A 72,089-nucleotide genomic window follows, 5' to 3' on the forward strand; every position below is an offset into this window, starting at 1 on the left:
TGGAAAAAGAATCTAATGTTGCATAGTTGAAGCTAAAGTGGAAGCGCTCATAGAAAAAAATAAAGAGCAGGTTTAAACAAAAAAGCAAAAGCGCAAAAGGAAGGATCAGACCTGAAATTGCATCGATAGTTTAGGAGGTGATAGAGGAAGGCGATAAAAGCTAGGAAAGAAGAACAAACCTTGCAAACATGGAAAAAAAGGTTAAAACTGGAAAAGCCAAGTAAGAATCAAAGGAAAAAACTTAGGCATCCATGCAAGCCACCAAACGGGACTGAATCAAGAACTTCTCGATCAACGACAACTAATAAGGCTTATTTAAAAAGCCATAGGGGAAAAAAGAACAAAAGGTCTAAAGCACATGAACTTGTCAAGAACAAGCTATTGAATGGGTTAAATCAGAGCAGAGAAATAGAACGAAAAATTGACCCTGTTTGTTCGCTGGAAAGTAGTTTATCCATGAAAAGTTAATTTCAAGAAAGTAAATTATTTTTTGATATTTGGTAGTGTAATAAAAAATAAGTTGGAAAACATTTTCCAGTATTTAGCTATGTCAAAGAAAATGAGCTGGAAAATAATTTATTAATCTTTTATTTTTTTCAAGTTTATTAAAATAATAAGGAATAAATCTTACAAATTAAAAATTTGAATAAGAATGAAATTGAAAAAAAAAATTCATAAACTATCTCAAATAAAATAAATAATAATAAAAATAATATAAATCAAATCTAAAAAATAAAAAAATTGAAAGATGAAGAAATTAAAATAATAATAATTAACATTTCATAAATTATTTCAAATAAAATAAGTAGCAATCAAAAGAATGATGATCAAATTTGATAGATAAAAAATTTCAATTAAAAAATTAATGATAAGGAAAAAGCAAATAACAATTATAAAAATAAGGATCAAAATTAATATAAAAAATAAATTCTAAGGGATGAAATTGAAAAACAAATATTCAAAACAATATATATATATATAGCAATCAAAAGTTTGATAACCAAATTTGATATAATCAGCAAATAATATGATATTTTTAATTTTTTCACAATTTCTGGAAAGTGTTTTCCGCCCAAAATAAAAAGAAAACACTTTCCTGAAAACCAAGCTAAATTTTTCTTTAACTGGAAAGTGTTTTTCGTTGTCCGGAAAGTATTTTCTATTGACTAACTTTTCTAATGACAAACAAATACAGAAAAATTTAGAAAGTAGTTTCTCAAAAATTATTTTTTAAAAAACAAACAAAACCTTATTGGTTGGATTTGAAAAAAAACAAACAACCAACCAGACTTGATCGGGAAAAAGAACAGAAATTGTAAGGATCGTGAAAAGTGAAAAACTTGAATTCAACACTTAGTGGGGTTAAGAATGCATAACACACATACGAAGAACAATGGCGAGCCCAACCCAGTTTGAAGTTTTCACGATTTCATCAACTTACTTGTAGGAAAATCCCTTATTCTAACAGGGGACTCATTTTATAGGGAAAACCAAGACTATAAATAAAGCCCAAGACACAGCCGGGAAAGACCAACCCAATTTGAAGTTATATATATATATATATATATATGTCTAACATAGGAATTAACAAAACCACTGGCATGCTACTAGTTATCACACATCACACACGTCCAATCCCTTTCCACTCAGCTATTCTAAGACACTTGACATTCACTGAACAACTTTAAATGTTGTCCTTGTCAAGTGGACAATATACATAACCTTAACACCCAATTTCAATAGCTATCCACGGCTATTACCCCAATATCTAATAAAAAAGGGCAGAAAGATTGATATTTTACTTTTGTCAATGTGCAAATTGATAAGATCTATGAATAATATATATAGGCACGAACCCTTAGGTAAACAATTCTAATCTTATTCATCTTCTTGTACCGTCTTTTTTCTAACGCACTCTCCAACTCAACACAATTTTCTAAGCTTTTTTAATCTTGTTGACCATCATCCCCACACTAACTTAGCTATAGAGGATCCAGGGGACTTACCTTGCAGGATCAACAGCATTCTAAGCTCAATTTGTACCAAATATCAATCCAAATAAGCTGTGAGAGGAAGCCTACATCCCTGCAGGGGTTATTCGGCCTCATCAGCTATAGGCTCTACTGAAAGGTTACTTGAGTGATGGATTAATTAAGATTTACTTTCGGTGCTTACCAATATGTTGCTTAATTCAATCCAATTTTAATCAATTCCACGCAAATGGTTGGAATCATTAAATTTAATTAAGCTATAGAAAAAATAATAGCATGCCATTAAAGAAAACTTGCAAGGAAGAAGATCAATACACAAATTAAACCATCAACATTACATCTGTCATGTCGACGACGGCTTCATTAGCGATCTATAAACTTTAGCTAGATCAAAAGCTGCAAGATGTTGCTTATTCAAATTTCCAACAACTTTTGGCCCTTTGTTGAGCATGAACAATACCAGCACCAGATTAAGGAGCAGAAGTTGATTTTGAATGTGACGTGTACTCGTGTTCTTGACGTGTCGACCCTGCAACTGGGATATGTTGCATGCACTTGGGACCTTAAAAGATAGAAGCATGCAATAGTTGACACGTAGATTATCAATGTGTCATGCATTTGTGTGTTTGTCTGTGCAGAGAAAGGGGAAGAGAGAGGATGTTTTAAGCAAGCCAACCTATCTGTGATAGTTGAGGTCGCTTTTCAAATGGCTATTGCTGTGAAAAAGATGCCCTCATGGATGACACTAATGCTTTTATTTCACGATTAAATTAGTTAAGAATTCAGCAGGGGGAGAAAATAATTAAAAAGTTGGGAACATATAAAATCATTCAAGTTTGAACTTATTTTGTATTCGTAGATTATTAGAAATGAAATGTCATTCAAGTTTAGTGTAAGCACACTAAAGTGTGATCTATATGCTTATTAATTTCGTTTTTCACTGGACCTAAAATTAGGTATCTTCCTATATCTCCCTCCCTGTGTCTTCAAGTATATAATTGTGGGGTGTCACACTATGGATACTAGTCGATTTAGCTTCCAGCTTCTGTGATAGGTGGCCTCAAAACTTCCTTACCGAAAATAAATAAATAAATAATGCCATAATTGCTATTTGCAAATTGCATAGATTGAATCCAGTTCAAAGGGAGTATATAAAAAAGTTGAGATTTTTTTTATCCAATCAAAAGAAAAGCTAAAATTATTAGTTGGTTTGGCTTTGCAAAATATATATATATATATATATATTTTGCAAAGCCAAACCAACTAATAATTTTTCATTAGTAAATATCACTGCAATTTACTAGTAGTATTTTTTTCATCCCACTTGATTACAAGTTAATGCTACTTGACTTTACCATGAAAGCAAATTAAACTATATTCAAGTTAATGTTATACTAGTTAGGGTGGTGTTTGGCATACCGACGGATACTAGCAACAATTATATTTCATTTGTAATCACATCTATAACACTGACATGTTGTATTTTTTTTTATCTTTTCTTGATTTTTAACTGTAATTTTCTCAGTATTTACTGATGAAAATGTTTTGTTTGTGAATACCATCGGAAACAACGATATTATTTTTCATCGGTAAATATCACTGCAATTTACAGATGGTATCATCTTGATTACAAGTTAATGTTACTTGACTTAACCATGAAAGCAAATTAAAATATATTCAAGTTAATGAATGTCAAACTAGTTAATGTTGAGTGCAGTGTTTGGTATTGGAGTTGGATTACACTTTTAAAAAAATATTGAGTTTTTCTTTTTAGTTTTAATTTTTTTTTGTGTTTTGAATAATTTTAATGTGCTAATGTTAAAAAATAAATTGTAAAAAATAAATAAATATATATATATATATATTATTTTAATATATTTTTTAAGTAAAAAAAACTTTAAAAAACAACCTTCATTCTAGTCCCGAACACCCTCCTAGTCATGCTAAATGACTAGTTGAGATCGGTATCGACAAGTTCAAAAATATCATCATCTAGGAATAAGGTTTCAAAACTACAGTGACATGATAACTATATGGATGACAAGCGATCATATATATTTATCCAGTTAAAATTAATATGTGTGTGAGCTATGAAAGCTCAATTAATTTGTCCAGAAATAAGGGCGCTCTCAATGAAATTAACGGAGACATATATCGTACAATATCTACGATAAATTGTATCTGGATTGATGTCTTGGCTTATCACAATCTTCCCTGAGATTTATGAATCCTAGTTTTTAACACCCACTTCTTAACTGATCCTAGAACTAGTTAAGTGTAACAATCTCCTTCTAAGCAATATCCTTTGGTAAAGTGCTGTTTTTCAGACACAGAATTGCCAGGACTCTAAGATGATTCGATGTGCTTAATAAAAGAAACAAAATTCTTGAGTGCATTATAATGCATCTATGTTGTTTCCAACTTTGTTATCTCGAAGACGACATTGCCAGGACTCTAAGAGGATCTCTGTGCTTAATAAAACAGCCACTTGTGCAGAAGGATAGGAGCGCGAGGATATCACTACAATTTATTAAGTATAGCCACAATGCGATGACGTTTACTGGCCACAGCTGGACTAATTTTTTAAGGCCATGTCATGTTATCTCTTGTATATACGTGCTCTTTGTGCTCTTCTAAGAAAAGCATTGGCCCATAAAGAATTGCATATCTTTGGCCACTAACGTGTCAAACGTACCCTAGCTAGTTTTAATTTACCTACCAAGAACCACAGAAAGTTTCTTGTGCTTGAATCTACCTTTGTACAGATTTACTTTTTGAGGACCTAGCTAGCTAGGTACGGAGTAGAGGCTGGCATGTATATAAATGCTTTATTAGTGTTAGCTAAACTCAAGTCTAACCAACAACCGAGCTATAGGTTACATGGAAAATAAGCCTATCAAAGCTTAGAACTTTCTGTTAGTGTTATTGAAGCTTCTCTAGCTATATACATCCCTTTTGCTAGAAGACGCTGATATAGCAAAAATTGATTCAAAAGAACAACCCACTTGGCTACATCTATCAGATTTGTCCTACCAATCTTATCTTAATTTGCCATTTTTGTGAAGTTTTCAAAATGGTGATGGGAAATAGAGCTCCAAACAAACTGGAATGGAGGATACATGTACGTAATGGGACATCAGAGATACTACAGCCTGAGACTGGTTTAGTCCACAGAATCTGGTCATGGTTGAAGGGTCTGCTAGGAGAATTCATGTTGAAAATTTGGAATTTTTTGGAGAAGGCTAGGAACATAGCGGTTGCTGAGCCTAAAAAGGTTATCCATTGTCTCAAAGTAGCGGTGACACTAACTATCGTGTCACTCTTCTACTATATGAGGCCTTTGTATGAAGGCGTTGGAGGGAATGCTATGTGGGCAATTATGACAGTTGTGGTAGTTTTTGAATACACTGTGGGTTAGTACTCCAAATTAAATCGCAGCGATTTGTGAGCTTTAATTTATTTTCTGTTTTTAAGTATAATATCTCCTTTATTAAGAACTACTCTAGGCTCGAAACAATAATTGCAACCTGTCTGTCTTGCAGGGGCAACACTATATAAATGTATTAACAGAGCAATAGGCACTTTCCTTGCTGGTTCACTTGGCGTTGGCGTTCATTGGGCTGCAAGTCACTCTGGAGATAAACTCGAGCCCATAATTCTTGGAATCTCAGTTTTCCTTCTTGGTGAGTTAGAATCTGTTCCCAAAACAGATTTCCTCCCCTTGCGATTCTTCCTTTTGTTTTCTGTCTTGTTCCATTTATGACTTGCGTCCACTCACACCCCCTTGTCTAAGTTACAGCTTCAGCAGCAACCTTTTCGCGGTTTATACCATCCGTTAAAGCCCGATTTGATTATGGTGTTTTGATTTTCATCCTGACCTTTAGCTTAGTGTCCGTTTCTGGTTATCGCGTGGATAAATTGATTGATGTTGCACATCAGAGGTTGTCCACAATTGGTATTGGGGCCTCCCTTTGCGTTCTCATATGCATGTTATTCTATCCAATCTGGGCTGGCAAAGAGCTTCACAATTTGATTCATCGTAACCTGGAAAAGCTTGCTGATGCATTAGATGGTATGTGCACACAGCCAACCATGAAAATTGAATTCATCTATTTCAACAGAATGACAATATAACTGCTAACATGAATTGCAGGATGTATTGCTGAGTACTTTACAGACAGCAGTGCTGGAGATTCTTGGAAGAAAATTGGAGGCTATAAATGTGTTCTTAATTCAAAGGCAGCTGAAGATTCTATGGTAGGTTACTAACCAACCCAAGTCATTTGAGCAATAGATTTTAAGTGAACTTGCAATGGTTGATAAACTTCCCTTTAAAAATGTGTAGGCTGGCTTTGCAAGATGGGAGCCTGCACATGGTCGATTTAACTTCCGGCATCCATGGAAGCAGTACCTAAAGGTCGGGGCGTCGCTACGAAGCTGCGCATATTGCATTGAAACTCTCGATGGTTGCCTAAACTCAGAAATTAAGGTAAAAGCCTGAAAATGGAACTCACCTCTATCCTAGTTTTCAGGTATTCTTGCCTCCGTACTCTCAAGTACTTTCTCCAGACTTTTAATACTGGAAACATTAACGTTTGGCAACAGGCACCTGAGCTTCTAAGGAGGCATCTCAGTGATGCCTGCATCACATTGAGCTCCTCTGCTTCGTTTGTCTTGAAAGAATTGGCTGCTACAGTTAAGACCATGAGAAAATCATCAGAAATAGACTTCTCAATTGGAGAGATGCAATTTGCAGTACTAAAACTTGAAAACGCCATGAAATCTCTTCCTAACCACCTTATTGCCACACCATCCTCAACATCGGATGGAGATGCCAAAGCAGAGCCTATCAGAAAAACCGCTACACCATCATCTGTCATGGAGATTCTTCCACTAGCAACACTGGTATCTATGCTAACAGAAACGGCAGCAAGAATCAAAGAAATTGCTGATGAAGTCAATGAGCTTGCAAAGCTAGCAGATTTCAAGCCTCCTAACACCAAAAAGGCTAGCCAAAGCCAATCCAGCAACCAAGTTGACGAGCCATCAAACAATGAAGAACGCACCAAAGGTCTGGGATAATCCTGATTACACTATCCATTAACTCCTGTTGTTTCTGGTAGAAAACTAATGAAGCACACAGTACTCTACAGCAAAGCAGATCGTAATTGCCAAAACTTTTTACGCTATGCTTAAAGAAACCTTATTTTCAGTTGCCATGCGTAAAAAGCAACTTCTGTCCTTACTCTCCCAGGATGTACTCGTGCTGGTCATTTAAGCACTTATCTCCTAATGGCATGTTAATTTAAAACTTAGGGCAATTGCCCGGCACCAGCCAACTTAATTTATGGATTCCACCTGGGAAATCTTTTGTTATGCGTATTGCATCATCAAATCTTTCATGGCTATTCATATATAGCATGTTGAAAATTATCACAAAAAAAAAAATGATAATGTTATGGAATTCTAGAACCCTGTATTGCAGTACACGTCGGGTGAATCATTTTGTAGGTCGGTGGTCCATTCAACTTGATTCTTCAGTTCGAAAGAAACGAATGACGAATCCACTAACTACGCAAAACATAGAATGCATAGGATCCCAGGAGTTTAAAATTTTTTTTCTTACAAAAAAAGAAAGAAGAAGTCGAGTTAGATAGAATCCAAAACAATAGAGACAAAAATGCCAGAGAGAAAATTTACTGTGTGGTATTCCATTCCAAATAGAAATTGAGAAAAATTTAAAAGTTTTGTTTTTGTTTAATTTTTTTAAAAAAAAAATTATTTTAATGGGTTAGATAACCAAAATATTTTTTAAAAAAAATATATTATTTTAATATATTTTTAAATAAAAAAATACTTTAAAAAACAATCACTACCCCACACTCATACACTTCTTCCTAGCAAATGGCTACAGACAAATGGCTACAGACAAGTAATGCCTCCCAGTACATTTCACCATCAAACGATGTTATTACCAAGACGTTTTCTGCACAAGATACTGGCATGTTGAACATAAGTTTGTAAGATCATAATTAAGCCAGGTCCATGCTTTAGATATTGTGAATAACCAAGTTTGTCACGCAATTTATTGGACAATGATCTTGCCACTTCAAGTAAAGGCAGCAGGAACCGCATCTGATACACCTGATGTCCAAAAGCGGAGAAACACGCTACCATGGCTTAGACAAACCACTAAAGTTGAAAGATCAAATTTCAAGAGTGGATAACTATAACAGACCAATACAGGCCTTCAGAGGGTGAACTTGATTTATTACACAGCCAACGGCAACCGATTTACCAAGAATGATGAAAACAACAAACTCCCATGTACATGCACTAACATGAGTGAATTGTTATAATGGAGATTACCAATGACATACATATGCACGCATCTTGACGTACAAAGAGATGAAATTCACATCACCTGGCAATCATTGCACCAGAAGCATCATCATCTTCAGGTGCTTCCTCCAAAGGACCAGCCCAGCTCAGTTTCAGAGCCAACTCTTCCACAGCCACCTTGATTACATCACTACGGACACCTATATCAGTAGCATATCTGCTCATGCAGAACATTCCAGCTGTTACCGTAGCAACACCAACAGGGCTAGGTATTAACAACTTTAAAGGAGATGAAAGAATTGCAGCCAATGGAGCACCAATAACAGTAGAAGCTTGACCACTTCTTCCAACCCCCAGCCTGTCCATTACCAGAAGACCTGTCTTGCAGTACATTGCAAAATCCTCGCAGTTGTTCTGAAACACGTCGTAATTGCCAAATCCATTTTGAAGAAGATACATTGCTCTGTGGATTACAGTTTCTGGGGGGTCAGATGCTGCAGTGGTGCACGTGCCTCCACGTACTTTTGCAAGAAAAACAGTAGGAGGCACCCCATACTCAAAGCAGTAAAGAGATCCTTTTTTGAGGAAGCAGTCCAGGCATGAGAGGACTACACCACTATCAAGTTGTCGGAATCCACAGTCAGGAAAGGTTTCACAGGATGATGGAATGGTTGACATTGAATTATAGAAGTCAGAAGATGTATCAGAGCTTGAATTTGCATTCTGCCTAGGAGTAAAATGGACCACCTTGCTTCCACCAACAAAGATGCCTGCACAATCAAATAAAAAATATAGCTTCTGCTATATGTCTACCCACGGAATGAAATGCTACAATCAAACAAGATTACCATTGGCCATTTAAAAACTGTCCAACTGCAGTTGTAACTCATTAACAGAACAAATGCAATATAAAAAGTTATTGATAAGGATAACAATTGTAATAGATCAAAAGGTGAGCTTGAGCATGCTTGTTAGGCGGTAAATGCTATTTAAAGTAATTATTTATTTAGTATCATTCAGCATAAGAAAATGCAATTCCACGTCAATAACTGCTTGAATTTACTCCAAACCCTCACATGGAGTTTTATACATGAGAGAAGCCCAAGTTAGAGATAAGTACATAACAACATTAAGAGCTAAAACCCAAGAGAAAGCACAAAACAACTTTATGAGCTAAACTCAAGTTAGAGAAAAACACAAAACAACTTTAAGGAAATACAAGTTACAGCCAAGTTTATAACTATTAGAGTTGATACATGAGATTAGTTGGTGAAAATTATATTGTGTGAATGGAGACTCTACAGAACAATTTGTTATGAACAGTTAGAAACAATTGCAAATATATTGATTCAAGACCAAAATTAATGAATAATACCAGACGCAGGTGACACGGATTAACACCCTTTTCTCATTATGAGCTAAAGACGAGCTAGGCACATAGCCCATAGCTCTAAACTGCCCATGAAAAGCAGCTTCCAAGAACACTAATATAGGGATGTAATTGACAAGAATCAAATGGTGTTGTCATATGACACTAATGTAGCTGAACAGCCACTGACCACTGAACTTGTTCACGTCACTAGCCATGTAGCCCTAGACATCTTGAAAGGCTAATTTACTATTACCAAAGAAGCAAGGAGTCCAGATGTGCACAAGTAGCTCCCCACAATTTTCCACAAGGAGCTGTTGTAACAAAGGCACGTAGGCATTAAGCAAAAATCTAAATGCACAATTTAATCCTGATGGTAGGCATTCAACTTCCAATTCCCTAAGGCAACACAGAGCAGTCACAACCAAGGAGATACAGACCAAGATTCTGCACTGGATAAGGGCTGAGGACCACTAACAAAGAGCACATTTGATCATTTTCCTATAATCAAAGGTACGGTCCATTTTATGCAAAACTACTGCTCAACACCAATCTTCATGATGATGGTGTTATTTCCATCAATCAACGCCCTAAAGTTATACCAAGATACTGTCATCACTCTTTAAGTATCTTCCTAATCTCGCCGCTACAAAGCATAACAAAAAAATGTGAAAGAAGGAAAGGTAATTAAATAACCACCAAGAAATCAAAATCCTAGCAAAACGATGACATAAGAGCTAAATGAGCACCAAATGTTAAGACAGTGACGTCGCTAGTTTTACTCTTCACAGAGGATAAACATGATGAAGCATAACCTTGCAATAAAAGAAACTTCAACTTGCGCCCATCTCTAAATTCTCAAAGAAGGATTTGATTTCTTATAAAAGTCCAAATGCAAATTATATGAGCACTTTTAGACATCATTCGTAAGCCCAATCCAACCTACTTAACATCCACAACCCAGAAGCAAGAAAAAAAAACAAAAAAAATAAAAATTTCGAATGAGAATTACATAAGAAAGACCCACATTGCAAAATTCAGAAAGAAGCAAGAAGAAAAAAGAGATGAGATACCATGGTGAGAGTAAGTGCAAACAGCTCTGTAAGTATAGATATGATCTCCTGGTTTGATTTCACTTCTCTCCACTCTATGACTAAGGAAACCCATCTCTCCCTCCCTCACCTTACTCTCGGTTACCCCACTGGTAAATTTTACTCAAAATCAAAAGAAACAGCACGGTACCTGGTACTCGCGTGTTTTACTGTGATTTCTCCGGTTTTTCAAAGTATTTTTTTAAAATGTATTAAAAAATATTTATTTTATTTTTAATACCAATTTGAAGACATAAAAAAAATTAAAAATTAAAAAAATTAAGAATTTAAGAAACGTGATGCAGCCGCACAAATAAATACCGCCTAAAGCTACAATACAAATAATCAAGCAAATTTTGTAAAGGTCCTATCACATGATTCATGACGTGATATTAATGATTATGATTGATGATACATTCTTGCTACTTAGACTTTTACCCTTTTTTTTCTTCATGGCATTATATGTTCTGGAGTCTTGACTTTGTACGTGAAGAGTAATAATGGAATAATACGAAGCAGACGATTTTGAGGGAGAATTTACGAAAAAATATAAAAATATATATCCATCAAAAATATAATTTTTTTTAGTTTTATTTTTTTATTTCTTTAAAGTTGATTTAGAAAATAACTAATAAGATATCACTAGTTATTCCCTCTACATTATAAAATTATTTAAATTTAAGGTTGATGTGATGAACTATTAATAAAAAAAACTAAAAGAAAATGTTGTATTGTATCTTTTTTCACGAAACAGTAAATTTGAGTTGAGTTATGTTTTTTTATCATTTTTTTAATTATTATTTTTTTTAATTTTATTTTTTAACATTGAATTTTTTAGAAATTTGGTTTTATAAATTGTTTTAATTAGCTTTTTAGGAGTTATCATGATTTCATAACCCGAGATATGAATTAATTGGTTGATCCGAATCAACCCAATATGTTACTGTATTAGTATTTATAAAATAAATCTTATTTTGAATATTTATTTTGAATCAAATTATATTTTTACTAGTCATATAAGTTGTCTTTAAACCCACTAGATTGACATAGTCACATTAGATTAATGCTCACATGGTTTAAAACTTTTTTTTATTGGAAAAATATTAGCAACGCTTAGATATTTTTTATGTTAAACAAAAAAAATTAATCCAACTTACCGCGTAGCACAAGCCAGTGATATAATTTTTTAAGAAAAGTTAAATGATATGGGAAAATTATTATATCTTTCCTCACAAAACATTATTGATTGTTATAATGTTTTCCCATATTTGTTTTTACACTTAGTTTTTTTTGTTATGATTTTTTTCAAAATTATTTTTGTCGATTTTATTTTTTAATATTGAGATGGTTGAGAATTTAATTTTGTAATTTTTTTTTATTTTATCTTTCTATGAAGTTAACATGGTTTACGGGTTTGTTGATGTAACCCAGATTGTCATAGTTTATGGATGTTGTGTATTTTTTTTAATTGAACTTGATTTTTTTATAGTCTATTTTTTTCTCATATTGTTAAAAAAAATAGTTTTTGAGAAAAACCATATTATTAAACTTTATGAAGTAACAAAAATTAAAGGATATGGGGGGAACCATTGTTCACCCAACACCTATTGCACTATGGAATACAATAGTAATTCATAGTGTTTTGCTATCCTTTTCTTTCTTTTTTTTTTTTGAATTTTTGTTATGATTTTTTTTCAAATCTATTTTTGTCAATTTCATCTTTTAAAATTGAGATGGTTAAGAATTTAGCTTTGTAGTTTGCTTTTTTTTTTTAATTTTGCCTTTAAATAAGATTAGCATGGTTTACGAGTTTTCCAAGGTAACCCAAGTTGCCCCGGTTTATGAGTTTGGTGGGTTTTTTTAATTGAACTTGACTCTTTTTACAGTCTATTTTTTTCTCATATTGTTAAAATATATAGTTTTAGAGAAAAGTCATGCTATTAAACGTTACTTATAAAGTAACAAAAATTAAAGGGTATGAGCAAACTATTGTTCACCTACACATATTGCACTGTGAATGACAATAGTAATCCACAATGTTTTGCTTTCTTTCTTTTTTCTTTATGTTTTTTAAATTTTTGTTATGATTTTTTAAAAAAAAATTTTGTTGATTTCATATTTTAATATTGTGATGGTTGAGAATTTAGCTTCATAATTTATTTATTTTTATTTTACTTTTCTATAAGGTTAGCATGGTTTGCGAGTTTGCTAGAGTAGCCCAAGTTACTCTGGTTTACAAGTTTGGTGGGGTATCTTTTTTTAATTAAACTTGACTCTTTTTATCATATATTTTTGTCTCATATAGTTTTTCAAAAAAGTTTTTTAAAAAAGTTATGTTATTAAACTTTATAAAATTCATTGACCTATTCACAGGTTTGACCGGTTAACTTGGTTCGCGGGTTTGACAAGTTTAACTTTTTTAAAAAAAAAATTCATCCTTAGATATTAGGTTAATTGAGAATTCAGTTTCATAATTAGTTTTGTTTCGTCTTTTATGAGGTTATCGTGATCTAAAAAAATATTTCAATATTGAGTTGGTGTTTGATTTTGCAATAATCTAATTTTGTTATCATATAGTTAAATAAAAAATAGATTTGAAAAAAAAAATTATAATCCTTGTGGAGTTCATAACCCAATTCACAAGTTTGGTGTATTAGCTCGGCTTACCCGTTTCATAGGTTTGACAACTTTACCCACCGATAGGTTATGCTTTTTTTGTTTATAGTCTTTCAATTGTTTTTAATTTATTCCTTTTAAATTTTATCATTTAATATTGGATTGGTTGGGAAATGAACTGCATTATTGATTTTTGTTTGCTTTCTAGGCATAATTGTCTCAAATAAATGTCTATTTTTAGGTTAGTGTTTAATTTTATAAGTATATATTTTTATCATATAACTAAATAAAAAATTATTATTAAAAAAATTATTAAACTCAATAGAGTCCATGACCTTGGTCGTTGAGGGGCGAGGTCGATCATTATCTCAATATTTTTTAAAAAAATTATCATCTTGAAGATTTTTTAAAAGCTAAGTTATGTTTTTATCGATCATCAAGGTTGTATTTGAACCTATAAAATTGATCGATTTAAGTTGAGATAGCTCTCACACGGTTTAATTAAAAACTTAAGTTAGACAAAGAATTGAGTTAAAAAATTTTAAAATTAACCCAATTAGACAAGTTTAATTATATTATTAAAAAAAAATTATACTCTTAATATTTTTTATATTTTAAAAAAATTAATTCAACTAGCGGTAAAGCACGGACGAATATACTAGTTTTATGTTATTCCTTGTATCATGCGGTAATAATAGATAGGTACGTTTAATTGGAAGGCAAAAGCGATACCGTTTTCTCTAAAGCCAAAATTAGGAGATTCTTTGTTGGGTTGACAAGTGGAGTTATCCTTTTTCGTATTTTTGCCAGTTTTACACATTCAATTGAAACAAGTGTAATCTAACTTGAAATGACCAAAACACCTACCACAACAATTATGAAGCTACGTTTTTTTTTTTTGGATTATCGTGGGATGTCCGGGCTAGCTTGCACGCACCACGACTATTCTTAACGGCCCACTGAGCATCCTGCAAGCCCAGTGAGCAAGTAAGGCACCACGGGGGTGACAGGCATGCACATAAAGGATCGAACTCGGGACGGGGACAGAACAAGTCACACGGTTGACCACTGAGCCAGACCCTTATATTGTATATTGGTTAATTTTAGTTTCAATCTAACCGACTTCATATAGAAAAAATTCAATTCAGTTAGAGACTTATGCCTTGTTCCTCCTTATGGTCCAATTGTTATTTTAAAAAAAAATTAATTTTTTTGTATTTTTAAATAATTTTGATATGCTATATTAAAAATAAATTTTAAAATATTAAAATATATTATTTTAATATATTTTGAAATATAAAATATTTTAAAAAAACTTCTACCATACACGTTAAATTTTTATGTGTCAAGTTCAGTTTCAATACATGGAGTAATGCCCGCGCACACAGTTTTCTGTAGAAGAAGCAATCTCAATATAGGAAAGAAAGACTTGATAGTTAATTCCCAAAACAAAAAAAAAAAAAAAACAGAGAGGGCTTGTGTTTTTGTGAATAAAGAACTTAAAGGAAGATGCTGAGAATAATGTAAACAGCTTTATCGCTGAATCTTATCAAGCTTTTATAATGAATACCCAACATTTTGTTCTATGTAGCATTAATTAGATGGGTATCAAACAGCTTACAAGCTTTAAGATATAAAGATAATTGAAATATGCGTAAGCTGATTCGGACATCCATACTAAACTAAAAAAAAGAAAAGATAGCAAGGCTATGTGGTAAGAATGAAATAAAAACTATAATCTTATCAAGCTTTTATAATGAATACCCAACATTTTGTTCTATATAGCATTACTTAGATAGTATCAAACAACTTACAAGCCCTAAGATATAAAGATAGTTGAGATGCACGCAAGTTGATTCGGAGATCCATGTTAAACTAAAAAAAAAAAAAGATAGCAAGGCTATGCGGTAAGAATGAAATAAAAACTATATTTCTAATTATCTGCGTTTTATCTAATTTTCTAAATGGATGTTCAATTTATGGACCTTTATATTAAAATTTGAACCCTCTAGTTTATACTTCAATTCATTTCCAGATTCGGCTTTTTTGGCAAATAACAGAGCAAATCCCCCGCCACCAGCACCGACAAGCCTCCAGTTTGATCCTGCCAGCCACCTCAGCCCCCATGAGTTGCTCCAAAACCAATGCAAGTCTAGCAACATTTTCACTACTTTCATCTCCATCTGTAATCTGAAGAAGTCCTTTCACAACAACAGCTGCTAGGATGCTAGAAGTTCCCAATCCGCTACCATGGGGTTCATTAGCCCACGTCTGAATTTGCAGCCCCATGGATACAAGAATGTTTTTATGAACCATACCTGTCACCAGAAACGCAGATTTGAAGATCCGGAATGGATCATTGTCATCAAATGGGGGAGTGATAGAGGTAAGATTCTCAACATATAACTGGTTTCCAGCATCATCATTGATCAGAACTCCAGTCTTTTCTGTTGTTTCTATAATGGTTCCAATTGGAGGACAACTTTCCAAACTTATTGTCATATTCAAAACACCTACCAGCACGCTCTGAGCTCCATGGAGGGGTTATCACTCCATCGTCCAACAAAATCTACACGAACTGGTAACTCAACCTTAACCATTCTAGGGTAGAAAGGTTGATCCACATAGCCATCAAAATGATTGTTCTGGTGTGCTGGAGTAGGTGTGCTGCTAGTGGATTCCAAGATACGTTTGGTGAAAAAAAAAAAAATAGGAGTTGTATAACCATGAGCATTAGGAAAATGAAAGAGGAACCTATATGAACTCTAATGAAAAATTCATAAGAGAAAACACGAGTATCTATATATATAAAAATACATCAGAGTTTAAAAGAAAGTAGAAATGTATGAACCCATGCTAGAAGTTTAGACTTTTTCTCTGGTTCAATTAGACATCACTACTTTGCTTTGTTCAAGACATTAATATTTTTAACTCTACCTTTGAATCCATACCTCATGGCTGAAGAAGTCTCATCAGCAACTGCGGCCCAAACTTTATGTTCTAAATGGCATGCAGATGTTTCGTCTCCACTTGCTCGAAGAAGTTCAACTTGCACCTGGTACGCCCTGCTTCTGGGAAGAATTTTAGAATTCTGCTCCTCCAGTGCGGGACAAATGATGAACTTGATAAGGAGGTATACATGCAATAACTCCTGGGGTTTGTTGTTAATAGATAAAAAAAAAAAAAAAAGTTTATAAATTTATCAAATCAGTATATAATTTGAAACAAATATCTAAATAATGACATGAAAAATCAAATGAGCTCAAAATCAACAAAGTTTATAAATGTGTTTATATGAAAAACACATATAAATGTTATGACATTATATGTTTCTATATGGATGATATGTTAATTTCGGAAAGCAATGATTACATGATCAAATCTACTAAAAAAATATTAATTGACAAGTTTGACATAAAAGACTTGAATATTGCAGATATCATACTAAAAATACAAATTTCTAAGACATATGATCAATTGGTATTGTTTCAATCTTGTTATGTTTAGAAAATTTTAATTTTCTAAAGATGATAACAGCACTGTCAAAAAACCAATTGATATAAGTGTACATTTATACAAGGATAGAGGTAAAGTAATAAATCAATTGGAATATTTTTGAATAATTTAAAGTCTAATGTACATTATGAGCTATAGAAGGCTTGATATTGCTTATTCGATTAGAAAAGTGAGTAGATTTACAAGTAATTTAAGCATGGATCATTGGAAGAAACTAAAAGGAGTACTCATATTTGAGGTACACCGTGAACTATGAGTTGTACTATACTAGTTACCAATGGTATTAGAAAGGTATAATGATGCTAATTAGATATCCGACACTAAGAATTTGAAATCCACAAGTGGATATCTCTTCACACTTGGTGGAGCAGTTGGATCATAGAAATCCTCCAAACAAACATGTATCGCTAATTCCCTAAACAAACATGTACCGCTAGATCTATGATGAAATCAAAGTTTATTGTTTTTGATAAAGCTAAAAAATAAGCTGAACGAATTCAAAATTTCTTAAAGGATATTCCATGTTAGCAAAAACCAGTTAGACATATATGTTATAGACATAATACTATTAAACACTTGCTCTTAATTGAAATAATTTCCATTGATTATGGATCAGTTGACTAAATGTTTTTCGATAGAGCTTGTGTATAATTCATTGAAGGAAATAAGCTTAAAACCTTTAAAAGATAAAAGAATGTAATGATAGTAATTATACCTAGGTGATTGGAGATTATAAGATCTAGGTTCAAATAAAAAAAATGAAATCATATAACTTTCTCGGTAGCACTAGAAAATTATTATTTCCTACTTATTTCTACGGTAAAATAATTGCTAATTATAGCGTGACATAAAGTGAGCTAAGTTCTTAATGATTTTTATATCTTAGTACATCTAGTGTAGTATATCAGAATACTCTTAATAAAAAATAACCTATATGAGTGAGAAATATGGTCACTTCTTTAAGAATTTTGATAAAGACCGAATTCTTTAAAGCACTCATAAATTCAAGAGTTGTTAAGGGTCAAAATGAACATAATAGTGAGAACCAAAGGAAATATCTAGATAAAGAACTATGTGAATACTATTGTCATGATTTACATAAAAGACTGAATAGTTCAAGACATTACATTCACTATTTAGCTAAGTAAATCTGATAATATTTATACAAGGAAGATTCAAAGCCAAAAGCTAACTATTCTCATTTAGCAATCTACCAAATCAGTGTCTCTCAACAAATCTTCGAGTCATTTTCAATTGATAAGGAAATCTTCATTCATGTGAGGGATTGTCGGAAATTTATTTAATTAACTTGATTTAAATAAATTATCGGTGAATGAGAAATTAATCTCAAAGAACTCTTGGTTTTTTTAGATTTAATCATTGACTTATGGTGACCAATCAAAGGTTGATAATTGTAAGAATTAATTTTTCAGCCTTTTAGATTCTAAAATTCACTATAAAAAAAGGGTGAATGAAAAGCTTTTAATTTAAATTTTTTTATTTTTTCTCACAGTCTTTCTGACTTTTTTTTAATGTTTTCATTTTCTTTTATACTTTAGTTTTTTCTCCCAAATCTAGAACTTAGGTTCATACTTTGTTGGGAAATATTTGAATTATTTTATTTTTGTTCAAAGACCTTATTTAGAAGTAATTTAAATTAAGATGGTGTTTTTGCGATCTTGGGAGATATATTGCAAAAATTCTAGTTGCACAAGCGAACAACAATAAAGCTTTAATGATAAATGACTTATCCTTGACAACAATAAAAGTTTTATTCCTTTAAAGTATTTCAACACTAAATTAAGTATCTTTTTTGTTTTAATTTTACCATTATTATTTATATTATTAATATGCATGTTAGGACTTTGATTTTGTATATATTGAAAGTCTTAATATATGTTTAGTATGCATGATATTACTCTTTTTATTATATTTATGTCAAAAAAATGTATGTCTTGAATTTTATTTTACATGTTTATAGATTTAAAATTATATGTACTCTAGACTTATCTATAACAATCTTTTATATTTTGTATGTTATTGTTACGATGAGATTATTAACTAAACATTCTTGTTCATTGGCATAATATAATACAACATATTTTGACAATAGTAATATCACTGACAACCCTGATAATGAGATTTCTCAATTCGATTACAATTCCTCCTCAACTTTAGCTGACATTGATGATTACGATTCTCAGTCATCAGTTGTTTCATGGATACTTGTTCAAGACACTTCGTCGAAAAACAATAGAACGTACGGAAGCTTCAAAGGAAATGTGTTTTTGAGAAAGAGCTTGGGAATGCATATCTCATTTGCAAGATGGATAGACAAGACAGAGCTGTCATTCCCCAAGCTAAGTGGAGCATCCAATGTCGAGCAACTATATATATTCATCTCTATCAATATTACCTGACAAAGATGGATATGTTGATCCAAAGCTAGAACTTAATGCAATACTAGGATGAAAGAGGATGCATTGGAGGCTGCTAGAAAGAGATGGTCGGAAAATAATAAGTTGGTTGTTCATTGATTAATAGAACCTGTCACAAAAACGATTGTTTGTGTGTTTTTCTTCTATCTTGTTGATAATAACTTTCACCATTACTTTGCTCAAGGGTTTTAATATATATATTTAACTGAATTCTATTTTAGTTACGACTCTTTTTAGTGGAAGCTGTGATCCTTGGGACTTCATTTTGTGCTCTGCGAGCTAATTTCTTTGTGGACTTTGTTTGTAAGCGCAAGGTAGTGTATATAATTGTCCTAACTTGCTGTTGCTGGTATTTTTTACATGGTACCTGACCTCTTCTATTTTCGTCACGACTTACCATTATTACTGCTAGAGTAAAATATTGATTTTATTTCAAGCATTGTTGCGCGTGTAAAAGGAGATATAGTGTCCCCAGTCAAGGTCCGTAAGAGAAATTGGAAGCAAGGCATCAAGGGTTTGCAGTCGAGTCCATGCAACTTTTCAATTCTTATTCTTTGTTGTTATATAATTTCATAATCTGATATCAGGTACTGTCAAATAATTTGGAGAAGAAGCATTTCCAATCGACATTGATGTCTTAAATATGTAGCATCGAAGACAAAAAGCCCTGTCCTGTTGGACTCAACTTTCAATCATATAAGAATGGAAACTTGAAACACGCTAACAGGCACAGCGTGGATGACAAGTCTTGATCACACCACAATTCCGCAGAAAATGTCGAAACCTTAAAAGTAACTAGCTAATAGGGGTAATATAATATTTTCATAAGCTTTCATTAGTCATTATCACGTTAAATAAAACGATTTTTTTTTATATTTTTAAAGTCCAATAAAATGACCTAATAAACCTTAAAAGTAAAAAAAAGTTTAACTGACATCCATTGTTGTTTTCATATTTTAATCTTGGTTATTTTCTTTATAATCGAGCTGATATAAGAAAAAAATTGATAATTTAATAAATATAAATATTATTTTCAAAAAATACCTGACGTTGCATTGTGTGCATCAATACAAAGGCTATGGCCATGCAATTCGGGTGACATGTGAGATGTCATTAGAAGGCCAAATGGTGGCTTTTGATGCAGCATTCGAATAGTCTCAGCAAGCCCTCTATTCTAGGATAACATGTGTAGATATCGGACCTCTGATTTTATACTGAGAACCTTTCTTTTTATTTTATTTTTCTTTTTTTTTCTTTTTTTATTTCCACACCTAACCTTCTATATTCTCAAAGCAGTACTTCAATTTATTTCTTTTTATATTTGATTCATGTTATTTTGATTATTATTTGTTTTATTTTAAATAATTTATGATATTGGATTTTTTTTACAATTTCATCCTCCTACAATTTTTTTCTCTACTAGATTTGATTTGTATTCTTTTGATTGTTATTTGTTTTATTTGAGATCATTTTAAAATTGATTCTTTTTTTACGATTTCATCATCCTTGAGTTTTTTCTATCATATTTGATAGCTATTATTTTTACTTTGAAAAAATTTTTAAATAGATTTTTTTTCTGGTTTCATCCTTGAACATTAAGTCCAGGGTTTCATAGGTTGTAAGTTTAGGAGATGAACCCAATTTTAAAAGATTCACTCAAATTTGCTTAGTTTTTTCTTCCTTTTTCTAAGCTCATATTTTTTTTTGTTTCATTCTTCAGCATGTATTTAATTGGAGATTGGGCTCGTTATATTTTTTTTATTTGCTTTCGATAAAAAATTTTGCTGTTTTTGAAAATGACTCGGTTTATCTCAAAAATATTTATTTGCCGTTTTTTGTTAAATTTAATTTTTTTTTTAAAAAGAAATTAAAAAGACTCAGGAATGTGGGCTACCCTAGGCTCATGCGCTTCTTTTAAATTTTTTTTATTTTTTTATTATTGTTTTTCAATTTAATCATTCACAATTATATCTTTATTGTTTTTCCTTACTTAATTATTTTTTTAATTTTATCTTTTGATATTTTTTTATTTTTAATTGGGTGAAGTAATTTATTTCGGTTTGATATTTATAGATTTGTTGGGATCTCAAACAAATGTTTCAATATTTAGTTGGTTCTCAATTTTGTGAGTGTATGCTTGTCTTATCATATAGTTAAATAAAAAAAATATAAAAAAAGTGTTGAACTCGATTAAGTCCATAACTTAAATCACAAATTTGATTATTTAACTTCAGTTGATTAGAAATTAAACTTCATAATTTTTTTTAGCAGCATATATAATTATCAATCCATTTAATAAATGCAAGCATATATTTTTAAATTCATGATTGATATTTTTTATGTTAAAAAACATGTATAAAATGTCATCATATTCATTTTTTTGTGTTGAAAGAAAAATTTATCCAGTTAGATGTTAAATAGCTAATTTCATTCAATTGGTTGTCATTATTATTTTTCAAGTGATGTCATCATGTGGTGAAAAGTATCGTAATTAGTTACTGATATTTGGGTGTGTGTGATCTGAGATTGGTGAGATTGGTGACTGTTTATCTAATGGAAAATTCCGCATAGAAAACCTTATTGTTAGTAGCTTTTCGCAGAAAGTAGGGAATTGAAAATTTTGTACCTTGGTGTCTATCTTATTGGAAAGTGAGCGGATTGAAGATGATCTTCAACATCATTGAGAAAAATCTTTTTGGTAGTTTCTGGGTAGCTTCCTGTTCTAACCACAAGTCATCATTCAAAAGATCTTTCTGGTGAAAAATATTGTATTAATAACTGATATTTGTGTGTGAACGGATTGCATGCATATGCGGTGAAGCCTAGTTTTTCTAGTTTAGTACTAGATCATCAATTCACGTTGTGTCGCAGGTCGGATCAAAAACATTTTAATGTAAAAAAATATCTAGGTATAGTTAATATTTTTTCAAGTAGGAAAAAAAACACCATGAAAATTGATCTCATATAACTCAGTCATCTTGTAGAGTCCAAAAATAACCTGAATGACTAGTAAAAACATAGTTTACGTCAAAATAAATATTTAAGATGAGATTTTTTTAATAAACATTGAGACGGTACCATATTTGATCGATTTGGGTTAATCTATAAATATGCATTCCAAGTCATAAGATCACGATAATCCCATAAAAAACAAATCAAAATAAATTACGAAATCAATTTCCAATAAACCCAATGTTGAAGAATAAAAATTAAAAGAAAGGATAAAAAAATAACTTGAATCAACCCGAGTAAACCTGTCAAACTCGCAACCTATGTTATGAGACTAAGATAATCCAATAGAAAGCAACTTGAAATAAATTATAAATTTTAACCCTCAATCAATCGAGTGTTAAAAAAAATTGAAAAAAAATCGAATAAAAAAAACACAAAAAAAACAACTAGAGTCAACAAGTGATAGCCCGCCAAACTCGTGATTTAAGTCATGAGATAATGATAACCTCTTAGAAAGCAGACTGAAATAGATCATAAAGCTTAATTCTTAACCAACCCAATGTTAAATAATGAAATTAAAATGAAAAAGAAAAGTCAATTAGAAAAGGAAAGAAAAAATCTTGAGTCAACCTGTTAAACTCGCGATCTGAGTCATGAGTATAAGATAACTCAAAAAAAGTAAATTGAAAAAAGTTATGAAGTTCAATCCCCATATTGAAGAATAAAATTAAAATTAAAAAAAATATACTATTTCAATGAATAATATTATATGAGGAGGGGTACACAATAAAAACCCCTCCTTTAGTTTTTTGTTGACATGTCATCTACTGATCAAGCTTAATTTTTCTAGCTATAAGTCTACATTATCATGAAATTTTTTGTCAATTTCATTAGAAAATCCTAAAGATATATGGTTGTGAAGATTCCGATGAAATTGCTGATGGAATTTTCACTATTTTTTTTAATTTTTGTTAGTTGTTATAATCTCCAATCTTATAATTCTCACCTAAACACACAGCAACAACATCAACAACAAGCAACCAACCAATCACAATAAAAACATATATCGAAAACAAAATATATATACATTTAAATATTTCACAATAATAAGGTAAATAGTATTCCATACACAAATGATTTTTAAGCAAATTTATATATCAACAACACATTAAAATTCCTAACATTCTAACCAAAAGGTAAATTTTTTTTTCACAATTTCCGTCAAGATTTGTGTTGCCTTTTTTCTGATTTTCTAATAGTAGTGATCCATCTAGATGTCAATATAAAAAAGAATAAGTGAAAACGGAAGGGATAAAATGAGGTGAAGAACATAAAATGTTGGTATTGACAAAGACACAGGATGAAAGCAAATATGGACAATCAAATTAATGAACCCAATTCAAATGTCTAATTGTATTACAAGAACCTAAACCTTGTGGGGGAAATATTGCAGATATGCCTTAGAATATTGTGGATTTTAATAATAAAATTATGATTTTGCCCTTGACTGAAAAATCAAATGAATTTGTCTTGAGGGGTAAAGTGGTCTTTTTCATGAGGTTAATTATTCTTTCTTTATTTGTTTGGGGGAAACAATGTTTTTCTTTTAATAACAGTAAAATTATTGTTTTAACCTTAAAAATTTAAAAATTAGAACATTTGGTCCAGGGGCTTTATAGGAATTTCATTTTCCATGACTCCATTACCTTTACCATCCAAGTTTTTTAGTCTTGGCTTCAGGGGCTTGTTAGTAATTTCATAATGGATTTTTTTTTGTTATTATTGTTTAGCCTAAGGGCATTTTAGTTTTTGTACAAAATAAAAAAAAAAAAAAAAGAGAAAAGATTGGTGATACGTGCCTGACAAGTGGCAGCCGCTCCACCGCTTTCAGACGATGTCTTCGACTAACTCTAGTGGCATTAATCGTGCTTCTGCCGTATCATTTGATTTGTATCATCATCCTCTATTATATAGGTACCACATGTATGGTGGTTCGGTCTGGTTTAGTGCAAATTTGCTTTTCTTTTTTCCCTTCTTTTCTTTCTCCTTCACCTTCGACTAACTCTAGTGGCATTAATCGTGCTCCTGCCGTATCATTTGATTTGTATCATCATCCTTTATTATATAGGTAGCACGTGTATGATGGTTCAGTCTGGTTTAGTGCAAATTTGCTTTTATTTTTTCCCTTCTTTTCTTTCTCCTTCACCTTGATTTGCACGCTATCTCTTGAAAAAATCACATTAGTTATTCAATTTCTAACCCTTCAAATTTAGTCCCTCTTCTCTTGAGTGCAATTTTTAAATTTAAAGATATTATTTCAATTTGAAAATTATTTTCAATTTCATCCTTCCTTAATTTTTTTCATCTCTCAAATTTGGATGATTTCTTTTAATTGCTAATTTGTATTTTAGATGATTTCTTTTTGTGATTTCATCCTCCAATTTTTTTTTTCTATCAAGTTTGATTGTTCTTTTAATTTCTAATTTTATGTCTTGACAAGTTTTTAGATTAATGGTTTTTTTCAATTTTATTCTTCAACGTTAAATTGGTTGAGACCTTCTTGATTAAACTCGGGTCTGATATTTCACGAATTGCAATATTTTTTTATAATTTTATCCTCAACATTAAATTGGTTGGGAAGTGACATTCTCGATTAAGCCCGGGTATGAGATTTCACAAGTTATAATTTTGGAATATTAACTCAAATTTAGAATATTCACTCGGGTTTTCTTTGTTTTTCATGTTGTTAAATTAGGGGTGTCTTTTTTATACTATTAAATTAACTGAACTTATATTTTGCTTCTTTTGGAATATTATCCTAGCATTGCCTTAACATTTTTCTCCTTATATCCATAAAAGTTTGCCCCAGCCCGCGTCAATTTGATGTATCAACATTTTAATATTGTTTTTAGAAAAGTATTTCATTCAATATAACACCAATTAAGTATTTTAAAAATGTTTCGACCAGCATACAAAGCTTTATACTTTCTAACATTTTTATTATTTTTTTAATATTAAAAAAAATCAACTCACCGTGTAGCATGGGTCAAAAAAAACCAGAACAAAATATTAGATGACGAAGACAACAAGTGATGAGCTCATGGAGTTTGTAAGCATAGAAAAGAAAAACTATGCATCTAGAAACAATACATTTTAGTTTCAACTATCTTCTCATATAGATATTAGGAAATAATATAAATAATCTATTATTCAATCATGTAAATTTTTAAGCTAAACTAGTTCTTCGACATTGCTCACCAAACACAATATAAATCATATATCGAACGTCGACTTCCAGATTCTAATAGCTTAAATTTCTTAATCGAATTGATTCTTTATAAGTTACATCAAACACAAAACCACTTGTTTAAGATTAATCCAAGGCTAATACGTGCATGGTCCCAGCAAGTCACATTCGCATTGATTATGGTGAAAAAGAAACAAAAGATTGTTTTATTCAGCTTTACCACCCTTCTCATCGAATCATTTGCATGTTCTTATCTTAGTTGTTATCAAGGGTATGAAAGTCTCTCGGCTTTATGTGTGTGTTAAGCTTAACCTTATGCTAAGCTTGTTTTGTCTTTCATTTGAGAAAATTGTGGCGTTTCTTTTTTTTTTGTTTTTTTTTTTTTTTGTTATTAAGCAGACGAGGGTCGGTACAGTTTTCCTACATAAATAATCTTATGGCACTGGTATTTAATTCAGAAATTGGAAGAAAGTTGGGAAGCAATTAGCATATCACGACTCGAGAGACTCATCAAGAGTTGAGAAAATTCATTTTCGAACCGAATTGTGCAGATTTCCGGATGATCTAGCCAGGATCTCATACTCATCAACAGTCTTAGTTGGAAGCAAGTTTTTGTGACCATCAATTTTTTTGTATAGGTATCTCCGTAATTAAGGTTCGGTCGCCATGGAAAGCAAGCACTTAATGAATGATTAATTAATTACTAGGTACTAATAATGATGGAATTATAATAAATAAATAAAAACTCACTCATGGGTAAGCAGTCACAAGCATGCACAGAACACGAGCAATATGAAGCATAAAGCATGTGAAATGAATTGCTACCAATCTGGAACGTTAAATAATTGAATGAATAACAAATTGGATGGGACATATTAGTAGAGTATGTAATGGACGGAGAACAAATAAATTGAAGAATCTAAACATCATATTGATGGAGAAAGATGAGAGGGAGAGGGAGAGAACAGGAACCTTCACAGAAGCACACCACTCGGGTATTTAAGCAAATCATTCCACCAATTATTAAGATTACGTCTAGAAGTCCTGTCTTCCCCTCCAAATGAACCTTCCTAGAAACCTCTAACGTTGGAATAAATTCAAGAAAATAATTTAAAATGGTCGCAACACCACAGAACTTGTAATGTGCAGAATGCCTATTTCTTGATATATGTGTCCTAGCCCCCGAATCAGACCGTCCATTTTCATGAGCAGTGGATAGATATCGATGCGTTCGATTTCTTCTGAGCTTCGCTAGAAACTGCCCAAATGATATGGGTCCATGTAGAAAATCAATGACACTTTCCATGTTTGCCGTGATGTTCGAGATTATGATAAGATAATAGTTTAAAATATTTTTTATTTAAAAATATATTAAAATGAAATTATATTATTTTTAAAAGATTATTTTTAACATCAACACATTAAAACGATTTAAAAATATAAAAAAATTATTTTAAGTAAAAAAATTTATTTTAAGTAAAATAAAATTTAAATTTTTTGAGAATACGGTGCAACCCAACCACTCCCGTAAAAAGTAAAAAGTAGGGTAGATCAACCTCGAGGAAATGTAGCTTAATTAGTTAAGTCCTGGATTTACTCTTCAGATATTACCAGTTTCAGTACCACAAACCTCAGGGTCACTAGAGGCTTATATGATTGTTAATTGTAGGGTCTCAGAAGATTAATTGAGGTACGCGTGAGCTAGCCCGGACATCCAAGATTAAAAAAATTAAAAAAAAATTCCAGATAAATCTATCAATCTTTGCACGCCCTCAAGGCCTATATATATACATCTATACATGTCCACACCACACTCTTGTTTTATACCCACGGATTGAGGGATCCTTAATTTTCTCATCTAAAGAAATGAATAAGGATCACAATGGGATGAAAACTGCAGCAAGCAGTGAGTATCAGGACTTGTTACCGGTGATGGCGGAGACACTTGATGCAGAGGCTTTTGTGTCGGAATTATGTGGGGGCTTTCGTCTTCTGGCAGACCCTGAGAAGGGGTTGATTACATCAGATAGCCTGCGAAGGAATTCGGCGCTTCTAGGGATGGAAGGGATGACGAAGGAAGATGCGGAGGCTATGGTGAGAGAAGGAGATCTTGATGGAGATGGAGTACTCAATGAAACAGAATTTTGTACTCTGATGGTGAGACTCAGTCCTGAGATGATGCAGGATGCTGAAACCTGGCTCGAGAAAGCACTAGAAAACAAGAACTAAGGAAATCCTCGCCTTGATCTTTCCTGTTGTAACTTAAAAAGAGGTTGTCTCTTTATGATTATGTTGTACGAGCAGGTTGTTGTTGATGAGAATGAAGTTCAATTAAAAGTATATGCAGGGTAACATTTTTGTCCTTACAGGAGCTGCTCTCAGGTTAACGGAACCCCCCCTCACTGAAAGGGACACAAACTCGCGTGGCATCTAGCGTGTGTAACGGAGAGAAAATTAGAGAAGACTCTCAATATTATATTAAAAATTTTAAATAGTTTAAATCTGAATGTTTTTAAAATAAACCAGATATTATAGATCTAAATTTCTTATGATTCCTAATTGAAATTTACCTAGCTAATAGAATCCCTAGCTTTAGGATTATCATGTTGTAAAATTTTAATTAAATTAAAAGTTATAATCTAAATAGTAAAAAGAATTAAAATACAACAAGAAAAATAAAAATAATCTCATGCAGTAACTTTCAACTTTTATTTCAAAACTCTCTTGAAAGTTATAACTCAATAGAAATAAGGACCTTTAGAATTTCCCGTCAATATTTCAGCTCAATCTAATAATTAAATTGAAAATAATTTCTATTTCATCAAAAAAATCTTAAACTCTTTTTAAACTTCCAAAAACCTAAAAAATCTTAACAATTAAATAAATAATACAATAAATATTATTATGCCAATAATGATGAACAAAGAACCCCATATTAGTACCATCTACTTCCAAGAACAACATATTAGTCCCATCTACTTTTAAAAAACTTATCTTCGGGTTAACTTTAAGAAATTAAACTCTTCCATTCACGGGGAACAAATACTTCCAATAAAGCATTGTAGCCAATATATTCATGAAGTAGCATTTTTTTTCATATATGAACTTCAAAATTTATTTTATGATGTATACATAATAAATAAAAAATCTATATTTGACATTATATCTTATGTTCCTATGAAGTCCATTTATGATTCATTCATATATTCTCTAACTTCAAACTTGACTTCCTCATCATCTTTAGTGTCTTTCTTTGCAAGACCTTCATAATCATTACAAGATATTAATTTAGGAGCTTCTTTGATTTCTTCTTCAATGTTAATAGATAAAACATTGACATATAAAGTAGTACTTGCAACAATATTGTTATTGTCACTAAGATGATGTTGAAATTGTCTACTTTGAATAGACAACATCTCTTCTATATTTTTCTTCCTTGTTATTTGAGAAGGTTGGACAAAAAGCAAATAATAACAATCTATTTACTTATCTAACCAATATAAAATCTCTTCATAATCATCTTGTATAACTCCATAATTGATAATTGTCTTAAATCTTGCCATGATAGAGTTAAATGCATGCCAATACAAGTTCAAAATTAAATAAGTTTCCAACTCTGTTAATTAGTTAATAAATCTTTTTATCAAAAATTTTCCATCATAGAAAGGGATTTTATTGAATTCAATAATAGGTATGGGGTCTGGCATGCCTCAAGGTAAGTCTCTAAGCAAATTCTTCTTATCTTTACAATTCTTGTATGTGTCTCCCATTAGCCAAGCTAGGCCCACTATGGTTTGCTTTTAAAGATCTATTTTTTGTTCATGAGCTAGCAAAAAACAATCTAGTTTTTGTTACTCGGGTAGTTTGCTAGCTGAAAAAAAAATATTTTAGAGGCTTGTATTCTAGGTACATAAAAAAGATTGAACAATATAGGTCAACATTCTAAATCAAAAGGACTAAAATTAACTTGGATATAACAATCGTAAAATGTTTAGAGAGGAGGTTGGATAATTGATAGGCTTTTCCTTTTTTAGAAAGCACTAGTTAGATGGCACGTGCCACGTCGTGGGTCAACCTTTTTTTTCATAAAAAATATCAAAATAACTTAAGATTTAAGAGTGTTGAGTCTATCTGTAAAAAGAGAGACCCAAGAGCTCGGGGTCCGACATTGCAACCAACCCCAAGGCTCTTGAGCCCGGAGTTTCAGCCATACTCAACGTTCTTTGGTCTGGTAACAACACCAAGCCCAAAAGCGTTAGGTCTAGCTGCAACTCCAAACCCAACAGTAATAATAATAATAATAATAATAATATATAATTTGCCTAACCCAAGTTCATGTATTTTTTAATGTCTTAAAAAACAAATTATGGTTTTTCTTCTATAGTAATAATTTTTTTTTCAAATTTATTAATAATAATAATAATAATAATTTTTAGTTTTACCCTTTAAATCAAATCTATGGTTGTTTTTAAATATTAATAATTTTTTTTCAAATTTATTAATTATTATATTAATAATTTTAATTATAATACAAATAATAATATTTATAATACAAATAATAATATTTTTAATATTAATATAATTATTAAACTTGTCTGACTCAAGTTTAAGTGGGTCTGGCTACAACACCAGACCCAAGAGTTTTGGGCTCCTTTTAATTATCAAACTTAAGAGTCTTAAGTCTGACTGCAATATCAGATCCATTAGACTTGGATCAGGACGTCAGACCCAAGAACCTTGGATCCTGATGCAAGACCCATCGACCCATTAGCCTTGGATCCGAACTCCTAACCCAAGTGTCTTGAGTCAAGCTGGGCCACAAGACCCAAGAGACTTAGGTTTGCGCTTCTGTCACTCCTAAACAATTTGGGTCACGCTTCCCTTTCCAGCTCCAAGAAGGGATGACCCAAATTAATAATAATAATAATAATAATAATAATTTATTTTACCCTTCAAATCAAATCTATATTTTTTTATAGTAATAAAATTTATTTTAAATTGAATAATATTAATAATAATATTAAACTTGTTTGACCCAATTTTTTATAGTTTTTAATCCCTTCATATAAAACTTATTGTTTTTTTATAGTAATAATATTTTTTCAAATTTAATAATAATAATAATAATAATTAATTTTACCCTTCAAATCAAATCTATGGTTGTTTTTCAATATTAATGCTATTTTTTCAAATTTATTAATTATAATAAAAATAATAATATTTATAATACAAATAATTTTAATATTAATATTAATATTAATATTAAACTTATTTGACTCAAGTTTAAGTGAATTTGGCTGCAATACCAGGCTTAAAAGCATTGGACCCCTCTTAAACGTCAGACTCAAGAACCTTGGGTTCTAACGCTGGACCTTAGAAATTCAGATACAAACACCGGACCCTAGTCATGGGCCAAGTGGGGCTGCAAACCCAATTAACTTGGTTCAGGCACCCCTTTCCAATCCCAAGTTTCTTAGGTCGAAAGGAGATGTCAAACCCAAGTTAATAGTAATAATAATAATAATAACAATAATAATAATTGATTACCTTTCAAATCAAATCTTTATTTTTTTCGATAGTAATAATATTTATTTTAAATTTAATGATATTAATAAATCTAATGATATTAAACTTGTTTGTCCTAAATTTTTATAGTTTTTAATCTCTTCAAATAAAATTTATGTTTTTTCTTCGATAATATTAATATTTTATTTTAAATTTATTAATAATAATAACAATAGAATTTAATTTTACCCTTCAAGTCAATTCTATTGTTATTTTTTAATATTAATAATATTTTTTAAATTTATTAATTATTATATTAATAATATTAACTATAATAAAAATAATAATATTTATAATACAAATAATAATAATATTTATTATTCTTCTCTGCTAGGGTCAGCAGACCCCATACACGGGTCACCAAACCCAAGCAAACCCAGGTGCACGAGTCTATAGATCCAAGCATGCAAGTTTGGAGACCCCAGGCCCAGCTCAACAGATCTAGGAGCGCGAGTTTGACCCTAGCGTCTAAGACATGGTAGCCTCAACACCAGGTGTTTGACAGTTATGTCATGTCCAAGCACCTGGAGCCCGCAACTTTACAATGCCCCCAACAAAATCTAAACTGACCATTTTATCCCTAAATATTTCTTTTTTTTAATACCAAATACATTTCATAGAAAAACAACCCCACCCAAACTATATATACCCCCAACCACATACTTTGCAAGTTTCTTTGATAATAATAATTACACTCCAATTCACAATAATTCATGTTAAAAATAAACAATAACAGGACACTAAGCCTGAAGACAAATCTCTCCACGTGATATTTGAAGTGAAACGCGCCCAAGCGCCCAATGAGAAGTTTTGTGTGAAATGATTCAGAATATGTTTCACAGTTCTTAACGCCTACCCGTCCATCGCTTACTAGGAAACAAGACATTAATTAATAAATTGAAATCCAACTTCTCAACCGCATAATAAAAATAACAACTTTAAAGGCATCGGCAGAGATTTCGAGACGGTTTGACAGAAATTAATCGTCTATGAGATTAAAAATTTAACGAGGAAACTACATACAATGCCGAAATGCCTTCTCTACACAGTAGATCTATTGCAATTACACAGGGAAATGGCACACAGAACCAAGCAGGACGCTTCCTCTGACTCCTCATGTTCTCGATCTTCGAATTGGAGACGGACTGACAACAAACATAAGAAACAACAGACATTCAAAGATGAGTGGTTCCTCTGGAAGAAGAGAAAATGAGGTCCAAAAAAACAAACAATTTGCGGTTTCCTTGGGAAAATTGAGGGGGGGAAACGATTATAAGAAATTCTCTCTTCACGTAGAAAGCACTACCTTCGGTTTCTGCCATACTCAGGGCTTCTGTTCCTACCATAATCAGGGCTTTGGCGCCTGTCATATACTGGACCATTATACTTATCATAAATAGGGCTGCGAGCTCGAACATAATCAGGACTTGGCCGTCTGCGATAAACTGGACTTGGTGATCTTCCATTATAACTTCCTCTTCTGGGACTATCATATCTGTCACCCCTCTCACTGTCATCCCTCAAAGCATACTCAACAGAAACCACCCTGTCCAATATCTTGCTGCAGAAATGAAAAACAATACAATATGTTAATCAGCTGATCTGAAAATTTAAAAATCTAACCAAGTCATTTATACAAGAAAACTAATCAAAACAAGTTGACTAACGTCATGTGTGTGCACTCGAGAGCTTTGGTGGCGTCTTCTTGTGTCTCAAACTGCACAAATGCAAAGTTCCGTCGAATTCGGACATGCAGCACCTCTCCATAACGCTCAAAGTGTCTTTTTATGTCTTCAACCCTGGTATGAATTGGATCGAAATTAATAACAAACAAGGTTTTAGTTGGCCTCTGGTTTGCTGTCGACCTGGGCCCATCTCGGTGCCGACCACGTTCACCCTAGCATATTCATGATATAAGCATAGGATGAAATCAATCTCAACTACTTACAGCAATATACCAACTTGAGCAAATAAAGATGCAACATAAGATTAAATAAAAAAAAAACCACGGAAAAAAAAAAAGAAAAGAAAGAAGAACCATATACCCGAGCCCACTCCACTGAAAGCCTTCGCCTGTCATAACCAAAAGGTATATTGTCAAGTCCACGTACAGCATCTGCAGCATCACGGTCATCCTCAAAATAAACAAAAGCAAACCCTGCAGCAACTCCTCAAATCAGAGACAGAATAAGAGATGTGTAACCTTGGAATTAAATTCACTTAACCAGGGTACATCAGCCAAATCAGGATTGCTTATCCTGGCAAGAATTTGAAATTTATACAACACCTGCAAGATACTTGATGGGCTGATGCACACAAGGATGTAGATTGTGGAAGCGTTGCATGATGAACTAAATGAAGATGTTGGCATTTAAGAGTTTAAAATCCAAAAGTTTCAGGTCTGAGATGTCATTGCTAAGCATGCTTCGCCATTCAGATAGCACTAGTTCAGAAATGGAAGGCATAGCATGACAGATTTCAATTCACCCTCCTACTATCAGTAGTGGTGGACAAGGCATAGTAAATTGACTGAGATCATCACAACCATTGAAATGTAAAGTTAGGGCGGTGAGGTGGGTGAGTGACAGATGATCGAGTGAAGAAAACACAGGACGATTCCATCTGTGAGTGGAAGGAGAAGGAGAGCAGACAAGCAAGAGAGTTTCCAAGCTACTACAAGTGTTGGCGAGCCCAGATAGAAGCTCAAATTTCCTTAGTAAGAGTTCCTGCGTCAAAACAAACACTTAATATGGAGATGTTCTCCGAAGAAACTTCAAATTCCCCGTTTCCATTTTTTTCACTCCCGATTGTATTTTTAATTTGGATGTGATCACCACTACTCAAGTAGCTGCATATTTTATATCCAACAAACTCTTAATTTCAGAATATTTATCCATTCAAAAATCAACAAGATAACCCATCATGCACTTGATGACCAAATACCACCCAAAACCAAAACTAACAATCCCTTGGAGAAATCACTAAGACTTAGATTGAAACCAATCGTTCATGACACAATAAACCACAGTTTGAACTTCTGTAAGAACCAAAACCATCCTACCGTATATCAACAGAGTTTCAAAACAGGAGTTATAATAATAATTGAAAATGAAATGCAAAACATATATCACTCAAAAACTATTTTTCATTCTATCCTAAACCACAGCTCATCATGAATAACACCAATAATCAAACTCAATTATAAGTCCTTGTGCATTTCATCACCAGATAAAATTAACAAAAAAGATAAGAAGACCCAGTACAGTTTACCAGATTTCATGTCAACTCGCTCCACCCTTCCGTACTTGCTGAACAAGCGTTCCAAGTCCGATTGCCTTGTCTCGTGCTCAAAGTTTCCCACGAAAACTGGCCGCGCCATCCCTGCAAATCAATTATCCTCGAAACTAAGCACCAACACAAGCAAAGTCATATAAGAACCCCATAGTAAAGTGTAGTTCACCTTTTCTTTTCGTAAACCATACCTGAAGAGCTCTGTGTTCGTGATGATAAGAGAGTAAAACCCTAGAGAAGAGACAAATATTTGAGGAAATAACAAAGTTTGGATGTGTGATCAGGGTTTACATAGCCGAATTGTGTAAACCCTTTGTCAGACTCCATTACTCTCTTTCACCGTTGGATGCTTTTTAACTTGCGTGGTACAATCTCAGCCGTTCAGATTATTAGACGGAAACCATGTTGCCCCTGTGGAAATAGATATGGGACGGACAAAACCTGGTGGGGTTATTTAAAGGGAAATCGTTTTAAGCAGGGGTGCTAAAAAAACGTCTCAGAAATATTAATCTTGTAATTGTGTTTTTAACCGTATTTCATCAAAATTTTAAAAAAAATTATTTAAAATTATTTTTTTTATTTTTAGATCATTTTAATAAGCTAATATTAAAAATAATTTTTTAAAAAATAAAAAAATAAATATTTTAATATATTTTCAAGTTAAAAATACTTTTAAAAAAATTATTATCACATTTTAAAAAACTTACTAAACAGTTATCATAAGTCATGAGTTGGATAGCACGTTGAAATCTTGAAACCTGGGGACCCTGATTCAGCCTGTATACAATAATTTTAATTTGTTGTTATGTTTTTTATTTTTTATAATTAATTTTTTATTTTAGTCAATTAGTTTAGTTGATGTATTAAGTTTGAATTATTTGTTATAATTTTATAACAAGTTTTGACTTAGTTTATTTATTTTAAATCTTAGGTACAAGCTTAACCCCTTAAAATTAACAATATAAATTTAATTATTCATATAAAAAATTAGTCCAAACAAATATATCTAACCTGCTAAAATAAAATAAATTATATATAATTATGTATCCAAACTCCGTCATCAACACGATTACAATAAGTAGGCCCACTGGGTAAATAAAATCTCAGTTGAGCTGGCCCCCTCTGAAGGCCATCTTGTGACGTCAGGCTCCCGGTCCTAGAATTTTTATTTTTAAGTATAGTTGTAATTATTTTTTAAAATAATTTTTAGTTAAAAATATATTAAAATAATATTTTTTTATTTTAAAAAATATTTTTAATTTTAGTATATTAAAATGATCTGAAAATATCAAAAAATATTAATTTAAAACAAAAAAATAAAACAATTTTAGTTTTTTCAAAAGTTATTTTAAAATGCAAAAACAAATAAGGTTATAGGCCAAGTGATGCGATGAGTAATTATAAAAATCTATTTTTATTTAGTTATAATAAAAAAATATAATTATTAAAATTTTAAAGAAAATATATTTTATTAATCAAAATTATCTTCTATAATAGTTGTTAAAATAAATATTTGTAAATATTCCAATTCTCTCTTTAATCAAAAACTTTATTTTCTTACTTATATATTTTGGATAAAAACATTTATTTTTTATTAAAATCATTATTGTTTAATTAAAAAACTATTATAATGTGAAATGAAATTTCAATAAAAAAATCATTGTTTCTTCGCACTTGTATGAAAAAATTGAGAATAACAAATATGAGAAAATTATCATATTAAAAATTATGGTAACAAAATACATATTATATTATTTATTGCATATAAATGAGCAAATCTTTTTTTAAAAAAATATGCAGGTTAGGTTAATATATAATTAATCATGAAGTAATTGTTAATATTATTATAAAAACTCTAATGCTCTAGAAATCTATTGCATAATTTAATAATTTTTTAAATATCATTTTAATAAATTCATTTAAAGATAATTTTATTCTAATATTAAAAAAATAAAGGAAAAAAAAAAGCTAAGGCATGTTTAAAAACAAGTCAGTCATGCTTGGCCTACAAGGACAAGCCGCACCTAGCTAGAATAAAAGGCATATGCACACGTGTTTTGGCTTTCTTAAAATGAATGAACGACATGTTGTTTATTTTATTTTATATTGTCTTTTGGTGCAAACTGTGATCATTTTTAGTAATTTGAAAACATTTAAAAAATATATTAAGGCTCAATAAAAACATGTTTTTACCCAAAATCTCTCTCAAATCATTAGAAAGCATGAGCTAAATAGAATTTAAAAGGAAAAAAAGACTTCTCCAGCCCTATATATTTTTCCTAGTAAAATGAAGAATTCACGTTATCTACATGAAGCTCTTATTTTAAAGATAAAACGATTGATACTAAGATCGGTTTTTTTTTTATTATGGCTAAAATATATATATTCAACCTCTTTCTTTTTCTTCTCATATTTTAATGTTTAAGCAAATGTCCCATAAATCAAATAAATCCAACCTAAATGGCTTTATTTTTTAATATTTTAAAGAGGCTGGGAAAATGAGTTTTTCTTGTGAATTGGGTTTGTCTCACACTAATTTTGTTAAGAAAATAAAGTTTTATTTGGGTACTTAATACGTGTTTATGAAATTTGGAAAACACATCCCAAACCTTTTTCTTTAATTTTAATTTGTTATTATTTTAGGGTCTAATTAGCTAAATAGACCCTTAAAATTTTCAAAAAAATCTGAAAAAAATTTAAGGATTATTTTGAAATTATTTATGGGTCTCTTGTATGTTTTTTTAATATTTTTGTATAATATTGGATTATAGATTTATACTGTAAAATACAGATTAGGTATTAAAAATACCTAATTTTTCACTGGAATTTTGAAAATTTTCAAAAATTCAAAAAACAATTCCCTTATTTCAGAATACACAAAAATATGTTTTTTTCAAGAATTTCATTTACTATTGGACTGTAGACTTACATTATAAGATACGGATCCGGTATTAAAAATACATGGTTTTCTCTAAAATTTCAAAATATCCAAAAAAAATCTCATTTTAAAAACAAAAAAAAAACATGTTTTGTTTTCATACATATGACCAAATTTTATTTTTTTTTAATTTATATTTTTAAAAAAAAAACAATCACATTTTTATCATGTTTTAAATATATAAAATGGATGTCATAACTGGTTTATTATTATCCATTAAGATTTGGCCAAAATAAAAAAAATCTGACAACAATTAATTTGTTTAATTAATATCTGGAGTATTAGGATTTAATTGTAGATTTTAATATTTTGGAGTATAAAATTAAATTATAAAGTATACATTTGAGTATTAAAGATACAAAATAGAAAATAAATGTGATGCTAAAATTAGAGCTTTAGAATGGTTCAAATTTAACAAGATACGCAGAGACTTCTCATGAAATGAGATTTGTGTTGAACCTTATATGAGACCAATAAATAGAAACATAATTTAGATTAACGGACGATGTACTTAGGGTGATGCATCTTTTCTTTACACAACTAGTTTTCTTATTAATATTTTTATAGACCATAGATTTTTTAGTAATCATGATACTAGTGACAACTTTCTCTAATCATAACTTTATAATTAAACTCAAATCCTTTCATTTTAATAGGTAGTTTCGTCATTTAACACCATATATGTCATTTTATAACTTATTGATTTCTTAAAACAAATTCCTTATTTATTAACTTGAATAAAATATCTATTTCTCTCTCTTAGGGTTTATTGTATTTAAAAAAACACAAAATCTAAACAATTATTTTTGCATTGGATAAAGAAAACACATTTTTTTTCTAGCAGTAGCTCTACACCAATAAATTAAATAAATTACATTTGAATATTCATATGAATCTGTCACGCATATGAAGTAAAATGGGCATATCTTAATCCGTTGTTCACTTATCACTTTTAATTATTTTTGTAACCTTGTTAAGATATTTATTAGCGGAGACCAATTAAGATATGCCTAATTTTACTTTTGGTTTAACTTTTATGGTTGAGGTTGTGGTTGGGTACATCCTAATTATGCACAAAACCCAACTACAAAAGCTAATATTTCTTGTTTTTTATAACTTTTTAATGGATTTCATATCCAAATCTCAACCTCCACCACTTAAACAAACATCCTTTAAAGCCTTTATTAAAGTAGTAGTAAACCTCATTAATGACATTCAATATAAACAACGGTCACTTAAAACACATTAATAAATAAATAAAAAGAAACAAATTAAGGTAGAAATGCTCACTTGTGACATATCAATATGTCTAGTTCGAGTACCATAAATTTCAGGGCTATTAGAGACTTACATGGTCGTTAACTTCAGAACCCGTGAAATTAATTGAGATGCATGCAAGCTAACTCGGACACCCATATTAATAAAAAAATGATTAAACTACCAAGCAAGAACCTTCATGGATTCGTCAAACATCCCACCAAGCAGTCTTTAGACAAGATGCATGACTCTGGTTTCTTGTGCTTAAAATGTATTTTAAAAAAAACTTGATTTTTTTTTTATTTTAGATCACTTTCATATGTTAATATTAAAAATAAATTAAAAAAATATTTTGATACATTTTAAAATGAAAAATATTTTGAAAAACGATTGCTATCATAATCTCAAACATTATCTCTATACAATGCCTTCATATTTTCTTCATGTTTTAGATCTCTTACTAGATAATTTGCACATCTTACATTATGGATCGAATCAATTTTTCTAACATAAAATAGATATTTAAGGATTGTTAATGTTTTTTTTAATAAAAAAATCTCAATCATGTACTCAAAATATAATGCATATTGAACGATATTTTTTAAAAATTATGATAAAACGATATATTAGATGATATTTTGAAAATATATATTGAGACGAAGATATTAGATCGATCCATGTTAACAACTTAAATCTTCAACCATGATGATCATAAAATATAATATTGAAAGATGAATTTAAAAATAAAATTGGGTTATTAAATAGTTAAATTGAAAAGAAAAAACATAAAACACAAAAATACTATTCTAATGAATATTATTTTTATTTTGGGTTAAAAAAAAGCTTGTATTATTGGGTTATCAGTTCATTAATCTGAATCAATTATTTTATTAAAATGATTTTATTTTATTTTATTTTTTAAATTCTTTAATGTTAACTCGATGATATTAAATCAAGTCACAAGTTAAAACCTTGCTCGAGTCAAGCTCTAGGCTGTGGATTTCTCGGATTAGGTCGGGCCCGGTTTATCAGCAGCTGGCCTCTCTAGGCTCCAAATATGTATCGTTTGGTGAATTAGCAGATGATTTGAGCTGCTATGGGTATATCTAGGCCCTTTAGTTGCCCCTGCTGGGCTCAGTAGTTTAGGCTCATCACCGGTTATATATTCTGTTTCCCTGGCCTAACAGAGGATCCTAACTGGGCCAATGTCTTCTTGTTTCGATAGTTTTTGAGAAATGAAGGATTTGAATTTAGGATATCTCTTCAAGAAGTGCATGGAGACATAATTTATTATATCTCAGCCATCAACTAATCAAAGATCTCAGAAGTAATATAAACTATAGTTTATATTACTCAATAAAAATCATAATTTATTATACTACCATTAACCTAGGTGTGTGACCCTCAAAAATATTTTGAATCGTATATACTCATGTCTTTTAAAACAATTCATTTTAATGCATGGAGACACCATGCCTTACAAGAATCCTGTATTTAATGTGAAAATATTAATGATTAACATGAATCGTTAATATTAATATGTTTACTTCAATTATTTTTCTGCCCTTTTAATATTTTCTTATGGTTTGATCATTAAACTTTTTTCTTTGTTTTTAGTCCTTGCATGTTATGCCGGAATGTCATTATATATTGGGGTTTGTTTTAATTTTCTTGTTCCCACTTGTTTGCTTATGCCATATTATTTCTAAGTTGCATAAAGATTATCATTACAGAATTTTTATAGTTGCAAGGGCTCGTCAGAATGCTCTGCGACAAATAATTTTTTTTAATTAAAAGAAATGGCCCCTTTTTATGTTCATATTGTTCGATGCGCTTCTTCCTACACTTTCGTCCTTAATTTTTTAAAAAGTTTACATTAAAGTTAATTTTTTTTATATTTTAGTTTCTCTCCGTTGGGAGAGAAAATTATTATGAAATGAGAGGAGAAAGAAAGCTTTTTGTCTGCTACATTTCAATGACCCAAAACTTAATTTTGAAGTTAATGAATTTGTCTAGATGAAAAGAGCTCAAAGTAGACGGTTTGCATTTCTAATAATTTTGAAACAAAAAAGTGTATTGTAGGTCGAGAAGTGTAATTTTATTTTTATTTTTAGGTTGATTAAAGTGTTTTTCTTTTAGAAATGAGATTATTAAGGTTATAAAAATATTTTTTTATGTTTTTAAATAAAAAAACACTAAAAGATATGTTTTTGGTTCTAAACTCAAAACTCAATTTTGATTTTAAGGTCATAGGATAATTAGCGCTTCATTTGAAATAAAATAAATAAATAAAAAATTAGATATACCTAGACTTTTTTTTTTAAGGCCCAACCAGGCATGGACAATTTTTTAGGCCTATATACATGGGCCATCCTTAAAGGCACATGAACTTTTCAAATAATACTAGAGCTTCTGTGGTAATATTCATTCTTTATTAATTATTACATATGAAACTATGTCAACAATTTTTTAATTTGTCCCTCCATTTTTTATATATATTTTAAAATAAAACCCTATTTAGATAAATAATAATGATATTTTTTTAAAAAAAATTCAATTATACCATGCATTTTAAATAAGACTAGAGCTTTTGTGGCAATATTTTTTTTTTTAATCATTATGTACTTGGAAAAAAAAATATTTTTAATTTTTAAAATTATTTCATTGAACTAATTTTCCTTTAATTTTTCAAACAATCATATTTAAATTATCAAAATATTGTATTTTTTTTTTTAAGAACCCAAGCTCACATGACTGATCATGAAAGGTCTTGCATTTGGGTCTATAAAAGTAGGCTTGCATGTTTGAACCTTTAATTTATTTTTTTTATGAGCATGTCATCCACCATAATTTTTTTGAATAAAAAATAAGTCACATGACATGTCATTTGATATTGCTTGTTTTTATTCACTATAGTGGCTGAAAAAATAGGGTATGAGTTTCTTCTATTCAAAAATTGAGTTTTCAACCTTTTTTTTTTTAATTCCAAATACCTAAAAAAAATCATAAACAACTTGATAAGCTCATTTATGACCTTAAAAAACTATTTCAAAATCCAAAATCAACCTGAAACTAAAAATCTAAACGAGCTCAAATATGTTTTTTTAGGTAATTTCAAAGTAAAAAAAAAATCTAATTTGAATTCTTCTCATCAAACGAAACAATTCGACACTAATTTCAACCATTTGAATTCTTCTCATCTAGCATTGAATCGAGGCAACTTTCTCTCACCTCTTTCAAATTTGAAGCTAAAAAATAAAAAAAATAAAGTTTTAGATCAAAATTAATTTTGCCTGTATATTTTGAAAACTTAAGGAATCAATATTTATAATTGGGAAAATATGGGGACTACAATAAACATTTCACCCAAACTTTTTAAAAGCTATCAATTCTCTCCTTCTTTTATACTTTGATTCCTTTTCTTTTAAATATCTTATTATTCATTGACAAATTGACTTATAATCTGATCCAATAAAAATTAAATTAAAATAAAAAAGCAAGCAAAAAAATATTGTAAAGAGTCCATCTATAATGTCATGTAAGGAAATTCATGACGTATTTTACCCAATAAATTCTCCCCACGTTTTAGATTTATAGTTAATAGTTACTGATAATGTCCACACGTACGGCACAAGAAAAAAAAAACTAGTTAGACAAAAAATGACAAAGACGTAGGGATGGTTTTGTCACATCTTGAGTGGATTGTAGCAATAAAAAATCTGTAAGAACTATTTAGATGAGTCAATGTATAGACAACAGTGTGTATTTGTGCAATTATAAAAGCAAGTGTATTGGTTGTCGTCTTTTCCAAACATCACGTCCCAAAGTCTCCGAGAATTAGCAGGAGAGTTGTTCCATGGATCGCTGGCATATATGCGTGAGGATACAGATGATAAATTAGTATATATCTTGTATTTTTACCACCAATTTTTCCAAGTTGATAATACTAAAAAATTAATGAGAAGATAGTCAAGTCTTGACAAAATCAGCCTCCTCTAAATTAAGTGGCCTTGAGAGAAATCTCTATCTATCTCTTCTTGATCTTGAAATAAACTATTAGCTTCAGTAGTTTAGAGCATATAAATGGCATATGCCAACCCATAAATCTATCTCTTCTTGTATGTGTGTGTGTGTGTGTGTGTGTATCATATTATAATGTATGGTCTACATCAGAAGAAGCTTCTCGACAATCACCTTGCCTCTGTTTTTTTTTTTTTTTTCCCTTGCCCATAAAAATTAATATTGAAGATTGTCTGGTACCCTAATGAAAGCTATGTATGTGATTTACTTGGCCTGCTAAATAAAATGTGGAGAAACAGAAAAATTACAGCCTGCTAAACATAACACCTACAGCATCTGCTTGAATAGCATCTTCCAAATCTAGGAGAGGAAGATCCCACATCTGATATACGCACGCTAGAACCAGGACGAGCTAAAACATGGACACATTTATTTATCTCCCTCCCTCAGAGTATGCATGGACTAATTAAAAGAAGGAATACGAGAAAGTAAGAGCTCGAATATCCTCTATCGAAGCACACTGCGGGTGATGATCTGCTATGTCAGTTGTAAGCAGCTGCATAGCCTCCTTCCTATCGGACTCCACCTCAAGTTCTTGATAGACCATGAAACTCTCAATTCTAAGAATTCTTCGTCAACACATGTTAATTTTCCGCTTGACTGCGATAAATTTTGTGACTAATATTTTAATACTGATGAGTTTAATTAATTCTGCCGTAGGACATGTACATAGTGGAAAGCAGACTAAGGTCATTCTTTTGATTTTTTTTTTAAAGCAGACTAAGGCGTGAGCTTACTTGACAGGGAAACAGGGAGGTTCAGCACACTTTATGTGGAGCACATTCTTAGGCTAGGATGCATCCATCTACACTTGATAAATTAATCATGCTGCATAAAGGAGATCCTTTTCTTCCACACACACAAAAATACTAAAAAAAAAAAATCATTCTACGTTGCTTATAGCTAGTAAAAGCTAGAACATCATAACATAATCAATGAAAGCGCCGGAAGCAGGATCTGATCCTTGTGAAGCCAATCATAACCTGCCCCAATCCATCGATGATAATGATTTGATCCTTAATGTGATTGTAGATTCTAAAAACCAATCAATAATATTTGCCCTCGCATGATGGTAACCTTAACATCAGTTAATAAGATTAGTGCATGATGGAGGGTACTGTCAACGTGGTCCTATATGAACAGAATCTTAGAATAGGGGGCGATTTAGCCACACAGCTTTTCTAAATAGAACTTGAACCTAACAAAGTTTTGTTCGGCACCAACCAGTTTTAATCGCTATTGATATCTAAAAAGGAAACATTATAGAGGAAGAAAAAGTTTGGAAAGAAACCAGAGATCTTGTACATGGTGGATGCAAGTGGCAAAAGGTAGATGAAAGCTATATTAATATTTTACAACGCAAATGTTCTGTGAGATATCATCTATTTCCATCCCGAATCATATCTTGAGAGGAAGAACAAGAATTTTAGCCAAAAGATTATGCTGTTATTGTTTATCTATAGGTGGTTGCTCTTTGGTTATATACCCCAGACACTTCTTAAAGTGACACAAAAGCTGGATGCTCCTTCTCTCTTCATTTCATTTTTTATACATTTGTGCTAGCAAGTTAACTCTACGTTCATATTTGTATACATGATATTGTTTGCAATACTAATTCTTGGTTTTGCTTAAAATCCTGCGTTAAAATTAACAAGTAGAGCTGTTTGACTCGAGACATGATAATTAAATAACTAATTATTATTGTGCAAATCAAACAGAAATTCCCATACGCCCTGCCAAACTTATCCCACTTTATGATAGAACAATTGCATGGAATAGATAAGAAAAAAAAGGCACGAAGAACATGCAAGTTTCAGGTCAAATTATATTTTTATATAAATGGAATAGGGTAATTGACTTTTGAATTCAGAAACGTAAAAGTTTTCCTGATGTAACAAACGTTAGATTTATGAATAATGCAGATGGAGTCATGGAAAAATAGGTAAGTGAGTGTGTGTATTCAGGGAGTATATGATTTTCAATGATACTGCAAAACGAGCAAATCTCCATGTAGGACCCAAATTTACTACTCCATGGCTCCCGTTAAACTTTTTATCAGTCAAAAGCAAGAAGAAGTGACAACGGAACTGTGTGATCATCATCGATTTTGTGCATGCCTAAAGAGCCCAGCTGGAAAAGAGCTATCTGCTATGAAAGGACCACGGATTCAAAGATGAAGAAAAAGTTATTCTTCGTGTTTCATTCAAAGGTTCAAATTTTTTAAAAACAAAATAGAAAAAGTCAAGAATCTTTTAGCTAGACCACCCCACCCAGCCTATGCTAGCTAGCTAGCTAGTCAAGGAATTTCCGACTAAGATGGCATCGAATCCAATCATCTTCTTGAGCTTTTTTAGCTTAGTGGATTTGGCCATAACTATCCCACTACTAGATTGTTTATCCCGGAACAACCATGTTGGAGTGACCAGTTCTATTCCAAAATTTGTCGTTCAGGGCTGCATCTAGGATAGGGATTTTAAACTTATTTTAATAACTTTTCCTTTAGGCGTCACTCGTTCTCACAGAATAAAGTAGTGGCGCTCTTTCTCTCGCTCTATCTCTTTTATACCGGCGCATGCAGAAGCAATGACTTTAAATTAAACTCACGTCAAAGTTTAAATCCAGACATAATCTCATGCGTGACTTTTTCTTTTTGAATGAAGGGAATTTTCTATACCTGGTTGGAAATAAAGAGTTTGACTACATGGTCCAAGTATAAAATTAGGTAATTTAGCTAGTAATTGTGCATCCTGTTTCAAGTCAAATCGATATTCCAACATGAGTCCAATAGCATGCATGGACTAGAATCAATTAGAATTTGTACCGCCCATGGCTCATAGCTTTACGTAATAGTAAACAATGTGTCATAAAAACCATTCAGTTGAAATGATTAAACTGCTAATCAGAAACTTAAAATGAATTAAAAGACACTGTTCGTCAAACACTATTCTCCCATCCCTTAGCAGGCAAGGAAATTCCCCTCTGTGACTACATTTCTTTATATATGTCAAAATGGGATTTATAAATTGGACCAAGAATAAGACATTGTTTGTCATGCTTGGAATTGGTTAGCTCTTAATGAATCCAAATAAAATAAACTTAAAAAATTTCATCAAAATAAACCGAACAAGATCACTTATTGGGCTCAGGTTTGGTATCCCAAGCCCAAAGTACAATGGAGGCCAAGGAGAATGGGCTCGGATGAGGTATCCTAAGCCTAACCCTCTAAAGCATGGGCTCAGGCAAGAAGCCCAAGCTCATGCAAGCCACACGCCCTGCCCTACAGGCTCGAGCCCACGCCCCGAACCCATCATGCTTGGGTTTAAACAACGCGTCTAGATTTATTTCTCACCTTTAATACCCCCGAGCCTAGCCTGTTTGGGTCCAGGCAACGCGCCTGGGCCCGGACCCACTTTCACCCCTCATGGGCTTGGGCTATCACACCTGAACCCAGTGTGTTTAGGTTCAGGCAGCATGCCCAAACCTACTTTCACCTCTCGTGAGCTCGAGTTGTCATGCTTTAGCCTAATATATTTGGGTTTAAGCAGCACGCCCAGACCCACTTTCATCTCTAATGGGCTCGAGCCCCTTGCCCGAGCTCAACACTCATCATGTAATTTTCACAGAACCTTATATGGGTCCCTTAGTATTTTATATTGATCCAACATGTATTATTTTGAGTAAAATACAACTCAAAATATCGCAATGGTAAAATTACACCCCAAACCATCTTTTTTACAAATGGATAAGACTCATGAGCTATATATACACCATGAGACATTGAGAACAAAGGTTCATAATTTTTATTCTCTACTGCACATATATTTTCAGAGCATCTCTCTCTAGAATATTATTGTATTTTATCTCTCTAAAATGATATTTATTCAAGTATCGAATAGTCTTCACCTTTATCAAAAAGAATTTTTTGCAGGTACTAGCCATAAGCTATCTTGATCCACTAAACAACAAGTATAAGTTACCAATCATCTTAATAAGAAAAAATAAATAATATTATTAAGATTAATTAATTAACCAATTAATTATCCAACATAAAAATTATATTTCTAAACCACTTAAATTTCTTGAGACATCATCATCTCTCATTTGAATATTCCTCGATCACTACGAATATTACTGAGTCTATACATAATTATATCTTCAATTGACGTGTATGATGCGCGGGGATATTTCTCTAAGCGTCCTCGGCAACTTGTCTCTTCCTGTACAACATTTCTTCAATACCAATAGCAGACCAGAGCATCTATGAAAGATTCGGGTCATAATTCATTTTCTGATCAAACATATAATATGCTTGTTGTTGGTGTAGATAGCAAATTAATGACCCCATGTGAAACTTCCCTGAAAGCTCCCTGGCCTTCTCCATGAGGCAACAAACAATAATAGGTATATTAGATCTGCTGATGGTCTTCGGTCTATATTATTCAAATGCCCTTGTGGTCGCCAGGTAGGTTCTTTAGTCTTATGATATTTCTTTTTTATAAAGTACTACCCTTGTTCGTGCTTTGAGTATTCTTTACGTCGTCCAGATTTAATTTCCAAATATCCAAGCCTCAAGGAGTTTTGCTGTTTCAAGTAATGGAAACCTTAGATTAACTTCAAGGAGTTAAGCATGTATACGTGAATAAGTATTTAATCCAGTTAACTATAGTGGAGGTTTATCAGCTGGTTTGGTTTAGTGTGTGTTTGCACGCGCGTGCGCGTGCGTGATCTTGGTCGAAACCTGGGAAGATGATCAATTCATATATAGGTAGTTTGGGTTAGAGCATTAAAATGGTAGCAAGAATTTTGATCACTTACGAACAGGTTTGTTCGTGTTCATAACAATCATATCTAAAAATCTTAACAAAATAAGAATTGATTCCAAGATTTTTATTCTTCGTGCAACTTCCATAAAGGTGCTGGTCTTTTTCGACGAGCAAGTGGGTCGATTTGAGTTGGTTAGAATCTTGTCTGCATCTTGTCTTGTCGTGGATCGAACTCCTCGTTTAGTCTTATGGAAAGAAATTGCCTAATCCTTAATTTTATACATGTAATTCTTCCCCGCACAATTGTTAATATATCAAGTGTTTCGAAGGGATCAACCTTCGAATTTTAGAATAATTATTTGAGCTCAAAAGTCTGAACTTATGGTCTTGGAAGGATGACTTAATCTCCAATTTCTTTTAACAAGAAACACAGCAGGGTCTATTAATTGTTTAAAAGCCACGATATCTTCATATCAAGATATATGAAAAAGACATCATTGACTCGAGCACATATTCGAATTGAAGAAAGATAGCAAGAGGGAACGAAACCATCATAAACAAACAATTATAGTATACAATAATAGAGGTGGTGAGGATATACCATTTCATTTCATTAGTGTGTTTTCTTTTTTTTCTTTTTCTTTCTTATTTCAAATTTATTTATTTTATTTTATTTATATTTCAATATTTTATTTATTGGAGAATGAAATTCATAACTTATTATGGTTTGTTTTATAAATTGATTGGTCTCATAACTCATGTCATCAGTAAACTTGATTAATTTGAGTTTTTTTGTCCTTTTTTTATTATAGTATAAACACTATTTATTTCGATTGTGTTTTTTTTTTAATTCTAAATCTATATTTCTTTCTCTAATTTTATACTTCAACATTTAATTTATTGGAGATTAAGCTTCATGATTTATTGTGGTTTGTTTTATATATGATTAGCTCGATCTCAAAACCATCTCACAGGTTTGACGGATTTCCTTAGTTAACTCAAGTTTTTTTTGTCTTTTTTAATTGATTTTTTTTTCAATTTCATATTTCACCATTAAGTTGATTGGGAATTGGGATTTATGATTTATTTTGATTTGCTTTCTATGAGATTATTTTAGTTTCATGACTTTGATCGCGGGTTTAGCAGGTTAACTCAGTTGACTCAAGTATTTTTTTTGTTTTTTTTATTGATATTTTCTCAATTGTATCTGGCAATGTCGAGTTGATTATGAATTACACTTCATGCTTTATTTTGGTTTGCTATCTGATTATGAATTAGGTTTCATGATTTATTTTGGTTTTTTCCTATAAGGTTATCCTGATCTTATGACTTTGGTTATGTGTTTTGTGGGTTAACTCATATAAATTGAAGTAGTTTTATTGTGTCTTATTTTTAGATTGATTTTTTTTTCAATTTTAACCTTAAACAATGAGTTTATTGAATATTAAACTTGATAATTTGTTTTGATTTGCTTTTTATAAGATTATCACAATCTCATTACCTTAGTTGTAGGTTAACATGAGTCACATGTAGTTTTTTTGTTTACTTTCTATAATGTTATCTCGATCTCATGATCCAGGTCACGAGTGTAGCTGGTTAACTCAGGTTAATTTTTTAATTTATCTTTTTTAATTTTATCCTTTAATATTTGAATGCTTTAGAATTAGGCTTTTTAAATTTTTTTCAATTTTTTTATAAAGTTATCTTAGTCTCATTATCTGAGTCATGGGTTTGACGAGTCAGCCTAGGTTGAATCAGGTCATCTTTTTGTCTTTTTTAATCTCATAATTTAACATTGAAACTGTTAACTCGAGGTTTTTTTGTCATTTTTTTTAGTTTAATATTTTATTTTTCAATTTTATTATTCAACATTTAGTTGTTTTAGAATTAGGCTTTATTTTTTTTCTATGAAGATATCATAGTTTTATTGTTTAGGTCACGGGTTTGGCCGGTCGACTTGGATTGACTATGATTTTTTTATATATCTTTTTTAATTGATTTTTTTTCAGTTTTATTCTTCAACATTGATTTTGATTTACTTTCTATGAGGTTATCTCGATCTCATCATTCAAGTCGTGGATTTGACAGGTTAACCCAGTTTAACCCGAGTCTTTCCAATATGTTTTTGTCTCAATATTTTTTAAAAAACATTTCATCTTGCATTGTTTTTAGTCAAAATATATTTTTAATGATTTTTTGGGTTATCTTTAGACCTATCAAGTTGACCAGATTACATCGGGTCAACCCCACACGATTTAAATTTTTTTTTACTATAAAACATGTTAGTAACACCTTTTTTTATGGGATTATCCTAGTCACATTATCCGGGTTGTTCTAATATATTTTTTTGTCTCAATATTTTTTTAAAACATGTCGTCTTGAATTATTTTTAGTTAAACAATGTTTTTAATGATTTCTCTGGTTCTCTTTGGACTTGTCAAGTTAACTAAATTACATCAGGTCAAGCCCATAAGGTTTATTTCTTTTTTTTTTTTACTAGAAAACATGTTAGTAACACCTAAATTGTTTTTCTATGAGGTTATCCTGATTTCAAGATTTTAACTGTTCAATATGTTTTCGTCTCAATTTTTATTTAAAAACATGTCATCATGAATTGTTTTTAGTCCAACAATGTTTTTAACAATTTTCGGATTATCTTTGGACTTGTGAAGTCGACTAGATTACATCGAGTCAACCCAACCCCACACATTTTAATTTTTTTTCTACTGGAAAACATGTTAGTAACACCAATTTTTTTTCTATAAAGTTATCCCAATTCCAAGATCTGGGTTGTTCTAATATATTTCTATATCAATATTGTTTAAAAACATATCGTCTTGAATTGTTTTTAAAAACATGTCGTTTGTATCAATATTGTTTTTAGTCGGATTATATCTTTAATAATTTTTTAGATTATCTTTAAATTTATTAAATTAACTAGATTATATCGGGTCGATCCCATCCGGTTTAACTTTTTTTCTACTTAAAAAAACGTATTGATATTATCTGAATTTTTATTTTATATTATATTAAAGAAATTTATACGACTCGGAGCGTGTAGCACGGGGGGACAATGAGATCTTACTCGACTAAATTTAAATATGGTCTTGGTCTTTCCATTTTAAACCAGAGCGACTAGGGAGGTTGCACGGTGGAGCAACAAGATGAGCGGTCAGGGATTGCTCATCGTACAAGACCGAAATACAAGCCGTTGAATCACTTAACAACGAACAAAAGTGGGTCCCGCACATGGCAGTTTGGCCCCGCTGAAATAACTTACTTTCCACCCAGGCCTGAGACATTGTACATCCTACCATGTGTGCTGTCTATCAAGACATATCCCTTTATACCCTTTCCACTTAGAGATCAGAACGCGTGTCATGTTTCACATGATTTTAAATATTTATAATCATCCATCTTTGTTCATTCAATCAAATTGAGTGGATATATATATATATATATATATTCAATAAATTTTGATCCTCAAATCACACTATCATAAGATGGAATTCCTGTTAAATAAAAAATAGAGTCTAAATTAATATCATTAAATTAATAAATCTTATCTATATAAATTAGTTGATAGATAAAATAAATTCTTATATAGGTTCTTAGAATTATAATATAAAATTTAATTTTATATTTTAATTTATTTGATCATAACCATTAAAAAATTAAATCAATTAAATAGATCATGTTAGTTTTTTTTATGGGGGCGGTTTTATGATGCTTAAATGAAATTTTATTAATTATTTTATAACTTATTTTAAAGAAAAAACTGAAATGAACATATATTTTTTAATGAATTATAAAATTAATTTTCTCTTTGTATCTTTCTTTAAAATAAACCTAATAAAATATTACTTATTGTCCATCATAAAAATTTTATAATTCCCCGTGGGGCGGAATGAAAAATAATTTGTTATTTATGTCTCCGCTACAATATAAATAAAAAAAACCGGAAGGGTATAATAGGAAATACATAATAAAAAAAGGCGTTCATGATTCTATGTACCGTCAACAAAAATATAACCATGAGGAAACGCCACGTGAAACGATCCGTATTAATTACAAGACAACAGAAGCTTTGATATGCGGGTAAGTCGAGTTGTCACCATCACGACGTAATCGTGGCCGTTCAATAGCGATGGAGTGTTATTAAAGACCCTTGCCATACTCTGCTTTCTCAAACATGCCGTGTGAGAGAATAAGTGCATGGCTCTCATGTGCACCCTCTACATGGGATCCGACAACATAAAGCCACACGACTCCCACGTGTTACTCCCTCAAACCTGAAATTTACTGTCATGTGAAACTGTCCTGATGTGATGTCCCATTGACTACGCGCAGCTTAGCTACCTTAACCACACGCTTTAGGAACCAACCGATGCAGCTCACCTCACAGCTGTTTTACAAAGCCCTTTTTTTAATAATAATAATAAAAAACTTCCGAAGAGTTTTTTTTCTGTATTATTAAAGCTGGTTTAATGATCGATCCTGAGACCTCGCAACTAATTATTTATCTCACTTGAATTTTTAATTAAATTATATAGATGTTAGTTCAAATTAAAATGAATGATTTCATTGCTTTAAATACAATCTTGATAACCAGTAAAACACGATCTAACTTTTAACAAAACTTTAAAATAACAATTTTTTTAAAAAAATATTGAGACAATAACAGATTGGATTGATCTTAATTCCCAACGAAATGTGTCATGAACTATATTAAATTTAATATTTTTTTATAAATTATTTTTTTAACTGTATAATAAAAATATATGCTCATAAAATTAAGTATCAACCTAGAAGTAGACACTTATTTGAGACAATGATAATCCTATAAAAAACAATAAAAAAATAAATCATGCAGTTTATTTCCCAACAAATATAATATTGAAGAACAAAATTAAAAATAAAAGGACCAAAAACAAAAAAATCATATTCGTCCAGTGAGTAAACTCATCAAACCTGTGAATCAGATTATGGACTCTAGCTGGATTATAATTTATTTTGTTTTTCAAACTATCTTTAACTACATGATAAAAACAAAAATAGATAATCGCTAAATTGAAATAAAAACTAAGATGATAAAAAAAAACATTAAACTCGTTAAACTTGTGAATCATATCAACTAGCCAAACCTGTTCAACATGTCCATGGATTTTATAAAGTTTAATAATATAGTTTTTTTTTCTAAAACTATTTTTTTACTGTATAAGAAAGAAATTAACGAGAGAAAAAAGTCATGTTCAATTAGAAGAAAAAAAACAGCTCACCAACCCATAAATCGAGACAATTTAAGTTATTTTAACAAACTTATAAGCCATACTAACCCCAATAAACTATTATTAGTAGTAGTAGTAGTTGTTGTAGTGATACCTCTTAATAAACTATTATTATCACCACCATTATTAGTATTATTATTATTATTATTATTATCTAGTTACTGTTATTACTATCACCATTACTACTACAACTAATAGTACTATTAATAGTAGTATTATCACTATTATCACAATCACTACTATTATTAATATATTTATCACAATTATTATTGTCATTAAACAAAAACATTATCATTACTGCAAGTATTACCATTATTATTATTGATTTCATCATAACTATTATTATTCTTGTTGTTGTTAATATTATTTTTATTATTATCATCACAATCATTACTATTATTATCACAATTATCACCACCAACATCATTATAACTATTATAATAAAATATTATTATTACTAATATTATGAACATTATTATCACTATTAGTACTATTATTAGTAATATTATTAGTATCATTATCATCATTATTGTTATTAATAATATTACAACTAATATAATTACTATTATTATTATAATTGAAATAACAAAAATCATAAACTTGATTTGCATGATAAAATTAAAAACCGTAAGAACCTTAACAAAAAAAAAAACAAATACAAATACAAAATCAAAAGAAAACGGACCAAACTAAAAAAATATTATTAATTTTTTATAAACTAATTTTATCATTACACAATAAAATATATGGTCAAGCAGTTTATTTTCCTATAAAGCCAATATTAAAAAATAAAATCAAGAAATAACTATTAAAAACAATTAAAAGAGAAAACCAAAAAAGCATATCCGATTAGTGAGTGAACTCGTCAAACCTATGAACTGGGTAACCCGGGCTAATACGTCAAATCTATGAATGGAGTTATAGACTCCAGCGGGAGTAATGTTATTTTTCCAAAACTATGTTGTATTTAACTATATGATAACATATATAAATAAACGATTATAAAATTAAACATCAAATTCCAGTAGGATTGTAATTTTTTATTTAATGTTGAGATGTTAAAAAGAAAAAAAAGTTAAATTCATCAGATATGCGAATCAGGTCAACCAATCAAAACTACGAACATGTCAATAGACTTTATAAAGTTTAGTAACAAAACTTTTTTTTGAAACTATTTGTTTAGAACATGAGAAAAACAAGGCCAAAAAAAGAGTCAATTTTAATTAAAAAAAACCCAACAAACTCATTTTTGGTTTGTTATTTTTTTTAGAAAAACTGATAAACAAATATAGATGAAGATATTTAATATTGTAATATGGGTAATTTAACTGGTTATGTTTCATGAATTTTTTTATTAAATTCAATTTCAAATAGAAATCGACACACACAAAAGATTTATTGGATAAAATAAAAAGTAAAAACATATGTTGCACATATTAAAAATATCATAAAAAATAAATATTTTTTATTTTTTAAAATTTTTTTAATATATATAAAATAAATTTAAATTACAAATAAATCATACTAATCGCTTCAAAAATTTAACAAATCTAATATAACTAAAAATTAATACCTATGTAAAGACAGATAAACAAGCAAAAAAACAAATAATAGAGAAGTAAAATACAAACATAAAAATTATTTTAGAAAAATATAAAAAAAGTTCAAAATTAAAAAACTCAAAACTATAAAAAAAAAAAGAAAAAAAAGAATGAGGCCAGGCTTAACACCAAGCCCACGACTAACAAGTCAATGTGCGGGTCTGAAAAGTCAAGCCAAGTCTTGCAACCCTTTAAAAATAAAAGACAATCTGTCCCAACTCAATGAAAAAAAATGACATTTAGTTTGCCTTATCAGATGACACGTTATCTAGCATACACAGTAGTAGTACTTCACAAATAAATTTGCACACGTCATCTATGTTACCCGTGTTTTGCACTTCAGTTTCGAGTCTTTCAATTCAATCCTCACAAAAAAAAAATGCAATTGAGCTTTAATTTGGACTTCAAATAGTTAAATTGTGCTAAAAAAATTTAAGAATTAAATTGAAAATTTTCAAAAATAATATTACTATTGTAATCCATAATAAAACATGAGAGAGTTAATAATAAATTCGTGTATAGTAAAAATACCATACCATTTAACTTTATACGCTTAAATTCTAATATTATTTATTTAATCTGTGTTATAACTATCTTGTAAAGATTTTGAGTTAAAATTCTCATTTAAAGGTTCGGGGATCATGAAACTTACATTTTCCAACATCCCAGGGAATGCCTCCATGTTGTTTAGATGATACCACTTCCTCATGTGTAAGATAAATTTTATTTTGGATAAATGAATAAAAATATAAGTTTTTTCAACATTTTTTTTTAAATCCTGATTATAAATTAAAAATTCTCTACAAGCATTTAATTAATAAATCAAGAATTACTTATGCAAATAAATACATAAAAAATGTTAAAATGTCTATTCGATTCGTCTTATTATAGATGGAATAATTTTTTTTTACATAAAAAAATATGTAAGTATTATTAACATGTTTTTTTTTTTTGACATCGAGGTATAAAATATAAATATGAATAAAAAAATTGATATTTATTTATAATAAAATAAATTGAAGATTACATACATTAATAAAAATATATAGATCGCAAATTAATTTTTAATATAGTAAAAAGAAAACAACAATGCAATTACCACAGTGTAACACAATTTTGTTTTGCATATAAAGAAAAAAAGAAAAAATTACAAAAAAAATAAAGATAAAAAAATAAAGAATAATATACAATAGGTCAAATATAGAGTAATAGATATTTAAAATATAAAGAATAAAAACTAATATTGTTTTTCAAAAAAAAATGTCAAGAAGAAAAGAGAGGAAAAACTAAAAAAATTATATAAAAAATAAAGATAATAACAAGAAAAATAATGATAAATAAATAAAATGTAAAATGATAAATGTATCTAATATAATATATATTTTGCCTGTTCTGTTTCGGCTAATACCCAAAGTAAAGTAAAAGGGTGGAGGTCCAGGTAAAATATGAATATTGCTTACCCGACATGTAATCATACCCAAATCCAAAATAGACATGACTTTAAAATTCAAGAAAATTACATTTATATCCATTTATATATTTAAAGAAAAATTAGAGTTTCTCATTTATATCCATTTATATAATCATCCCCATCACACAGACTCACGGTTCACACTTCCTTTCTCTTTCTTTATCCCAAACCACCAAATTACGAAGCAAGCCAAACTAACAAATAAAGAAAAACCAAATAAATCCCGACGGTCAAGTTCGAGCCAATCAAGTTACGTCTAAGTTCTAACATATAAAAAAACCAGCCTCCAGCGGTTAAACTTAAAATAGCCACGATGAACGAGGAACATAGATGACCTGAAAATTGGCAAAACATGAACCCAGAATTCCAACCTGTGCAAAATGGTTCCAAATCCGATCTCCACCGTTCAGAGTGAAGAGGAGACTTGGGTGAACATCCCCACCAAAATTAGAGCAGATCCAATGGTGAACAGAAGCTGAATAGGCCAGCGACTTTGTCTGCCCCGAACACAGTTTTTCCAGAAATATTGCAATCCCAAAAAGTCTCCAACGGAAGAAGATAATCAAAATCCGAACGGTCAGTTTGTAGATCATATTACGGCGCGCAACATATAAAAAAACCAGATCAATCCGACGGTGGATGATGGACTTGTAGGTGGTGTTTCTCTCTGGAGAGCATATAAAGCAATGGTTTTGGGTTCGAGTTCGGATATGAATAATAGATACCCACCAGATGAAGAATGAAAACCAATCGACACTGATTCTAATTACTGTTTGTTTGCTTGCTGAAGAATAGTTTTTTTTTAAAAATAAATTTTAGAAAAAGTAAATTTTGAAAAGATAGTTTTTGATATTTGGTATTGTAATGGAAAATAAGTTGGAAAATACTTTCTAATATTTTGTTATGTCATGAAAAATAAACTAGAAAATAACTTATTAATGTTTTATTTTTTTCAAGTTTATTAAAATAATGAGGAACAAATCTTATAAATTAAAAAGTTGAATGAGAATGAAATTGAAAAAAAATATAATTTCATAAATTATCTCAAATAAAATAAATAATAATTAAAATAATAGAGATCAAATCCAAAAAATTAAAAAAAATAAAAGGTGAAAAAATTAAAATAATAATAATTAATATTTTATAAATTATTTCAAATAAAATAAGTAACAATAAAAAGAATGAGGACCAAATTTGATAGATAAAAAGTTTCAATAAAAAAATAATAAGAAAAAAGCAAATAATAATTATAAAAATAAAAACCAAAATTAATATAAAAATTAAATTTGAAGAGATGGAATTGAAAAATAAATATTCAAAACAAATTATATATAACAATCAAAAGTTTTAGGATCAAATTTGATATAATCAGCAAATAATGACATTTCTAAATTTTTCATAACTTCCGGAAAGTGTTTTCCGCCCAAATTTTTCAGGAAAACACTTTCTTGAAAACCAAGCTAAATTTTTCTTTGACTGGAAAGTGTTTTCCGTTGACCAACTTTTCTAATGGCAAATAAACACATGAAAGTTTGGAAATTCCGGAAAACAAACAGAGCCAAAAAGGAAAAATACTTTCCTGGAAACCAAACCAAATTTTTCTTTACCTGAAAAGTGTTTTCCGTTGACCGGAAATTGTTTTTCATTGACCAACTTTTCTAATGACAAACAAACACAGGAAAGTTTGGAAAGTGATTTCCTGAAAAGTGAATTCCAGATAACAAACATGACCTGACATGAATTTAGCGGTCAGATTTTACTATCTAATGATAACAAGTGTGAGTTTTTTGAATCGAAAAAGCTTATATACTTATTAATTTTAGAATTTATAAAATTAATCAAGATATATATTAAATTTAAAATTTATAAAATTAGTTATAATATATACAAACTAGTTTAAATATTTATATGAATTAAAAAAACTAACAAATACTTGAAAGTTAATTAGGTCAGGATCAGATTAAGCTCGAAATAAAAAAATTTAAGACTGGATATGGAAATAAATATTATAATATCTAATCCATAGATATTCATTATCATTTTTTATTTTCTGTAATTAAAATAATATTTTTTTATTATATAATAAGAATAGTTTGTTTATATGATTTAAAATATATTTTGATTTAATTATAAATTTAAAAATATTTAATTAATTAATATATATTAATATCTAGTTAATATATATTATATTCTTTCTTATAAATTCTATTAAAAATCCTCTATTAAATTTTAATTACGGATGCCAAACATGATTAAGGAAGTGATAGAAATTATTTTTTAAATTATAGTTTATTTAAAAAAAAATATATTTTTTTATATTTTAAAATTTATTTTTGATATTAATTTATTAAAATAATCTAATAAAATAATTTAAAGAAAAAAATTTAAATTTTAACACAACAATACTTTAACCATTATACCAAAAGTTATCTAAGAAGGTATTTAAGGATATAGTAGTGTTGTTTTTTAAAATTTTTTTTATTTAGAAATATATTAAAATAATATATTTTTTATTTTTTAAAAAAATATTTTTAATTTTAGTAAATCAAAATAATATAGAAATATATTAAAAAAATTAAAATTTTTAGAAACGTCGGAGCGCAATTCCAAAAATGTTGTTAATTCATAATTTATTGAAAGTAGCAGCACTTTGATTGGCGAACATATACGGCAGGTCTCCTGACGCAGAACATCAGCAAAAGAGGAGAACATCCAACCAAACTTGAGTGTGCGTGTCACGCGCCTCAGGGAAGAGGGTTACCCGGATGGTGATGCAATCGTGGCGGCTCAAGCTGCGTAATTTTCCTAACTATAAATTCAAATGCTAACACTTAGCCGTTATACGAAGCTTTTTGTACGCTCTTGTTTCTATTGATGTCATGGCACCGCAGGTCCGTTCAGAGGATTTTCGGCATCCTAGAATAGAGATGAAAAAGATTTGTACCGACAGAGTTAGAACCATTTGATACTGTAGTCGCTGATATTTTTTAAAATATTTTTTTATTTTAAAATAATATATTTTTATTTTTTAAAATTTAATTTTTCCATTAGCATATTAAAATAATATGAAAATACTAAAAAATTATTAATTTTAATATATATATATATATATTTAAAATAATTTAAAAAATAAAAAAATAAACACTCTTGAAAGTGTAAAAGTGTAAACGATGGTTAAATATCCGTAGATGGGGTATGGTATATTAATTTTAATTTTTCTTAATACAGGCATAATTTCTCAAATGATAAGATTTAGAAAAAAATTAATGATTTAAAAAATATTTTTAATTTATTTTATATTAAATAATCAACTCTACTTAAAAATTATAAATTATTATTTGAAGTCTAGAAATAAATTTTGAACATTTAAAATGGAAGCAGGTATAAAGATCCACGTCTAATACAGAAAGACGGGTATAAGAATTTTAAGAAAAAAATATTAAGATAAAAGGTAGATCTTCCGATTAAATGTATCTTCGTTGCCATCACCGCGAGATTCTTGTCCCTCTCGCTGTCTGTATGAATGTATGTATATATAGACACCATCCAAGCATTCTCATTCAGTCCCTAAAAATAACAAGCCACTCTCCTTAAATTCTGAGTGTGGGCAACAGACAATTAACCCTGTGTTGATTTCTGTATCCTCTCCCCAATCTTCAAAACTCCTAATTGAGCTAGCCCGCCATGAGAACAGACATAGATAGCTTCTGGATCTTTGCTTTGGCCTCCAAATGCAGAGTCTTTACACAAGAAAATATTGCATGGTCGCTTTTGATCATGGGTTTAGCTTGGATAGCCACTACCCTTATTTACTGGGCATACCCTGGTGGTCCTGCTTGGGGCAAATACAAACTCAAAAACACTTCCTTCACAATTTCTAAGCCAATTCCAGGTCCCAGGGGATTGCCTCTTATAGGCGCCATGAGGCTTATGACCTCCTTAGCACATCACAAGATTGCAGCAGCTGCAGATGCATGCAAAGCCAGGAGGCTCATGGCGTTTAGCCTTGGTGATACTCGTGTTATCGTGACATGCAATCCTGATGTGGCTAAAGAAATACTGAACAGTTCGGTGTTTGCAGATCGTCCAGTTAAAGAATCTGCTTATAGCCTAATGTTCAATAGAGCAATTGGGTTCGCTCCTTATGGTGTTTACTGGCGAACCCTTAGAAAAATAGCTTCTACACACCTTTTCTGCCCCAAACAAATCAAAACTGCGGCGTCTCAAAGACGCCGAATTGCTTCTGAAATGGTGTCCATGTTCAATGACCATGAAGGGAGTAGTTTCACCGTTCGTGGGATACTCAAGAGAGCTTCACTTAATAACATGATGTGCTCAGTTTTTGGACGCGAGTATGAATTGGATTCATGTAATAGTGAAGTTGAAGAACTGAGAGCTCTAGTTGATGAAGGGTACGATTTATTGGGTACACTTAACTGGACCGACCACCTTCCTTGGCTGGCGGATTTTGACCCTCAAAAAATCCGATTCAGATGCTCAAATCTCGTGCCAAAAGTGAACCAGTTTGTCAGCCGAATCCTGGCTGAGCATAGAGCTCAAGCTAGAAATGAAACCCCGGATTTCGTTGATGTTTTGCTGTCTCTTCAAGGCCACGATAAATTATCGGACTCCGATATGATTGCCGTCCTTTGGGTAAGTAAGCAGACACACGAATATATGTACATCACACGTGAATCTTACTACACTATTTTTGGTCCAAACATGTAACTTGCTACTGTTATGTGTGCTAGAGGATGTGCATACATATAATTTATTTCGGTGACAAGCAATTATTCTGCTATTTCTGTTTTGTAGCAAGTTATTGTACTGACTGAATATTGCCTTGTTTCACTTTCTTTACGCGTAGGAAATGATTTTCAGGGGCACTGATACGGTGGCAGTTTTGATGGAGTGGATTCTAGCTAGAATGGTACTTCATGCTGATGTTTTATCAAAGGTCCATGATGAGCTTGACAAAGTTGTTGGAAGATCGAGGGCCGTAGCTGAATCTGATATCACGGCAATGGTGTATCTCCAGGCAGCAGTGAAGGAAGTGTTGAGGCTACACCCACCTGGCCCACTTCTCTCGTGGGCCAGGCTTGCCATCACTGATACAACCATAGATGGGTATCACGTGCCTAAAGGGACCACAGCAATGGTTAACATGTGGGCCATTTCAAGGGACCCAGATTCTTGGGAGGACCCGCTTGAATTTATGCCTGAGAGATTCGTGACTAAGAAGGGTGAGCTGGAGTTTTCTGTTCTTGGGTCGGATCTAAGGCTTGCTCCGTTTGGTTCCGGTAGGCGAACCTGCCCGGGAAAGACATTGGGCTTAACTACGGTGACCTTCTGGGTTGCGTCACTACTACACGAGTATGATTGGCTGCCGTGCGATGGAAATAAAGTTGACCTATCAGAAGTACTGGGTCTGTCCTGTGAGATGGCAAATCCATTGACCATTAAAGTGCGGCCCAGGCGTTCCCATTATAAGCCCACTGTACTAGGTGTACAGAACTACGTACTAGAATTCTAGTCTGGATCCAAAAAAAAAAAGGAAAAAAAAGAGAGAAGACTTCTCCGTGATGGGGTTGCAAATCTTAATCCTTGATCCACCATATGATCATGTTGTCTTTAGCCTGTCTCTTGGGTGTCGGTCTTTTTTTTTTGTTTTTTTTTTTTTTAATTTAACAGTCGAGTGTCCAATATCGTGTCCCTTATTTATATATGTCATGACATGTTTCAACTGGTGTAAATACGAGTGGAAAAAAAAAAAAAAGAGTTTCAAGTTTCAATGTCTCTCTGCAGCTCATCACTTCACCTTTAGTGTATTCCATGAGAAAATAGCTCAAGTTAGGTGCCCATTTACAATCCTCAAGTAAGAAATAAGTTTTGAAAGCGGCAAGTGATCGAATCCAACACTTGACTACATAGTTGCATTTGTCTTTTGTAGCTTCTTGACAAGATATCTAAAAGAACTGCAGATTAATATATGAAGCTGCTGTTCCTGGACCTTGTCGTCTGCTATTGAAATGTGCTGCTTTCTTTTTCATAGCGGTATGCCATGGCTTCCGTGGTTTTTATGATTGAAGATTTTAATTTTCCAGTGAGATATGGTGTTTCTACCGATTACAAACCTACGGTATTAACCTTGCTAAATCAACTATGATTTCAAAATTAGTTTTTTTCAATTTAGTCCGAAACTCCGATGACCTTACCTCGTAAGCCTTGATTAACACATGGATTGAACTAACTTCAACTCAGTTGATCCAATAAAACCTCGAATAAATCCAATCCTTTGAATTATTAGTCCAAGCATCATATCTCAGAGAAAATCCCACAAAAGAAGCAAGAAAATAATGAAAAGATATTTTCTGCGCAAAGTCAGAAAATAATGTATCTTATTTCTTCAATCTACGCATTACTTTTTTTTTGTTGGTAAAGTTACATACAACTTAAAATAATTAAGTGATTCAAATAAAATTTTCCTCCATTTATTTTTGACTAATTCGTTCAATCATTGATTTAGGATTGAACTAGCAACGGGAAGACCTAAGATCCTTATCGAGCTGGCAACTAGGACAAGAACTATGTTCACAATTGTTCAAACATTATTCAACTTGTGTGACCTATCAATTCACAATTTGTAATTTCAGATTTTAACTTATTCTTGAGAATGGGATGGATTTACTTTTCTTTTTCCTCTCTCCTTTTGCTTGTCTTTCATGATTTTATTTCTCCAATTAATTGTTCAGCCCATTGCATATCTAGTGTTTGTTTCGATCAATAACGTTGACGTTTTGGGTTTTTGTTTCTTTTCTTTTCAGAACGCCAAAAGCTACCGTCACATATATTATTTTCAATACAAACTTATTTTTTTAAATCATACATAGCCAAATACTTCTATATGTTTAATATCAATACAAAAGCTAGTGTGTTATGACATACTTGACACGCATTTTGTGGTACAAATGGTGGGGATAAAACCATCTGCCGCCGGTGATCAAGTGGAGGCGGAACCCATGCTAGCCCCACTTCACTATCGTTATGGTTTTTCATGCAGAAAATGTGATTAATTTTAGCTAGGTAAATATCAAATTACTTCTCCATTAATCTTGTTAGAAACATCTGATAGAACACTTGTGTTAAATGAAATTTGAAATAATATATGGTTAATTGTCAAACTAAAAACTACGTATAGTTTTTCATATAAAAATAGTAATTTCATTGACGTCAGACAAACTATACACCATTGTCTTCATGAGACAATGATATAAAGAATTAAGATGTGATTTCTAAGTGGATACATAAAAAAAATTAAGTAATGCTTTTGTATGTTTTTAAGGTTTTTTATTTTGTGTTTAAAAGATGCTTGTACCATTTTTTTTTAATATCAATCATCTTATTATTATTATTATTATTATTATTATTATTAAACCTAGAAATTTAGCAAATACAAATGGAAACACTGGCGAAATTTTTTCCGTCGGTAGATTGCGGTGAATTTTACCAACAAACTTTTTCATCGCTATATTTGTCAGTAAACACTAAGGGAATTGCAGCGGGAAAAGAAGGATTAAAAAAACCAGAAAAGTACGATGACATGTAACTTTTACCCATGGCTCTACCGACAGAATTAACCCGACGGTAAAGTTCATCTGTAAATATATTGATGAAAATAATCCGTCGGTATATAATGATAGAATTACAGATGGTATTACAGTGAGACTCAAAAAGGCAAATCATACGGTGACGTAATACTTTTTACCGATAGAATGCCCAATGCAATACTCGGTGAAATAATTTCTTTGGTAAATCCATCGGTAGTATTTAATTTATGACTTAGCGATCTCCCCTCCTCTCCCCTCCTCTATTTCTCCTTCTTTCTTATGCATTTTTTCTGCAAAAAACAGCCACCCCCTCCCCCCGTCAAACTTAACACAATTCAACCTCCTACAACAAATCCGACCACAACAACACTTAGTTTGTCTGCTTCCATGTTTTAATTCAAATTTTATTGAGAATTCTCCACCTTAAGTAAGTAAATCTACATTTTTTTAACACAATTTTTAAATGTTATTTATTTTTGCATATTTTTGTAGTATTTATATTTTGTTTGGGTGTTTACTTATTTTATAGTTTTTCTCATGCAATTTTATTATATGCATTTATGATTTGTACATGTTATGGTTTGTTTTATATTTTGTAAAATTGTATTTTTTTTTGTAAATTGATGAAACTTAAGTCAAATTTTTTACTTTGGTGTTTTGTGATGAAATAAATAATGACTTATTTAATGAGTTTATTTTATATTTTATTAATTTTATTGCCGATTTGTAATTTTTGGTCAATATGTAGAAATTTAAATTTATGAAGTTATATAATTGATAATGAATTAAGAGAACTATTAAAATAGATTGAATAAGATTGAGTTAAATCAATATTTTTGAAAATTTATTTAGTTAATGTAGTTGATTAATTCATGTTGTCATCATTATTGAAATAGGTTTGATATAAGTAATGAATGATCGTTCATAAATGTATCAAGATTCACCATAGGAGTTGCAAAGGATGAATTATTGTAATGAAATTCAGGGTTTTATTAATTATACAATATCTAATTCGAGAAATATTAGTGGAGGCAGTATTAGATATCCATGCAAGAGGTGTAGGAATAAAAAAAATTATCAATTCAGATGTTGTAACAATGCATATTCTACGTAAAAAGGTTAATGGAGAAATACCTATGTTAGTATGCACACGGAGAACCATTTGTTCCTCATGATACCATAGTAGGGAGGATGGTTGGGTCAACTTTTTATATTAACAATTTGCATAGAGTTGTATATGACAATAATAATCCTTATAGGAATATGGTTATGGATACGATATAAATGAATCAAGGTTTGTGTTATGGGATCGACTTTTAATGCATTTGAAGTTGACTAATATAGGAAGTTAGAAGAGATAATTGAATTGTAATATCATAACAAATAGAATATAGTTTTTTTTTTATTCAAATGCTATTTGTATGACACTATTAATAATGGAATCATAGTAGATCTCCATCATGGTTTGGTTGAAACTAATTTAAAGGCTAAACTTTGCAATGCTGATAATGTCTTTATTTTTGCCAAACAATGCTAGTAAGTTTATTACATATATACTCCTTTCTTTAAAAAGAATCATTCAAGAGTTGATTGGTTATCCATAGTGAAAACCAAATCTATGGGTCGTGTCGAGGTTGTTTATGATGAGAATGATAATTAACTATGAGAGATGATGTCTTTCAACTTGGTGAGTTAGTTGATCGATATCAAGTTGATTTGTCTAATGTCATAGAAGAAAATTCAAATTTTTGTATCACCAATAATATTTTTGTTGAAGTTGATGCTGAGGAAGTGAATGATGTTTTGAGCTTTATGTTGTACGTTGAAATCAACGTGTTTTATTGTTGTGATGTGAACTGGTGTTATTAAGTTGTGCGTGCAGTTGTAAATTTAAGTATTTGCACAATGAATATATAAGGAATATAGATACAATTTGACATTAGACACTGTTTAAAACTGATGGAAATACCGATGGAATGTGTCCGTTGATATATTCTAGTGGCGATGAGAACTGTTTTCCTTCTCCCTGACACTGTTCATAGTGTTAATTATACACACACAGATATACCGACAACATGTTTCCATTAATATATTCTAGTGGGGATGAGAATTGTTCACTTCTTAAGGTGTTGTACACTTCTTAAGGAGCTGATAATTAATGCTTTTTTTACCAATAGAATCAACGATGAAATGAGAATTCCAATGCGCTGACAATTAATGCTCTTTTGAATGTGGTACAAGTTCCCCAAGAGAATGGGAATTCCAAGGCGCTGGTAATTAATGCTCTTTTGACTGCTTACTCTTTTACTGATGGAATCACCGATGGAATAAAAAGTTGTTAGCAATATTTGTAGGGGTTTCTGAAATTTTTCATGCGAATTGAAAATCTAAACTTGACTTCATAGACAAAATCACCAATGAAAATTTTAAAGATATTAATATTTAATATTCCATCAAGAACTTTGTCGGTAAAACCTAATATAAAGACTATGGGCACAACATACGAGGCTTCATCTTCTTAATTCCTCTTCTTTCATCCTCTTATTTGTTTTCACAACCTGAGCCGAAATCAAGCATCACCTTCTCTTCTCATCCTAAGGTATTTTGTCTTTCTTCATTTTTTTCTTGGTGTTTTTTAACAATTCATTTTCATTTTTTTTCCTTTTTTTCTTAATTCTCAACCGACACTAAGCATGCCATAAAGGTAAGAATTTTTCATTCCTTTTTTTTTTGTAATTATTCTTGTTCAATTTTGTGTTGAATTTTAATTGGTATTTAAATGGTTTTTTCATTATTTTGAAGAATTTTAGTTATTGTTTCCAATTTTGTTGTTCAATTTGAATTAAATGTGTAGGATTATTTTTAATTATTATTTTGAATTTTTGTTAATTTAGATTAAATTTTTGTAAATTTAGGATTGAATATATTACCACTTAGAAAATGAGAATTTTGTGCTAAATTAAATTATTGTAATTTTCCCTTTAATTTGTATAGATGCCTAAGGGTAAGTCTATTGTACGTTGTGAGGACATGATGGCTACTAGTTCTTCTAGAAGAGATGTTGATGATCACATGTCATTAGGTACCGACCAAGAACAAGCACCTGAGGCATATGTATCAACTCATGATGTGGGGTCATCGAGTTCAGGGCCGTAATGTCGAGGGAGGGTCACTACGGAATCCATTTACTCATAGATACGAGGCCTAGTGAAAGGATGACCTTTCCATGAAAGTTTGACTTGCTTTCACAATGACATGTTTAATAATTTTTTAATAATTAATTTTATTTAACGAATATAATTTCAGGTTTACAAACATTGAGGCTGCAATAACAATAACATCAGCCTTTAAATCATCGATGCAAAATTTATTGTTTTAATAGAGTCAGGTTTCTAAATATTCTGAATGGAAACCGTAAGTTGATGCATGATTTTCAAGATTTAAGGTTAGTACTAACTTAAATATTTTTTATTATGTTAATTTGGTTAGTTTATTGAAATTATTGAAAATTTCCCTTTTAAAATTTTTAATGCAAGGAAAAATTTGAATGAGAGAGAGCTAATGATAATGTTGCGAGGAGGGTTTAGGAGAATAACACTGCAACTAGGTAAGATCAAAATCAGGATAATTTTTCTTATTTCAAATATTAAAATTTTATTTTTCATTTACTAACAAATAATTTATTGGTAACATATAGGTTGTGTGATTTTTGATACGAGGCGTAAAAGAAAGCAAAAACAATAAGTCAGAGAAAGCGAGCTTCCAGCCTGGAATGACATAGCAGTTTGGAAGGATTTCAGACCACCATATATCTCGGAGGCTGTGTGGGCAGACTACATTCAACTCGCGATGTCCACACATTTCACTTAACAGTCACAGTCCGATACAGAAAACCAACACCAGGGTGCTCACAATTTCATTACCACACACACCGGCGGCTCCGTTCCATTCATTTCGCATGCGAATAAATGATAAGATTTTTCTTTATTACTATCATTTTTTATTTGTTATTTTTTATAAATATATTTAACTGACAACATTTTTATCTTGCAGGCTACAGTTTTTGGACACGAGTCAAGCCCGATGGAGCTTTTTGTTGAAACGCATGTGTGGAGTAGTGACCTCCAAAAAGGAGTGCAACAGTTCATGGATAGTTGAACTTAACACTTTCTGGTATGTTGGTTTTCAAGTATTTTTTATGAACTTATAATTTCCTTCAATTTGATGAATTTACCTTTTCTTTCCAGGATACTTATAATAACCATTTGAAGGAGAGATACGGGGACGATCATTCGATCGATCCGAATCTCGATCTAGATTTATAGTTAGAGGCAAGATCATCCAGTAGGCCCGATAGAATCAGATATACAGATTACAGACTCTCCAACATTACAACCGAGAACTTGCGAATGACCCATAGGGTTTTGATCATTAGATGCTCGCAATCAATTGCGAGCACTCAAACTTCCGAGTTCGAGGCAATGTTAGACCAACAAATATAGAATCAGACGACCCATCTTAATAAAAAATATGAACGACTAATTGCGTATTATGAAGAACTTCACCGAGTGGTAATGAAGATGAGATCACACATGGATGATCAATGTGCTTTTCTTTATTGGCCCAACGGTCCTAGTGACAACCAACCTCCTTCTCCTCCTCCAGCATTGCCACTGTTTTAGATTTATTGTATTTAAACATACAAATGTTTATAGTTGTAATAAATATTTAAATTTTATATTATTTTAATTTCTTTTTGTATATTTGATTTTTAATTATTTTAATTATTTTTCTACTTCTGTTCAATATATTTTTTAAAAAATATTTTAAAATATTATTGATGAGGTTACCGACAGACCATATCTGTCAGTATATTCCAGAGAGTTGAAAAAGAATTACTGCAAATATCACCGCTATTGTTAAATCTTTGACAGAATTATAGATGGTATTTTGTCGGTTATATGACAAACTTCCTGAGGGAAATACCGATGAAATGAAGCGAGTAATTTTTTTGGCGTGCTTTGTTCATTTGTAAATTTATCAGTAAATTTATTACCAGCCAGCTCACCGACAGACCATAAATTCCAAACGAGAGTTTTTTCGATGGACTATTTTCATCCGTGAGCCCGTCAGTAAAATACCTACCGATAGACTATGAGTGTAAATACCAACAAAAATTTCTGTTAATAAGACTGTTAAATCTAGTAGAGATCCATTCTTCTAAATTTGATAATAAACTCGATAACATGTTTACACGATTTTATATCCCAAACGTATAAAAAAAAATATATATATATAATCGAAGAAACCAGTCATAGTTGATTGTCTTGATTTTGGTATTAGCCTTACTTCTGCGTTTTTTATCCCTCTCTCAATAATTTTTATTGGATTCGAGTGATATTCATGGACGTGATGTTTTTTAAAACAAACAAGCACACCTCATCCAATCATGATATGATTTGCACCCCAATTAATCTATAATTTGTGATGATGCATGCGTTTTTACTCATCACTAATCATGAGATTATCCAAATCGTCTCCAGCTTAATTAATTATATATGCAATCAAGCTTCCAATTGGCAATTGTGTGCTAAAAGGGCCTAGCGGCTTTTTACGATAAGAATGCTCCAAGTTTTTTTTTTTTTTTTTTTTTAATATATATCATATTCCAACATTTGTGGAAACAACTTGAACACTGGATTAAGTGAATTTAATTTGTTTCATCAATCCCTGTATATGAATTTAATAATATCAATAATGTCTTTCATTTTCATTAGTCTACACGCAGATCTAATTCGTTATATCCAGTGCATGTTACATATGAGGAAGCCCATATGATTCATTTTAATGAAAGAATAGTAAGTTGTGATGTGAATACAGAAGCTATTGATTGATTTTTCCCCCAATATGTGTAATTTTAATTCACTTTATGAATTAATTAAGATTAAATATTTCTTAGATGATATTTTTATATTGGTTTAATATATATAGAAAAATTTGATAAATTTTCTTAAATTTTAATTCCAAAATTTAAACTTAAAAAGTCAAATTTAAAAATATACTTCCTTAACAATCATGTCAATTAACTATGTCAAAGCTGGATTTAAATTATGAATTTAAGGAAAGTGATATATGAGTATCCCATTAACTTCATCGGTAAATATATTCAATATTTGTTTTTCTGCAGTAATGGAGTTTGAATTGCTCAATATATATACATGGATGTAAATGTTGAAAAATTTAAAACACATTACATAACAAATATACTAAAATTGATGGGTGATTTACTGTAGTCTTCCTCACATTTTTCTATTCATTTTACTACAATGTGGTGCCGTTTTTTCATTCACATAAAATTTGCTTGCCTTTAAATCATGAGTGTTTTTGTCTTTTTATATAGTTTTTTAGGCGCTATGGATTCATTTGAGGGCATTTTTATCCATTCAATATATTTATAAATAATAAAATAATTAAAGTACTCCTAAGTGTAAAACAAAATACCGGGTAAGGGTATTTCAATATTTTTTGTTTTTTATACACAGTAAAATTACACTTGTATTCTTGAATCCAATAAATTTAATTCATTGGGGGTTAGGGGTATTATGTTCTTTTAGTCACATTTTTTTGTGTTAATTGTTAGTTTAGTCAATAGTAGTTATGTAATTGACCATTAAAATAATATTTTTAATTTGAAAAAGTTGTTAGCGCGTGTAATACATGTACCAGCACGTTGGAGCCGCCCACACACTATGAGTAACGCGCGTGGTAGCTCTAGATGCTAAAAAATAAGCTTCCTCCATCTTATTGTGTTCCTCATCATCTCCTCTACCATTTGGAGTGGCACATGGTGTCTAGAAGTTGCCGGTTTATTGCTGGTGACCTTTTTTTCCATCTTCATTTCTCTCTTCTAACCCTATAAATACACTATGGTCTTTATTGTTTTTGATATTTCAGATTCGGTCCTTTTAGTTTTGATTTTTTGTATTTTCCCTTTTGTTACTGTTCTGTTGTTTTTCAATTTAACCCTTACTTTTTAATTTATATAGATAATATTTTTCGATCCGATCCTTTTACTTTTAATTTTTAATTTTTATCTTTTGGCCTTTTGTCAAAGTTTTTATGGCTTTCAATTTTATTTCTTAGAGTTTTTGTTTTTTCAATGATAATAATGATTCCAATTTGGTTCATCTTCTTTTGATCTTTTATTATTTTTGTTAGCTCTTTTTTTAAAGTTTTTATAATTTTCAATAATAACAATATCAATAGTAGTGGTGGTGGTAGTTGTAGTCGTAGTGGTAGCGATCATAATAATGGCGGTAGCCACTGTGTTTTTGTTTTAATGATATCTTTGAAAGTTACAAGATCACAATATGATATTAGAGAAAAATAAGTAAATAGATCACTAGACTGATCGACATCGATTCTAGTTACCTCATAATCACTCATTCTTATAGGTCTTTTTCTAACACGTTGTGATCGTTAATCATTATGTGCTGATGTTACAAGTGGGTTTTGATTATCTACTAACTGTGGTGTATCTTCCTTGTGCTTCTTAATTTTCTTAGCATCAAATTTCTTCTTTTTTAAAGCAACTTGTTCCAACTTTTTTTTTTTTGCCTTTTCTTTATGAGAACCAATATGTTAAAGTTCGCTTTTCTTTTTAAGATCAAAGGCTCTCTCTTTATCCCTTAAATATTTTTCTATTTCTTCACGTCTTTTATCAATATTACTCTCAAGTTCCTTCTTTTGCATCTCAATTCCTTACAAATTATTTGCATGTACCTTCTAAATCCTTTTGAACTATTTAGAGCGCTCTTGCTCCATTTTATTCATGACATATTCATGTTTATGATTAAGTGACTCAACATCTTGCTTATGTTGATCTTGTACTGTTTTCTCCTCTAGTTTAAGACTACCATGCTCATTTTTGAGCAACCTAAAAACAACTTCTCTCTTCTCAACTACATGTTCAACTTCCTTCCTTAGCTCTTCTCTGTTTTTTATCAATCAACTCCAACATAATTTTAAGCTTCCCTTTCTTGTTTTTAGTCTGTCTTCCGCATCCATAAGTTCTAGTTTCTAATCCCCTAGAGCGTCTAAGTACTATAAATTTTAGTGATTTTTCTCATTCATCTGACAAGCCAGCCATCAATAAAGATACTTTTTATTTTATTTTATGTGAAATTAGATTTTCCACCACCATTCTTATTCAAATTAGCTTGACATTCTAACTTGTTATGTTCATCCCTATAACATGTGAAGCATTCAACTTTCCTATTTGTATATTGTCTTTGGCTTGTAAAAACTTGATTGATTGTTGTCATAATCTCTTTTTATTATTTTAAAATGGAAAGACTGATTATTTGTAAATTTTTAATGTGTGAATCTATCATTATAGTTGCTTGTTCCTCTTCCTTTTCTTTGACCGCCTCTTTTTGAGGTAGAAAAATAATTATTAAATGAAACTTGTAAAGCTTGCTCCTTTATTTCTTTTCGATTTGATTTTTGCTCATCATGAATTAGCAGTGAAATTTACAATTCATTGATATCATTAGATTCCTTTATTAAACACACAATAAAAATGAATTTTAGCATTAATGATAAAAAAATCTTCTCAATAATAGTGATATCCTCTATTTTTATCACCGTGATTGTACATCTTATTA

The 72,089-nt window shown here is 30.8% G+C and overlaps 6 protein-coding genes across 8 annotated transcripts; 4 read left to right on the forward strand and 2 right to left on the reverse strand.

The window, feature by feature from the left end:
- Positions 1-5,064: 5,064 nt before the first annotated feature.
- Positions 5,065-5,754, forward strand: LOC133690852 (aluminum-activated malate transporter 10-like). Its single transcript, XM_062111120.1, has 2 exons — positions 5,065-5,404; positions 5,534-5,754. The coding sequence occupies exons 1-2, from the start codon at positions 5,065-5,067 to the stop codon at positions 5,752-5,754; spliced, it is 561 nt and encodes a 186-aa protein (XP_061967104.1).
- On the forward strand, positions 5,512-7,367 carry LOC133690691 (aluminum-activated malate transporter 10-like). The gene is made up of 4 exons (XM_062110938.1): positions 5,512-6,063; positions 6,145-6,248; positions 6,337-6,480; positions 6,597-7,367. The coding sequence occupies exons 1-4, from the start codon at positions 5,979-5,981 to the stop codon at positions 7,071-7,073; spliced, it is 810 nt and encodes a 269-aa protein (XP_061966922.1). The 5' UTR covers positions 5,512-5,978; the 3' UTR covers positions 7,074-7,367.
- Positions 7,368-8,184: 817 nt separating this feature from the next.
- On the reverse strand, positions 8,185-10,959 carry LOC133691873 (protein LEAD-SENSITIVE 1-like). Its single transcript, XM_062112491.1, has 2 exons — positions 10,776-10,959; positions 8,185-9,103 (listed from the first exon to the last, which is right to left on the reverse strand). Exons 1-2 carry the CDS (start codon positions 10,867-10,869, stop codon positions 8,412-8,414), a joined length of 786 nt encoding a protein of 261 aa, XP_061968475.1. The 5' UTR covers positions 10,870-10,959; the 3' UTR covers positions 8,185-8,411.
- Positions 10,960-27,360: 16,401 nt separating this feature from the next.
- LOC133690572 (calcium-binding protein KIC-like) lies at positions 27,361-27,902 on the forward strand. Its single transcript, XM_062110796.1, has one exon. The coding sequence runs from the start codon at positions 27,429-27,431 to the stop codon at positions 27,789-27,791; it is 363 nt and encodes a 120-aa protein (XP_061966780.1). The 5' UTR covers positions 27,361-27,428; the 3' UTR covers positions 27,792-27,902.
- Positions 27,903-32,095: 4,193 nt separating this feature from the next.
- LOC133690642 (serine/arginine-rich splicing factor RS31-like) lies at positions 32,096-34,768 on the reverse strand. 3 transcript variants are annotated; one of them, XM_062110878.1, is made up of 6 exons: positions 34,610-34,768; positions 34,398-34,508; positions 33,173-33,285; positions 32,795-33,024; positions 32,434-32,688; positions 32,096-32,272 (listed from the first exon to the last, which is right to left on the reverse strand). In XM_062110878.1, exons 2-6 carry the CDS (start codon positions 34,504-34,506, stop codon positions 32,242-32,244), a joined length of 738 nt encoding a protein of 245 aa, XP_061966862.1. In that variant the 5' UTR covers positions 34,507-34,508; positions 34,610-34,768; the 3' UTR covers positions 32,096-32,241. The 3 variants fall into 3 exon arrangements, with proteins under 3 accessions (XP_061966862.1, XP_061966863.1, XP_061966864.1); XM_062110879.1 differs by having other exon boundaries at positions 34,398-34,531; positions 34,610-34,693; XM_062110880.1 differs by lacking the exons at positions 34,398-34,508; positions 34,610-34,768 and adding an exon at positions 33,415-33,819.
- A 24,587-nt stretch (positions 34,769-59,355) lies between these two features.
- Positions 59,356-61,608, forward strand: LOC133691277 (cytochrome P450 78A3-like). Its single transcript, XM_062111706.1, has 2 exons — positions 59,356-60,469; positions 60,684-61,608. The coding sequence occupies exons 1-2, from the start codon at positions 59,501-59,503 to the stop codon at positions 61,347-61,349; spliced, it is 1,635 nt and encodes a 544-aa protein (XP_061967690.1). The 5' UTR covers positions 59,356-59,500; the 3' UTR covers positions 61,350-61,608.
- Positions 61,609-72,089: the final 10,481 nt, after the last annotated feature.

The sequence above is a fragment of the Populus nigra genome, chromosome 4, assembly GCF_951802175.1.
Source record: "Populus nigra chromosome 4, ddPopNigr1.1, whole genome shotgun sequence".
Lineage (NCBI taxonomy): Eukaryota > Viridiplantae > Streptophyta > Magnoliopsida > Malpighiales > Salicaceae > Populus > Populus nigra.

Coding starts and splice junctions, on each gene's coding strand:
- LOC133690852 (XM_062111120.1), top strand. CDS start 5,065: ATGGTGATGGGAAATAGAGCTCCAAACAAACTGGAATGGAGGATACAT. Junction 5,405..5,533: donor AGTTTTTGAATACACTGTGG/GTTAGTACTCCA, acceptor TCTGTCTTGCAG/GGGCAACACTATATAAATGT.
- LOC133690691 (XM_062110938.1), top strand. CDS start 5,979: ATGTTATTCTATCCAATCTGGGCTGGCAAAGAGCTTCACAATTTGATT. Junction 6,064..6,144: donor GCTTGCTGATGCATTAGATG/GTATGTGCACAC, acceptor CATGAATTGCAG/GATGTATTGCTGAGTACTTT. Junction 6,249..6,336: donor AGGCAGCTGAAGATTCTATG/GTAGGTTACTAA, acceptor AAAAATGTGTAG/GCTGGCTTTGCAAGATGGGA.
- LOC133691873 (XM_062112491.1), bottom strand. CDS start 10,869: ATGGGTTTCCTTAGTCATAGAGTGGAGAGAAGTGAAATCAAACCAGGA. Junction 9,104..10,775: donor TTGCACTTACTCTCACCATG/GTATCTCATCTC, acceptor TTGATTGTGCAG/GCATCTTTGTTGGTGGAAGC.
- LOC133690572 (XM_062110796.1), top strand. CDS start 27,429: ATGAATAAGGATCACAATGGGATGAAAACTGCAGCAAGCAGTGAGTAT.
- LOC133690642 (XM_062110878.1), bottom strand. CDS start 34,506: ATGGCGCGGCCAGTTTTCGTGGGAAACTTTGAGCACGAGACAAGGCAA. Junction 33,286..34,397: donor GCGAGTTGACATGAAATCTG/GTAAACTGTACT, acceptor GAGTTGCTGCAG/GGTTTGCTTTTGTTTATTTT. Junction 32,689..32,794: donor CTCGAGTGCACACACATGAC/GTTAGTCAACTT, acceptor TCATTTCTGCAG/CAAGATATTGGACAGGGTGG.
- LOC133691277 (XM_062111706.1), top strand. CDS start 59,501: ATGAGAACAGACATAGATAGCTTCTGGATCTTTGCTTTGGCCTCCAAA. Junction 60,470..60,683: donor ATATGATTGCCGTCCTTTGG/GTAAGTAAGCAG, acceptor CTTTACGCGTAG/GAAATGATTTTCAGGGGCAC.